Source organism: Megalops cyprinoides, chromosome 14 (genome assembly GCF_013368585.1).
Source record: "Megalops cyprinoides isolate fMegCyp1 chromosome 14, fMegCyp1.pri, whole genome shotgun sequence".
Taxonomy (NCBI): domain Eukaryota; kingdom Metazoa; phylum Chordata; class Actinopteri; order Elopiformes; family Megalopidae; genus Megalops; species Megalops cyprinoides.
The window spans coordinates 859,462-923,482 of record NC_050596.1 but is presented as its reverse complement, the minus strand read 5'-3'; the positions used below and the strand labels follow the sequence as shown (position 1 = coordinate 923,482).

General features: G+C 42.6%; 2 protein-coding genes across 6 annotated transcripts; both read left to right on the top strand.

The window, feature by feature from the left end:
• Window positions 1–8,498: 8,498 nt before the first annotated feature.
• On the top strand, window positions 8,499–10,359 carry cbr1 (carbonyl reductase 1). 2 transcript variants are annotated; one of them, XM_036545341.1, is made up of 4 exons: window positions 8,499–8,623; window positions 8,831–9,118; window positions 9,265–9,372; window positions 9,469–10,359. In XM_036545341.1, exons 2-4 carry the CDS (start codon window positions 8,833–8,835, stop codon window positions 9,903–9,905), a joined length of 831 nt encoding a protein of 276 aa, XP_036401234.1. In that variant the 5' UTR covers window positions 8,499–8,623; window positions 8,831–8,832; the 3' UTR covers window positions 9,906–10,359. The 2 variants fall into 2 exon arrangements, with proteins under 2 accessions (XP_036401234.1, XP_036401233.1); XM_036545340.1 differs by having other exon boundaries at window positions 8,828–9,118.
• Window positions 10,360–12,075: 1,716 nt separating this feature from the next.
• dop1b (DOP1 leucine zipper like protein B) lies at window positions 12,076–52,482 on the top strand. 4 transcript variants are annotated; one of them, XM_036544753.1, is made up of 38 exons: window positions 12,076–12,342; window positions 18,496–18,676; window positions 19,286–19,467; window positions 20,016–20,186; window positions 20,446–20,635; window positions 21,271–21,342; window positions 21,794–21,917; window positions 22,271–22,380; window positions 22,639–22,750; window positions 23,039–23,159; window positions 24,327–24,446; window positions 25,085–25,196; window positions 26,957–27,169; window positions 31,517–31,884; window positions 32,182–32,603; window positions 32,918–33,186; window positions 33,398–33,550; window positions 34,353–34,453; window positions 34,759–34,949; window positions 35,364–36,948; window positions 37,734–37,833; window positions 38,285–38,479; window positions 38,789–38,914; window positions 39,788–39,922; window positions 40,754–40,809; window positions 41,009–41,113; window positions 43,889–43,955; window positions 44,330–44,477; window positions 44,598–44,680; window positions 45,304–45,413; window positions 45,736–45,885; window positions 46,414–46,475; window positions 46,841–46,969; window positions 47,788–47,924; window positions 49,822–49,877; window positions 49,991–50,143; window positions 50,778–50,910; window positions 51,089–52,482. In XM_036544753.1, exons 2-38 carry the CDS (start codon window positions 18,539–18,541, stop codon window positions 51,335–51,337), a joined length of 6,948 nt encoding a protein of 2,315 aa, XP_036400646.1. In that variant the 5' UTR covers window positions 12,076–12,342; window positions 18,496–18,538; the 3' UTR covers window positions 51,338–52,482. The 4 variants fall into 4 exon arrangements, with proteins under 4 accessions (XP_036400646.1, XP_036400644.1, XP_036400643.1 ...); XM_036544751.1 differs by having other exon boundaries at window positions 21,244–21,342; window positions 25,088–25,196; XM_036544750.1 differs by having other exon boundaries at window positions 21,244–21,342.
• Window positions 52,483–64,021: the final 11,539 nt, after the last annotated feature.

Genomic DNA, 64,021 nt, shown 5'->3' with positions numbered 1-64,021 from the left:
GCAGAGAATTCTGCCATCCTTGCCACTTGATCAACTTCATGTCAGGCAGGGGTGTGTCCCAGTCTGTACATTGAGACATTAGCTCACGTAGGAGGAGCCTACCTTGGATTGTCACTGGCGCCAGAAAGCCCAACGGATCAAACAGGCTGTTGATTGTTGACAAAACACCTCTACGCGTGTATGGTTTCTGGGACTCTGGAATGTTGAAGGTGAACTTGTCCTCTGTCATATTCCAGGCCACACCTAGACTACGCTGAACAGGTAAGTCATCAACTGCTAGATCCAGGGTTTCTATTCCCTTGGCACGGTCCTCTTTAGGAAAGGCATCCATGACTTGTGCCTTGTTAGAGGCGATCTTGTGAAGCTTTATGTTGTAGCGTTCCAGTAACTTCTGGGCTCTCTTTAAGACATCAATAGCCTCAGCTTCAGTTGGAAAGGACCTCAGAGCATCATCCACGTAAAAGTCTGTGTTGATGAACTGACACACGTCCTTGCCAAAGTCCTCTTCCCCTTCTTGAGCTGATCTTCTTAGCCCATACATCGCCACAGCTGGGGAAGGGCTGTTCCCAAATACGTGGACTCTCATGCGATAATCCACCACTTCTATTTCAGGGTTGTTGTCCTTGAACCACAGAAAGCGTAAAACATCTCTGTGTTCTTCCTTAACTAGGAAACAGTAGAACATCTGCTTGATGTTTGCAATAATGGCAACAGGGTCTCTCCTGAACCTCATAAGCACCCCTAAGAGTCTGTTGTTGAGGTTTGGCCCTTGAAGCAAAACTTCATTTAATGATACTCCTTGGAAGCGGGCACTTGAGTCAAACACTACCCGTATTTTCTCGGGTTTCCGTGGGTGATATACCCCAAACATTGGAAGGTACCACACTTCCTTTCCATCCTCTAGCGGTGGCGCTCGTTCAGCATGGTTGTTATCCAGGATCTCTTGCATGAACTCCATGAAATCCTCTTTCATGCTGGGTCTTTTCTGGAATGAACGCTGTAGAGACTTGAAGCGATCATATGCATACTGCCTGTTGTTGGGCAGATGCCTTCTTGGATTCTGAAATGGCAACGGCGCCATCCAGCTGCCACTTTCATCTCTGACAAACCCCTTGTCCATTATCTGGAGGAAGGACAGGTCGTCAATTGAAGGTGCTAGCTGATTGTCTCTCGGAGTCCTCTGAAAGACTGCTTTGCCTAAGTGGTCGTCTTGCTGCACTGGAGCATAGGACCAAGATACACAGCTGTCCTTATTGCTGTTCTGACTGAAGTCCTCCTTGACTTTGACGATGTTCTCACAGGGTTGCATGTAGCTGGGACGGCCACTTTCCATGAAGTGTGTTTTGTATGTGTTCACTGTCTTTGGTGAATGAGCTCCACCCAGACATACGTCGCCAATGATGACCCATCCTAGGTCATGCTTCTGGGCGAATGGAGCGTTGTGTGGCCCATTGTACTGCCGACGCACTTTGTGGACCTGGAGAATGTCTCGGCCTAAGAGAAGCCAGATGTCTGCAGAGTTATCCAGAGCAGGTATCTCTTTACCTATGGCTCGCATGTGGCTGTGGTGGAATGCTGCCTCTGGAGTGGGAATCTCCTCTCTTGAGTTAGGCACATTGTTACATTCTATGAGAGTTGGTAGGGATATACTCAGCTCTCCTGTGAGTGGCTCGATGACGTAGCCATGGGCTCTTCTCCCAGACACCTGTACAGCTCCAGCACATGTTCTTAGGATGTATGGCATAGATGGTCCTTGTATGTGGAAGAACTCAAAGAACTCTGTCCTGGCTAATGATACGTTGCTTTGATCGTCTAAGATCACATACATCTTCTTACTTTCTGAGCGACGGCCTTGAGGGTATACATTAACCAGGCATATCTTAGAGCATGACTTACCACTGAAGCCCTTGCCACACACCTGTGTACATGTAGCTGTCACAGATGTACTTGCCTCATCTTCATGAGTGTTCTCCGGCTCCCCGCCATGATCCTTGGAGGGTGCCTTAAACTCCGTTGTAGCTGGGCCCCGGTGGAGAGCAGCTACATGTCGGTCACTGTTGCACTCTACGCACCTTATCTGAGCTTCACAGTTCTTGGCCTGATGAAAGACTGAAGCACAGCAGCGGAAACATATGCCCTTGTCTTTGAGCAGTTTTTTTCTGTCATCAAACAGCATTGCTCTGAAAGTCTTACATTTCTTAAGTGGATGAGGTTTTTTGTGTATTGGACATGTTGTGTTTGGATCCTCTGTTTCCTTTCTTGTGTGATCTTTGAATTCTCTGGACACACTGGTTTTGTGCACAGTGACTTGATTTCTTGAGTTTTCCATACCTTTCCCTTTTTGGAGTAGGTGTTGAGTAATAGGATGTATTGAAACTTGGGTCGTTCCTTGCTTTGGCCTCTCTTCTCACGAACTGAGAGAAAACGTGGAATGGTGGAAAAGGAACTTTGTTATCTTCCTTGTATTTGGACCCAAATGTTGTCCATTTTTCTTGCAGGTGAAACGGCAACTTATCTACGATGGGACAGACTCCTCTCGCTGTATCCAGGTAAGTCAATCCGCTAAGATAACTGTCTTCCTTTGCAGCTTCTAGCTCAAACAGCAAGTCACTGAGTTCTCTGAGTCTTTGGTTGTCTCTGTTAGAGATCTTAGGAAAATTATCTAATTTAGCAAACAGAGCTTTTTCTATTGCTTCAGGAGCACCATAGCATTCATGCAGTCTCGTCCAAATTAAGTTAAGACCTATTGATGGGTGCCTGATATTAGCTGATTTTATTCTTCGAGCTAGCTGGCTTGACTCTGGACCTAACCACTTTATGAGCAGGTCAGTCTGTTCATGGGCTGAGAAATGTTGACCTCCAGCTGAGGTAGTTTTCAGGCTGGTCATCAAATTTTGTTAGCCCACCTGATACTAGCTGGCTTCTTATCAGAAACTTGGCTAAGTCTGATGTGCTGCTATTCACATCATGGCTGGATGGAGCATTTCGTGAATAATGGCCTTTCACCTGTTGTTGCCTTTGATTGTGTGAGCTATTAACAGTTTGAGGAGTATGATATCGTTGAACACCAGGCCCCGAGATGTCTTGCTGGTGGTCCTGCCCATGTGGTTGAGAGTGGCCATAATGTACTCGCCGTGGGCTGGAGTGTTGCTGGATCCCCTGGTCTGGGCGCTTCCTCTGCTGCAGTGGACTTGGAGAGCCATGCACTTCATCCAGAGTGAGCAGGTTGGATGGCTGTTGTGTCTCCTCACTCGAGTCGGATTCTTCCGCTTCCTCTCTGTGACCAGCTACAATTTGTGTATGCTTTACGACATATTCGCTTACTTTCTCATGTGAATCCTCCATCTGAGGTAAAAGTTTGAATTCTTCCAGGCTTCCACTGGAGCTTACACCAAGACAGCGGCTTCCATGATAACTGCTTTGGCGACGGCTGCTTCTGCTTCTTTAAGTTGCTTGAGCGCCTCCAATTCTGCTTCCAGACGGGCCTTCTCCAATTTTATCTCCATTTCCTTTCGGCTAAATGATGCTCTTGCTTTCGCCGCTTCTGCTTCTGCTCGTGCTTTAGTAGCTGCCATGCTAACACTTAGCGCTGAGCATGTGGAACGTTGAGAGCTCGATGACTGGGATCTACAGTCAAAATTGTACTTTTCACCTTTCATCACTGTTCTTTCTTCAACCGCACACGCTGCCTGAGCACCTTTATCCTGCGCTGTCTTCTGTTGAGGGGCTGCCATTTTACTGTACTGTCTTCATCTAGCATGAAACAGCAAGCTTAAACTCATTTCCCATTATCTTCTCCAAGGAACAGACGAGTGTTGTATTTGGACAGAATTTAATGAAGAAAAGGTAAAACTGAAATAAATACAAATACAGGTACGGGTAAGTATAAAAGTATTACAAATTATAGCTATCTTACTAACAATCTTCCTTTCACAGGTTTCCAACCGGATTAACAGGAAAGTATGCTTCTTAATGCTAACGTAACATAACTGTCTAACTATCATTTTCCTTTACTTTCAGGTTCATAAACAATTACTTACTGGCAATGCCGGGAGAAAACACCAGAATAAAGTTGTTTGAATGAACATGAACTTCTCTGTCCTCTGTCTTTCTTACGTGTGTGACAGATTCACGCTGATAAACTAAAATGGCTGCCTTGGCAGGTCACAGGTCAAACTAAAACTCCTCAACTTAAAAGTCTCCTTTTCCAAGTTCTCCCCCTTCCCATTACATCACAGTGCCCATTTAGCTCATTTAATCCAGGGTTGCACTGAATATCAGGAATATAAAAAAGTGAAAAGATGCCAATTTAAAATACTGTTGTGCTCGGACCTCTTGAAGTGAGCTATGCTGCTCGTCTGGATGGCGTGGGTGGAAATGACTTCACACGACAAGGAATCATCCGTTTGTGGACTTTACTGAACTCGGCAGGTGAGTACAGAACATACAGCCGTACACATCAATGAAGGCGTTATACGAGATTGCGGTCTCCGGCTCAGGCACTGAACAGCTAGCTAGCACTGTCCATGCGATGAATCGTGAGCACCGTCGTTCAACCTCAACTAACTGTTGGAATCCCGCTACATCCCTTCTGCATGATACAGAGCGCAGAGCACGGTGCCATTAGCCGTTTAGCACGTATGCTAAAACCGGTGCAATTAGAAAACTAGATAGGAAAAATTCTAGCTAGTTTTAGCTTTGAAGAAACAGTGATTTAACATTAAAAAATATCGTTCCCTTTCATGTACAACATGTTCTGGAATGACCATAAAAACATCCTTATCCTTAATGTCAACCGCAAATCCAAGTTTCGGTGCCTGGATTCCAGTTGTTTCTGCGAATTGATCCATTTGCTTCTCTTTTCTTTAGCTTTCGGCAGTCTGTAAAAAGAGAGCTCTGATTTCTTGTTGAATCTATTTGTACAGTCAATCACACAACAGCTCTTTCCCATTTTAGATGTGTTTTTGTGTTTTCGCGGCATTCAAGCTGAATGCTAACGCTGCCTTTCTGCCACTCAGTGGATGCAACCTGCTGATTCCGCATTAATCCAGAAAAATCACATCCCTGGCACTTACAGGATCCCCCCTTAGGTGCTATACTCCAGCAGGTGGATTCCAGACAGGCCTAGGCCTCAAAGCAGTCCAGAGTTAGAGTTCTGTGGCAATCCAATAAAGATGTATCATCCAGAGATCACAAACTGAAGAGAAGATGTTGTTCTTGGCAAGTACTACCCATTCAGGTCAAAATGACTTGAAATATCATGCAAAACTCAGACCTTAAGTGCTAACACACAAACTATGGACTGACTTGGGTGCTCAGCGGAGGAGAATCCAAGATGATATGTCTCCTGCTTTGTAATTAATTTTATATTGAATTAGTTGTGCGTTTTAGTCTTAGTAGCTTTGTAAGTGTAGGGCTGTATTCATGTGTGGTAGAATTGATGAATATTTTTTTAAAATTTCAGTTGCCACTCTCATGGTGATATGGTTTGCCAGAAATGTTTAAAAACTCCATAGGGTCGCAAACTCCTCCTGGACGTTTATTGTTTTACATTAGATTAACGTATTTTTCCGCATTCATTAATGATATTAATGATATATCCAAGTTTTCTGCTTGCGCTTTGTTTAGGTTCAGGAGGGTCATGTTGTCAAGAAAATGCTTATTTATAGCCAACTAGGTAGTAGTAAACAAAACCAGCAGTTAATTTAGCTGGCTAAACACATTGTAGTTTTACAAAGTCAAACCTACACAACACACGAATTTGTCAATTTTCCAATTTGATGAGAATAAGACAATGATTTAAACTCACTATACAGATAAATTATTCTCACATACCCACTTCCAGTGCCCACCTCAATTCACTGTGCATGTACCAAGGCACTGAGGATTATGTGATAGAGGTACTATTCATCAAAATATATGATTAGTTGTGTGTAAGGCATCTGAACTTGGGATACAATCACTTAGTCATCATAAGGTCCTGTGTTAATGCCCCAGCAGGATGATCTCTGTACAGGCTGACGCTAGCTTGGCTTCCAGGCGGGGCTAAATCCTTGCCATAATGTTACTGTCCAATCAGTACACCACACAATTTCGTTTGCCGATTCGTTTTCAGTCCTCAAGTCTATTTTTTTAAATCCAAATTTACTGAAAAAAATTACATCCATTTACTGCACAATCATGTGTACTGTTTGTGAACAACAATCAATCAAAGCATGTTTATGAGTAGATTCAGGGCAGTCCTCTTCAATTAAAACCACCAAAGGTGCGTCCCAGGGCTTGTCCCCATTTCTCTTTATGTTGTATACAAACGACTGTTAAAGTCATAATCAGATTTACCGATGAAACAGTGATAGGCCTCATAAGCGAAAGTGAGTAAAATTACAGAGAGGAGATGAAACATTTCACCCTATGGTGAACCGAAAACTCACTTCTAATAAAGAAAACCAAAGAGGTGACCATTGTCTTTAAATCCATGAATTGGGAACTAATTCCAGTGGTGGTTCCTCCCAACTCCCATACTTGGTTGTTTCCCAAATTATAGTGCAATACGCTGCTACTTCAGAAACAATCATGGAGAGAGGCGTTTCACCTCCAAATTTAGTGCCTATAATTAATTGACATGTGGGTGGATGGCTAAAATAGAAACAAACGGGACAAACTATAATGTTATACACTATATGGACTAAAGTATTTGGCCACAGCTGTTTTTCAGGGTTTGGGCTAGGCCCCTTATCTCCAGTGAAGGGCAATCTTAATGATTCAGCATACCAAGACATTTTGGACAATGCTATGCTTCCAACTTTGTGGCAACAGTTTGAGGAAGGCCCTTTTCTATTTCAACATGACTGTGCCCCAGTGCACAAAGCAAGGACTATAAAGACATGGTTTGATGAGGTCGGTGTGGAAGAAATTGACTGGCCCGCACAGAGCCCTGACCTCAACCCCATCGAGCACCTTTGGGATGAACTGGAACGGAGATTGCGAGCCAGGCCTTCTCGTCCAACATCAGTGCCTGACCTCATAAATGCCCTGCAGAATGAATGGGCGCAAATTTCCACAGAAACACTCCAAAATCTTGTGGAAAGCCTTCCAAGAGTGGAAGCTGTTATAGCTGCAAAAGGGGAACCAACTCCTTATTAAAGTATATGTATTTGAATACAATGTCATTACTGTCCCTGTTGGTGTAATGGTCAGGCGTCCGAATACCTTTGTCCATATAGTGTATTTCATTCATTTATTTTTCACAAAGTGAAATATAATTGATTAATTTCATTCGGTCTTTCCTTTGGTAATCTGCTGCTTTCATTGTCTTATTTCTTAAATGATAATGGAACAATATCAATGTATGTTCGGCTATGCTTGAAATAATCGGGACCGGAAATATACAGGTGCATCTCAAAAAATTAGAATATCGTGGAAAAGTTTTTTTTTTTCATAATTTAATTCAAAAAGTGAAACTTATTCTAGATTCATTACACATAGAGTGAAATATTTCAAGCCTTTTTTTGTTATAATTTCAATGATTATGGCTTACAGCTCATGAAAATCAAAAATCCAGTATCTCTGTATCTATCTAACATATTAGAATATTTCCTAAGATCAATCAAAAAATGATTTACAATACAGAAATGTTCAAATTCTGATAAGTATGTTCATTTATGCACTCAATACTTGGTCGGGGCTCCTTTAGCACAAATTACTGCATCAATGCGGCGTGGCATGGAGGCGATCAGCCTGTGGCATTGCTGAGGCGTTATTGAAGCCCAGGTTGCTTTGATAGTGGCCTTCACCTCGTCTGTATTGTTGGGTCTGGTGTTTCTCATAGATACCCCATAGATTCTCTATTAAATTTTCACTTTCTTAAATAACTGATGAAAAATATTGAACTTTTTCACAATATTCTAATTTTTTGAGACGCACCTGTATTCTGGCCTAGTAAGTAGTTGCCCGTTTCAATATATTTTCAAAGCTAACATGTTGTGTGTAGTCAGACGTATTCCTGGTCCTTATTAGCTGAAGTTGAAGTTTCGGACAGCACAGTATGAAAAAATAAACTTTGTAAATAGCTATAAACAAAAATAAATGGGCAAACAAGTTCATCAAAAACGGCTCTCGCTAACAAGTTGGCTTATTACATAAGTTATATTTTAGACGAGCTACCTAATTTTCGGCCATCGATTTCTAATTTAATGACGTTTTATCAAAAGAATAGTTCATCCGGTTCCTGACAACGCTTGCCTACCTATTTCTTGGACAACCTATCTGGTGAGGTCAGAAGAGCAGTGTTTACATATTTCCGTTCCTGTGCACTATTTTCCGGCCATTTATTATTTAGGGAGATACGAAATCATTTTTTGTTCTGTTAGAAGTTCCGGTTATCGCTTAAGTTTATGAAATAAGAAGATCCGGTGGTTCAACATCCGGCAGTCGACATCCGTTCGGGTGATACGCGAAATGCATCCAGTAATATATTTTCTTACTGTTGGTAGGGTCGGTGCTGTCAGCGACTTACTGTCAGATAAAGTAAAGATCGGGAGACAGCACGTTCGAGTCAAAGAGCTAGTATAACAGCAGCTGAACTCGAGTGTACCGAATTAACTGAACTGGACACTTGCTTTGAGTAAGTGGCTTGCATCTGTTCGTAGCAAGTTAAGGTTTGTTTTAAATGTAAATGTGATTATCTAGTTATTTGCTGTTGGCAGTATTGTTCTGTTCATCGTTTGTTGCAGCCCGGCAAAATGTAGAATAATTTATGAGATAGTTTTGTCCTGGGTACTGGCTAGTGTTCTTAAGCACTGAACACTTGAATTGTTTTTCATTTTAGCAGATATGTCTACGCCTAAAGTTGCGCTTGTCACGGGTTCCAACAAAGGCATTGGCTTTGCAGTCGTGCGGGCGCTGTGTCTTCACTTTACTGGCGACGTGTATCTTAGTGCGCGAGATGTGGGCCGGGGAACGGCGGCAGTGGAGAGCCTGAGGACCGAGGGGTTGAACCCGTTCTTCCAGCAGCTCGACATCACCGACCCAGTAAGCGTGCGTGCTGCCCGTGATTTCTTTAAGGATAAATACGGTGGCTTGGATGTCCTGATTAACAACGCTGGGATTGCTTTCAAAGGTAACTACGTACAGTACTACAGCACATACGTTATGGGTGTATGGTGTATCTAGATGTATCAAGGTGTTGGATAGGTGGCTGATTGTCCCTTACATTTTAAGATGTTTTCACACATCACTAATAAACCGGCTCACTCTCCTTCCCAGTGGCTGACACCACACCCTTTGGAATCCAAGCGGAGGTGACCCTCAAAACAAATTTCTTTGCCACCCGTGATATGTGCAATGAGTTTATTCCCATCATCAAACCCGTTGGTGAGCTACGCATTCAGCCCTGTCAGATGTTTGAGTTTGTGGAGAAGTTTTATTGTTAAGTTTTTTTTTTTAAGGCTGGCTTATGTTCCTGCACAGGAAGAGTTGTGAATGTCTCAAGTGTCATGAGCTCCATTGCCCTGAAGCAGTGCAGCCCAGAACTCCAGGCAAGGTTTCGTAGCGATGACATCACGGAGGAGGAGCTGGTGGGGCTGATGGAGAGGTTCGTGCAGGAGGCCCAGAGAGGTGTACACACCCAGACAGGCTGGCCCAATACGGCCTATGGTGTATCCAAAATTGGCGTAACGGTGCTGTCTAGGATCCAGGCCTGGAGGCTGCAGAAGGAGAGGCCAGTGGATCAGATCCTTCTCAACCCCTGCTGCCCAGGCTGGGTGAGGACTGACATGGCAGGTCCCAGGGCCACCAAATCCCCAGATGAGGGTGCTGTAACCCCTGTCTACCTGGCCTTGCTGCCGGCCGGTGCTGAGGAGCCACATGGACAGTTTGTGTCTGAGAAGCAGGTGCAGGCGTGGTGAGAGTCTCCACAGAGTATGATGTGTTGGCCAGCCACAGTTCCCTTGAGGAGAAAGTGACTTTCCTATCAGTTATCAGCACTAAAATATGTTAATATGTTTGTATAAGTTGCACCAAATGAAATCATTGTTTTCATAAAATTAGTGGAAATTTGAATCATGGAACAACTAATTTAAGATCTTAGTCTCAAGAGTGTCTGCCAAGCATTTTGATCATTTTCCCTAAAAAGCCACAAGTAACAGGTATACAAAACTAAAACGCAAAACAACAAGGCAAACCATGAAAAATGTTGTAGAAAATTTCTTAGTTAACCACACGGCACCTTCTACTTTTGGGGTAATTCAGTATAGAAGATTTTAGTATTCATACTGTGTAAAATCATGGAAAACAGTCGCAGAATGGTTTTTTTAATGTATAAAATTGCTGGTGCAACTGTGTGCCTTCTGTATATTTGAAACTCCTTCACACATCACTTTACTTAGTGTATGTTTTGTGCAAATAAAATATGCTCATGACTAAGATGGTGGCATTTCATCTTCTATAATATAAAGTTTTTTTCTTGAAAAGAAATTGTTTTCTAATATCTGGTCATGTCAAGTGAGCCAATAGGATTATAGGATGTGTTTGACATAGAGGATGATGGATAGTTTGACACAGGTGGCACAGACTGAAAGTGTCCCTTTGTTTCTTTCGATGATAAAATGACATCCTGACAATACAACTGAAGGCAATACAACTAAATTGAAAGCTACTCATGTAGCGAGAGTACCCCAGAATGACTGCTTTTGATGTTTGTGTAGCGGGAGTAGTTTTGACGTGTACGAATTATATGAAGTTCGTCAAAATATTAGGTTCTCATTCCCCTGAGTATCCGTTCTCAAGTGTTTTATTGATATTTTCTAATCTGTTTGTATTGTAATGTCCTCTCCTGGCACGAGCTGGTTACCAACGAGTTGGTTGTCAAGTTCATTGGTTACTTCACATCTCCGTTCCTTTTTCTTACGTTGGCGACGAGTGTGGTACGTTGAAATACGAGCTCCGGTCATTGTCATATAAAAGATGTCTTAATTAGTGTCTTACAATCATTGTCTAACTGTATAAACAACTTTATGAATATGTAGGCATTACACTAACTGGAGATCAAGCTATGTGAAATATTTGTCTTGCTTCATTTATGGAATATAGTAATGCTAGCTACTTGAAATGCTACGAGGGTTAGCCACAGAATGTTAGCCTTGATAGCTAATGAAGCGTTAAATGACCGTTGCGAGAAAGTTAGATAATACAATGATTGGGTTCTATTTTTATGCACAGGAACCGGAGACACGTTACTGACGTTTATTTGCCAGGTAATCTGATATTGTTACCAAACACAAAATGGGTTCTAGCGATACGTGTGGCTGTACTGTGTAACATTAAAACTACACGATCACAAGCTCAATATGTAGCTAGTACGTAACTGTTTCTTCACATCTCCCCTTCTTCCTACGTTGGCGACGAATGTGTGCTAATAAAACACGCGCTGTGAACCCAACCCATCCTGTCTGCCTGTGATTCCTGCTGAGTAGCGTCCGTCGGGAACAAGGGGTTACACTAATGTAACAGTAATATGTAATAACCCTATGGACCGTTTCAAATAAGCATTTTACAGAAAAGATGGTGCTTATGCAGGGGCACAGTTATCTCGTAAAATATCAACAGTGTTGGTTTATTTATAGATTGTTTTATGATCACGCCTTATATGTTTGTCTCTTTCACTGAGGAAAACAACTGAGTGTCATACAGTAAATTTTTCATTCACAGGCCTGTCATGAAATAGTAGCTACAGTAGCTGACCTGGTGAAATGATGGGAAGTATATTAGCTTAACTAAATATCTGACAGACGAGTGAGGTGTCTAAACAGTACAGATCCTGGAACGTACCAAAGCGCGGGTGGGAGAACACTTAATGATTTCTTCTGAAGCGGATCTATGAAACAGTCATATGGTCGCAGCGTGGATCACGCTTTAATACTGTGGTTACATTTGATCCCGTGTATACCGCAAGGTTAAAGTGGAAAGCGACGACACAGCGACACACGGTGAAATAACGCATAAACAGTAACTTCGCAACCACATCCCAATCCATTCTCTCCCCTACTCTTTGTCTCACCCACCCCTATCTCACCAGGAAGTGCTCGTCCACCATACGAAATCAGCTGAGTTCAGGATTTCAGTCATCAACCTCAACCAACAGCGCTGAGGGATGAAGGAGACTCTTTCTTGTTTTGAAACCTCCGTGTTCGTACGACTGTTCATCGTTAGGAGATCTCTTTCATACATTATTTTTATGGCTTCTGTACATATTCACGCACTGGGAACTGGAGACATCTAGCAACAACAGAAACTGATTGTCAGGGAAAAGCGAAGATTCCGCCAAAATAGACCGTTTTGTCTGACGTGAGTCTAATTTCTTCTCCCATTTAGTCTATACGTCATTTTTCGTCTTGCTGCATTTCCGTCTCCTGTAAGGTGTAGTTACGTTAGGATCAACGTATGCCCTGTGGTTGGTGTATCCTATCTAAATGTTTTTTGCAAATAACCAGCCATTGTATGCAAATCATTTTTCGGTTACATTCTTGATCTTACCAACACACCAGTTGTGAAATTGGTGAAATTTACCAATTTAACTATGTGTTATAACTTTTAGGTTTTATTTCAAAATTTTAAAATTACAGATGACATTTTTGGTTAATCTTTGTCTCACGGTCGACAGAACCAGATTGATGCTGTCTGGCTTTAACAAGTGAACAAGCTTTAGATCGAGGGCTAATCACAGTAGAATGGGAGCTGTAGCTGTAACCCTGAAGGCGTAGTATGCTGTTTAAACGTCGCAATTGATCTCTTGTGTCTCTCCCTTCAAATAGTTCAGTATTTGTTGTTATACACTGTCCAGACATTATTGTGCTGCTCACCCCACGAGATAGACTAGGGGGAAAGGCGATGTTGTGGTATTTACTGTTTTTTTCTTGATTCTTTCTTTATTGTTTTTTTTTCCTTTAAAGATCTTTATTTAGATTATAAATAATTTGGTGCCAGTCATGCATGTAAGACCAGCAGAGCACACATAAACAAAATAACTGCTAGGATTTATAGTCAACTCTGTAAGTTTCAGGCTTTAAAACATACTTGAGATATACAAAACTATGACAGCCAACAGTGTTGGCAATGTGCTGTTTCTTCACTGAATTAAAAAAGTTCAATGCCTGAGGTTGAAACAAGGCTAATTTCCACAAAAGGGGTCAGTTTGGCCACAGATGCAGTTTTCTCTTCATGTGATCCAATCAAATATCAGATGCACACACTATGTAGCTGTGTCACCACCCTGCAGAATCCGTCTCTGCTGAGTCAAATCAATTTCCTGAACTATGTGCTGAACTTGTGCCTGGCAATCAAAATGCTGTAAAGTTTCAGTGAACCTCATTGATTCTTTTGTAGGCTCTTTTGTAGCCATGGCAACAGTGATGGGGAAAATTGCAATTCTGCTTATAGTCAAAATGCTTAGAGGATGGGCAAGGCTAGGCTGTATTCTGTGGTCCTTGGTGTGAGGGGGGAAGGCTAGGGAGGCCTTAGTTGCCAGGACATCCCCAAAGCAGAGCTGTAGCTGGTGATGTCACATGAGAGGAGTTTTGTGTGTAAAAGCCTGTGGACATGGTGGGTAGATCCCAGTGCCAGATGTTGTGATAAAACATGCTTAATATTTGGTGACAATATTGCATAATACACTGAGATCTAATGTCACACAAAGTATCACAAAGCTACCATGCACATATAGCCAGAATGTGCAAGCACTCTAATACATGTTTTCTGAAGAAAGTTCCATTTTTGAATAATGCAGTTGTGCCTGGATTTACATCTGTGCCACAACAGGTTTTATTGGATTATGTTGGCTGTACTTTTCTTGGTGCTGTGCAATGCCATGGAAGTGTTTTTCAATGTATCTTCCCCCAAGTTACAGCACTAGCATTTTTCACAAAGCAGTGAAAAGGACTGTTTGTCCCAGTGAAGAGAGGAGTTGTGGATAGAGCTGAGCCTTCCCACCCTGTAAGCACAATTTTTCCCAGAGGTTGGTCCTTATTTTCAGTGCAGCGGTACTATAGGCCAAACACTGGGTTCACCAATTCACCCCTCAGATATACTGTAGCCTTCTGATGATGGCAGTTTTCCTGCTGGAGCCTTTCTCTACAGCAGGAACCTTGTTAGGGGACTGACCAGGCATGTGGTTTAATGTTCCCATGTAATTCTTTAGCCTACATCCATTGTTATTGGCAGACAGGATTGATAGGAAGTAAAATGAATCAATTAATGCTTGTACTGTTTTAGCCACCAGTAGCTACAGTTTCTTGTTTTCTGAAAAGACTATGGCTGTTGTTTTAATACGTTGTTCTTTAGTTGTTTAAAATTACATTGTGGACAAAAATATTAAAAGATGTATGTATTTAATTTTCCAGATGTGCTGTGTTAAGTAATTGTTATTGTTTCAATGAATAAATAATGCAAGTTTGACTTCTGAAATGCATTGTCATTGTCCTTGTTGCATATAACCTACACTGAGTATGTATTTAGGCACGCTTAAATATTTACTGTCAGGCTACCAGTTTTGAGATTGTGTAGAAAAAAATACTTCTTCCTCCTTGTGGAGGATAGTCAGGAGCACTTAGGTTTGATCCTCACATGGACCTGGCAGAGGTTTGGAGGGGTACAGCTGATTCTGCCCACAGTTCACAGCATAAACTATATCTGATTTTTACTAAGCTTAGATGAGATACAGTTTAGGCTTGTCTGCTGTCAACTGCTTGTCAAACTTTGTTTAGCTAGTCAATATCCCCAACACAGAAGAGATAAAACAATGGTTCAGGTCTAGATGCTGCTCAGTAGGAAAGCCAAATGAATGAAAGGGGAAAAACATGGGGAAGATGCAGGGCTGCTGTGATGTTACAGTTTCGTAGGGTGTATCAAGATTACAGTTGCTTGTTCATCGATGCCAAATCCACTTGAATCCAATAATTCCTTTTCATTCAATTATTGTTTTTCTTACCAGAAGCTTTTATCTGGGCCCTCTTATATAGCTTACATTCAGCATAGTCATTTATACAGTTTATTAAGGCAAGTCTGTAGGAAAGCAAGTAATCCAGGGTGATTTACAAAGCCACATTTTACATATTATACACTTATACCACTGGTTGTTTTGCTGGGTACTTTGCACAAGGGTGGAATGGAGGTGCCCCACCCAAAATTCAAACTAGCAAATGTTTGCTTACAAGACCAGTTCCCTGGCCCCATAAAAACAATTCATCGCATTGGCCTGTTGTTTTTAGCTCTACATCTCTGTCTCTCTCAGCTTGGTATCACAGTGCTGGCCATGGCCAACAAGTTCAGTGAGACTTCCCATGATTCCCTGGCGCATGTTCTGTTGCTGTCTGCTTCCGTCTGTGCCAGTGAATCTCACCCAGCCTTTGCTGTGTGTTTGCATAGGGCACAGTGTCATCTGACAGGCCTGCTGATTTGCCATGCAAAGTGACCTGTTTTGCCTGCTCAATGAACTCGCTTGTTTTCTGTTATTCGCCCCTAGGACTACGAGTGTCAGGTGATCTTCCCTCTGCTTTGATGGAAGAATTTGTGGCTGGTGCTTTAAGGTGATATTTCAGCAGTGTTTACTGTTGTGGAAACAGTTGCAGGCAGTTTCCACTCTTGTTGAAGCAACTTTAATACTACATAAATGTTATAAATGAAGGCATGGCAGTTGCAGGGCAGCACACTGTCCAGGGCATTGTACTCTGGACCTGAGGGTCTGAGGTGTGAATAAAAGGGTGTGACACTGCTGTTGCAAGTCTGAGCAACCCTTTTACCTTAGAAACTCAAGCTATGTATACATATAGTAGAATGTGTGAGGTGTAAAACTGTAAGTGTTACCGTTGTTCTTAATGGCTTAATGAAAGCTACTCTGTCTGTGCATGTGTTGAGTTTTGTGTTTTATACAAGTATGTGTGTGCATGCACATTCGTGTGTATGCAAGTGCATATGTGTGAATGTGTTTTGTGTGTATATTTACACATCTCAGATCCTGGTCTCCTGCGTGTCGCCTGGGCCAGGCAGTGGGAGTGAACTCCTGCTCTTCCATAATCCCTTTTTTGCTTTATGTCATCACAGTGACATCACAGTGTTCTTTTGAGCAGGGATTTTGTGTAGTTGTATGCATGCCTAAGAGTATAGTACAGTTGTATAGTCTTGCAGTGCATGCATGTGTATACTTAAGAGTGTTAGGATTGGGTCACAACACATCACATGTTTGTTTTGTTTCTTTGATTTGGCACTTGCTGCTGATGTCATCATGCAGCCAGAGGCAGCCTCCTGTCCAGGAAAGCTTGTGAAGGCAAACAGCTGACTGGAAGAGGGGGAGAAAGAAACCATGGCCATGAATTTGAATTTGATGGAGAACTTGTTGTTTAGGTGTAATTTGGTTTTTATTTGATTTGGAGCATGCACATTGTTGTTTTCTTCGTGAGACAGACTGATAGTATTTGTGTTGGGGTTTAGAAAAATTGTGGGTCATTTTCTTTACACTGTTTGTTTTTGGAAATGCCAGTAAAGGGTGTTTGTTAGGGGCCTAGAGTGACCATAATCACAAGATCATTTTGTATAGCTGTTTATATTTGCCTGCATTTTGACATCAACATCCCCCATCATTTTCTAGAAACTGGGAGTTAGACTATCACCTCTGTGCCATCACTTTTAATAAAAATAAAAGAACTAAACATAACAAAACACTGCTGACCAGAAGACTGAGCTTGCCCCAGAGGAGATCCCAAAAGTCAGTGAGTCAGTATATTCACCTTGGCTATCCTGGATTGGGAGGTCTGCCTTGTGCAACTTTTGGGTGAATTTGTTTATTTTCAAACATTCACATGCAACACATCAGCTGTTCCCTTTACAGTCAGGTAAACTGGTCTTTATAGAGTCTAGACATTTATTTTCTTTTATCAAGAGTTTTCACATTTTATTTATTCTTAGGTATATCAGCACTAGGTTTAGGGTCCTTTCCATTTGTTGATAAAGCTCAAACTTATTTCCAGGTGTCTCCTGATATGTAAAGGCTATGGAAGTAAAGTTTTCTAACTGAATTTCTAGTGAAATTCTCAAAAACATTATAACCATATAATGTAGCTTCTCATACAGCTTGTCATAAAGATGCATTGTGCAGCCTGGATATTACCTTGATGCTTATGTGTACGAAACACAGGCAGTTTGGCAAAACCGGGATCACGTTGATGTCTTGTGTCCTAAATACCACACTGTTTTCAAATACATTGCGATCTGCCCATCTGTGGAGTGACTGTCAGGTCAGCTGGAAGTTTAGGGACACACTGCTGAATGAAGACATTGTGATGCCACAGTGTCTGAAGTAGTGTGTCCTTGTGCCAGTTGTGTGTGTGTTGTCATAACAGCAGTTGTCCTTCATCTCTCTGCATGTCTCAGTGTCACGCTGCTTTTGCCAGCACTGAGCACTTTTGCCAGCACTGAGCTTGCTGGGTCCTCACAGGCCTACATTCTTTACTTCCAGGAACATGAAACGGATGGACAATGTTAGGGAAGCTACAGAATGCATCTTGTTGTGAAAGTAGAATTCAGTCACTCCGGTCTCTTTAGTACTACTTAGACAGATGAAAAATAAGTACTACTATAAGTACTGTGGGTGGCAGTGTAGCATGTGGGTGGCAGTATAGCATAGTGGTTAAGGAACAGGACTCATGACTGAAAGGTTGCTGGTTGGATTCCCTACTGGGGCACTGTTGCTGTACCCTTGGGCAAGGTACTTAACCCAGAATTGCCTCAAGCTGTATAAATGGGTAATGTAAAAAAACTCTAACTGACTGTAAGTCACTCTGGTTAAGAGTGTCTGCTAAATGCCAATAATGCAATAACCGGACATCCTAGGAGACATTCTTATAATCACTCTGCTGTTAATTACTATTGTCTATCAATCTTAAATATCTTCAAGTACATTGTATAACTTGTCTTTAACTATGTCTGCCCAGTGCCGGCCAGAAGCAGATGGGTTCTGAGCTGGGTTCTGCTCAAGGTTTCTTCCTGATAGGGTGTTTTTCCTTCCCACTGTTGCCTTAGGCTTGCTCTCGGGGGGTCTCAGGCCTGGGAACAATGTAAAGCTGCTTTGTGACAACTTGTGTTGTAAAAAGCGCTATACAAATAAAAATGAATTGAATTGAATTGAATTGAATGTAATGTGAAGTACTACATAGTAGTGAAAGAGCAGCAGAAGGGTTTTACAAGAGTTTTGGGGAGGTAGTGGAGAAGTGAAAATGAGACAGTTTGTAGGATGTGCAAAAACTGGTTAAGTAGGGGCATTTTTCAAAGGCTTGGGATATGTGTAGAGACAGGTGAAACTGTTTCAAGAGAGTTGGGTGGACTTGGAGGTGGAGCTGTTGAGACAGGTAAATGTGGGAAGCAGAGGCAGGCTTCAGAGTTGAGGGTCTGATCCAGGCGTGAGGAGGGGAGCAAAAGTAAGGCTTAGGTTTGACCTTATTTGTGTCCCAGCCATGGCCGTATGCTGAGCATGCTGGGACTGAAGTGAAGCGACATGGACCCAGAGGAACAGGAGCTGCAGAATGACTACCGCTACCGGAGCTATGCGGCCGTCATCGAGAAGGCACTCCGCAACTTCGAGTCCTCCAGCGAATGGGCTGACCTCATCTCCTCTCTAGGCAAGCTGAACAAGGTGAGCTGGTTGCAGCTTTTCTCATATCTGCTGGGGTCTTTTCAAAAGACCTTTAATTACAATGAATTATTTTGAAGGGGTAGGATCCTGCATTGGATTCTTCACTGGACCAGAGCATTTTTTCATTGCACACATTTGTGTTCTTTAATGTGCTGTGTGTGTATTTCTTGATTTGCTTTCTGCAGTCATATTTTGTGGATTTTTCAATTCATAGTTTCTGCTAAGTGATACATGCTGAGGAAGGGTGACTGATAGAAGGGAGCCTGGTTCAGTGTAGGAGCCCACTACCCTGCTGGTTGCTGCTTTGTAGAGAACAACTATTGACTAATTGGGTATTTGGGTCTACAGAGTAAAGAAATGACAGCAGGTCATTTTAGACTCTATTGCCCCTGTGCTATAGTCTGGCAAGCATTAACCAAAGTAAAAAATGTTTACCCTTGACAAGAATAATCATCTTAGGCTCAGTGTAAGTGCTGCTAGGTTGCCAAAGCACATGTTGCTATTAGTATATCATATTTGTTGTGTACTCTGAAATATCTCCCCCTGGTCCCTCCCTCCCACCACCCCTCCTTCCTTATTCACCCCTCTCTCTTTCTAACTGCCCCACAGGCCCTCCAGAGTAATCTGAAGTACTCCCTGCTGCCCAAAAGGCTTATTATCTGCAAGCGGTTGGCCCAGTGTCTGCACCCAGCCCTTCCCAGCGGAGTCCACCTGAAGGCCCTGGAGACATATGAGGTCATATTCAAAATCATTGGCACCAAATGGCTGGCCAAAGACCTCTTCATATACAGGTACCTGACTGAACATTAGAGAACCTCCATGACTCACAGTGTCCAAACCATGTTTGCTTTTGATGGATGGACCTGTATTTTGACTGATGACGTCTAAATTCACACAGACCTTCAGCATCCACATTAGCTGCCCACCATAACAACCACAGCAGTCAGACACAGTGGTTAATTTGTTATTCTGACAGTAACTTCAGGCCTTCCAGCTCAGATACAGATTCACCACACCAGCTCCTGTAAGTTCAGTCATTTGGTGGGTGATAGCAATGAGAAGGTTTGGACTGCAAATGTACAGGTCAGGCCACCACTGGTATTATTGGTATTATATAACATATGTCATGCAGATGCTCTTAGACAGGGTGAACTTTATGGTTTCCATTTTACATTCATTTATTAGGAAGTTTTGGTTAATAAATTTGTTGAGGACCTTAACTTCGTTAAGGAACTTGGACTGTGAGTTTGCATCTGTCGTCAGTTGAGGTCTTCTCCCACTCCACCACTCTGATTTTCCCTTGGTGTGTGGTATGTTCTTTCTGCCCTCCTGCCCACAGCTCTGGCCTGTTCCCCTTGTTGGGCCATGCTGCCATGTCTGTGAAGCCTGTGCTGTTGACATTGTATGAGAGGTACTACCTTCCTCTGCAGCGTGCCTTGCTGCCTAGTCTACAGGCCTTTGTCACCGGGCTGCTGCCAGGCCTGGAGGAGGGCCTGGAGGTCTACGACAGGTACGCAGAAAAGTGACACAATATACGCAACTCCAAAGCTCTGTATAGCGAAACACTGCTCTACAATACTATGTAAAACACAGAATCAAAACACTGTGTATGGTAGAACACACAGAATCAAAATGAGCTATAGCACAGAATACAGTGAACTGCAGTGTTTATAGTCTTCTGTGCTGACAGCTGACAAGACTTCTGTAGTGTTAATTAACATGCCTGTATGCCAAAACCTGTGTTATTACCTGTCTAAACCCTGGTGCAGGACAGATGCCTTGCTGGTGAAGCTGTCTCTGCTGGTGGGCCAGCAGGTGTTTTATGGGGCACTGTGGGGCTCGGTCCTCATCAGCCCCCTTGTGAGGCTTCCCGCCTCCCTCTTCATCGTCTCACACTTCGATAGGACATGCTGCGGCAAGGAGCAGAGATATATGCTGGGCTCTGACCACCGACTCGTGGTGAGTGAGTGTGTGCATGTGTCTATTATTTGTGTGTTTATTGTGTATATTGTGTGTGTGTGTGTATTTATGTATGGGTGTATGTGTACCTGTGTAGTGTGTGTGTCTGTTATCTGTGGAGAAATGTATGTGTGATGGTGTGTATGTGTGTGTGTGTTTTATTTGTGGGCACATTTATGCATAATGTATGTGTGTACATCTGTGTTTTGTTGATCTTTCTTATGTTCAAAAAATGTAAAAATTTTAAGAAGAGAGATGGTGTCATTTTGGGTTTGTTTCTTTATATTTACTGCTTGTTCCTTTCATTTTAGTGCACTTTTTGTGATATGGGAGAAGCTGAACCATGTTGTGCATTTTTCAGGGAAACAGGTCACTGAACATTGATGTGTCGCCCTGTAACTCTGATGGTGTGACGTTGTGATCATGACTATGTTACCATGATGTTGTGATATTGACGATGTGATCATGATGATGCGATCATAATGGTGTGATTGTGACTGTGTAACCCTGACGGTACTATCATGACTGTATAACTGTGACTGTGTGATTGTGACTGTATAACTATGACAATGTAATGGCAGGTCTCTGTGTGGTTTTCACTGCTTCAGATGAAGTCCATCTGCCTGTCGCTGCAGGACTCCAACGTACTGGTGCAGAGGAACATGCTTGAGATCCTCCTTGTCTTCTTCCCTTTCTACTCCTTTCTAGTGAGTTCTCATTCTTCTGTCCTCCTTTTTATCTGTTTTGTCTCCTTTGTTTCATCCCACCAAGTCCTGACCCAAACATGTGGACAAGCCCATGTTACACAATGGTTTGGGCACAGTCAGGGTTTCCATCTGCAGGCTGGCTTCAGAAGAGCAAAAGACAGGATTAGCTGTATTTCCAGTGAACACATTATTCATTTTTGAGATTCTTTTGATAAGGGCCTTTTCTGAAACAATGCAACTGAAACATTAGTTCCCAAAGCTGTCCCACTATGACAGTGAGTAGTGTCATCTTGCCATATCTTACCTTTGACACACAATTGTATGCGAATAGAGGTGTTTTGGCGTTTGAACACCAGCAGTGCCTAAGACCCAAGAGATTTTGTATATTTGTGAACTGTCATTGTGTTCTCAAGTTGCTGACACAGTTGTATCCTCTTTTTGCTCTTGTCAGGATCCGGCAGAGGGCAGCATTCCTATGACCCCTGATGACATGGTCATCATTGTGTCTGCAGCATCCCTGACTCTCTTGAGAAGAGACATGTCATTAAACAGAAGACTATATGCCTGGCTCCTGGGTACTGCAATGAATGTCTTTGTGTGAACAAAAATAAAGAATTCTTAATCTAATTTAATGCATCTGCTATCCTCAGCACAGATGCCAAAACTGGTCAATCAGGCTATCTCAAACACCTGGCTGGCATTCTAGAATAGATGATTCAGGGTAGTCAACCTTTCATCAAAGACATATAACTACATCATTAGAGGGCATCCAAAAACCTTCTAAAGTGCATTATCTTGTCATTCCTTGTTTTGGCCTACAGGGTGGCATTGTTTTTAGGCTTTATAAATAATACGGATCATGAAGGTGTTTGTGTGTGTGTGTGTGTGTGCGTGCATACGTGCGTTTGTGTGTGAGGTTGTTTTTCAGGTATGGACATCAAAGGTGGCATGCTGGCACCCAATCCCGTCATGTCCACCACACTGGAGGACCACATGGCATTCTACTTTGACACATACTCCAGAGGGCTGCTTGTGCAGGTCAGTTGACTGGCATCCCTGATAACAAGCCCAGCTTTGACTCAGTGTTTTCCTCAGGGTTGTACTCAGGGTTTTTGTCAGTGATAGAGGAATCACCTTAAGGGAGTGCAAAGATAGACCTCCTGTATAGTGATATACAGCGTTGTGCACTGTGCTGCATTGTGTATTCTTGTGTTGTGTCTACAAGTAAGCTGTTGTATATGGTCATGTATTGTAGAGCAGTATGGTGTATTTTTGTGTATTATGTTACCTTTCTAGGCCCTAATTAACATCCTGAAACAGAAGAATGAAGAGATGGACACAGAAAGTATGATAGCTTACCTCAGACCGTTCCGCGTCATCATCAGCCTGTTGGACAAAGCAGAAATAGGTAATGTCAGGCACTGGGGTGTGCACTTACAGATTGGTAATGCACCAGGAATCACACTCACAGATTGGCAATGCCCCAGGATGTGCACTCATAGATAGGTAATGCACCAAGACATGCACTCAAAAATAGATAATGTCCTAGGATGTGCACTCTCGTATAGATAGAACAGTAGGACATACCATGCAATAAGTAATACAATCTGACATGGGGGATTAGGTATATTTTATGTCATTTGTGTATGAATTTTATGTGTTTGTATGTGTGCATCTGTGATTGCTCTTGGTGCAGGTCCTCAGATCACGGATGAGCTGATGCTGGAGGTGGTCAGAGCTTTCTATAGGTACTGTAGGGAGGCATTAGGAGAGGATGCTGAGCTGAACTCCAGCTTCACGGGGAACCAGATGACCAGGTGAGGAGATTGCATTAAGGGCACCAGAATGAATGTTCATAGATATTTGTCTACTGTCACCTGACAGTTCTGTTCCTGGATGATAATAAGTTCATTGTAGCTACAGATCATCGCCCAATGGTAGAGCTACTGAAATGTTGTATGTATATGTTTTAATAAAATGTTATGGCATGAGAACCTGTGGTATGTCATGAATATTGGCACAGCTAGGGGGTGTTGTTAGGAATTAAAAAAAGCTGTGCCAATATTCAGTGCATTACCACTCTGTGAGTGGACATCCTGGTGCATTATACCTTGGGTTCTCATGCCATAATGCTTTTAAAAAAGGGATCTGCAGCTGGCTGACTTTAAGGTTAGCTATTTGGCCGTATAAAGAAGGAAGACAGACAAAACAATTTCACCAGTACATCCAATCCAATCCAAAAGGAAAGTAATCAAGTTACGTTACTTTAATATTGTGATACTTGGATTAGGTTACTGATTACATTTTTTAACAGGTAATTAGTAATTGTATTTGAATACATTTTTAAAGTAACCCTCCCAACCCTGGTTATCATCATAGCATCTTGTCCATCTGAAATGAAATGTGTGCACCCTCTGCAACAAAAACAGAGACAGACTTCTAGGACACCTATCTCAATAGCTAAGTATAATGTAAATGGAAATGTAAAATGAATGCTTGCAACAAAGAGAAGGAGTTCTTGTAGTAAGCCGACATTTGAACTATACTCTGATGTTTCAAAAGCCTGCTTGTTTGCTAACTCTAACCTGTTCAGTAGCTAGCTAGGTGGCAAATTCCACAGCACTGTTAGGTAATGTTTGGAATATTACTAGGGCAAGAGTGTTACTACTTTCATTGGTGGAATGATGTTTCATGTAATCAATAACTTGTTTAATTTGGTCTCCTCTTGCTTTATGCAGCTAGCTAAGCAGCCAAACTTCCATTTACCTGTCAGGGAATGTTGTCACAGCTAGAACACAAATTTACCAATAAGAAGAACAGATTGGAAGTAAACATTTTTAATGTAAGAACACTGTTGATGATTTACAAATAGTGGAACATGTACTTGCTTGTGAATGAATATGAAAAACCGGTGGATCAGGAAGTGCATGAGTATCACCTGCAGGCTTCTGTGTTAATCCCTCTGTCTTGTTTTTGCTGTATAGTAAAATCAAGGAGAACAGAACTGCATCTGAGATTATTAAAACCGTGAACATGCTAATTAGCTCCATGAGGTCAGACTACCTGTGGGATTACATGATTAAGTGTTTCCAGTACGTTCTCAGGTAAGATCCATCCCCAGTCATTAATTGTTATTATTTTTCTTTTCCTACTTATTATGTACTGTTTGCTTGGCAGATACGATCTAATGTAATCCACACATCTACATAAGTATGTATTTGTGTGTCTTTTGTAGTAATTTCTGTAAATACTGAAAATTCACTAGAGTAGTTTGAGTTGATTGTCCCACCTGGGAATCAAATCTGAAACCTTTTATTTAAAAGCCTAGCTCTTTTACCATACAGCTGCCAGTATCACACATAGAGATGCAATGTACCAGATAAATCACTGCTGCTTTTTTAGATCTTTACCAGGCTGCATATGTGCATTCATTTTTATTATGCTGAATTTAAGGACAATAGCTATGTGCTATGTGAATGCAAAAACTGCTATGAGTAAAGCATTTTAGTATTTGTTTCAGCATAATGCACAGTTCCTTTTTGACAGGCTGTATTCGACCTTTGTCCTTGTTCTCACCATTATTGCAATATATATTTAATGTATTTTACCATGATGACAATTCTGCCAAATAAATAATCAGTGATCTGCGGTTAGACCTATAGCGGTGATCTGCTGTTAAACCTACAGCACTCCCTGATTGTACTGAACCTGTGCTGATGGAGGTGTGTTCTCTCTTGGGTAGCAGCAGGACATCAGAGGACCCAGCAGCCACCATGCTGAAGGACAGCAGTGATCCACTCTCCATCTCTGAGCTGGCCACACTCATCATCTTCCTCCTGGATGTCATCCCCCTGGTACGAGAAATTGCAAACAACATATATATGACTTATATGTGTGTTATGGTCCACCCGTTATGTAATTAACAGGAATTTGCAACACCCTTTGCCACAACATAGAGGCTCTAGATAGGTTGTGTGGACCTACACAGGCCTACTTATTCGTTTTCTCAAGGGCAACTAGAGGGGTAGATGTGATATAAAGTGTGTGTTAGGTCATAGATCAGGGGCTTCATTTATAAAAAAGTGGCGTAGAAACGATCCTACATTTGATCTAAGATCATTTCTGAAATGGGCGTACGTGTGATTCAGAGAAAATGAATGCACACACAAAAAATAAATAAATAAATAAATTAAATAAATTTCCTTCAAGGATGTGTCAATTATGCTAATAGGGGTAGTTTTGGAAAACCAATGTGTGTTTCTGTTTTGTTTTCCACAAGTAGCCTAGCTTATGTTGTTTTCATTTATTGATAACTTTATTGTGCAAACCATTACGTATAGCTTAAGCAATGTGTTCAATCTGGCAATACAACTACAATAGCATCTACTACCACTACTACTACTACTACTACTAATAATAATAATAATAATAATAATAATAATAATAATGAGGAAACAATTAGGCAGCAGACAACATGTTGGCGCCAGGGTTTCGGTTAGCCAGTAATTACCGGTTTTTGCCTTTATTTATTTATTAAAAAAAAAAAAACGATAAATTAAAAACTTGCTAGTCAAAATGTCTGGTAATAATGCTCATACAAAACATAGCCTACATTTTAGCGGCTAATGTTGAGGTTTTGCTCAATCGTTACTGTTCATTAAATACTAACTAAACTGATATGAGGTCGTTGTCATTCTTTTGTCAACCTAGGTGTACATTATATTTGCGTTTGTAACATAGACTGTTATTGAAACTTGACCGGTAAGTTTCAAATTTGTCCAGTAAAATAAATTATTTCCGGACACCGGACTGGAAAGAAAAAAACCTAGCAGACACCCTGGTTGGCGCTCTTAGATTTCCGAATAGCTGCAGTATTCCAACATTGCCACAAGGAAACATGTGTATGTCAAGTTGGAACCTGACATGGAGCTAAGTACTTTTTTCACGTCAAAGACCGTTTTTATAAATCTGAACTTTGGTGTGGATTTGAGTGTACGCACATTCTAAGATCAAATCTGTGCGTAAGAACGTTTTATAAATGAGGCCCCAGATGTAGATTTATTTTCCTTTGTTTCCTGGAGGGACGGCAGTGTGGGACAGTGGTAAGGACTCATAACCGAAAGATTGCCCATTCAATTCCCTGGTGGGGCGCTGCTGTTGTACCCTTGGGCAAGGTACTTAACCCAGAATTGCCTTAGTAAATATCCCGCTGTATAAATGGGTAATGTAAAAAAATTGTAACCTATGCAAGTCACTCTGCATAAGGGTGTTTGCTAAATGCCAAAAATGCAATGTAATGTAACAGCGCAAATTGTTAATTGCAGTGCATTACTTATATAGACATTACATAATTTATTTGCTCAGTATGTATATGTTATTCTCAGTCGCATTTATTGACCTTACTTAAGCATAGCACCATCTTTGAAGATGTGAGAGCAGCTCTTTTGCCTGCCTGAGCTGTACTCTGATTAGCCTGATGCCCTCCGTTCGACTCTGATTACCTTAATGTTGTGTCTCCTCCCTGTAGTAGCAATATTCTGATTGGTTTGATACTGTGTCTCCTCTTGTAGCAGCTATACTCTGATTGGCTTGATGCTGTCTTCCTATCTTGTAGGAGTTGGATTCTGAGATCCAAACACAGTACCTGCCACAGATGCTGGGCAGCATGCTCAAGGCTCTGCGGGATCACATGACCGTGCTGAGCCTATCGGAGCTGACTCAAGGTCTTCGAGCCTGCTTCAAGGTGCTCAGCAAGATCCAGATGCCTATGGTGTACATGGACATGGAGGCAGAGCTCCAGACTCAAGGCAACAGAAACCCTGTGCAGGTCAGAGGGGAGTGGGCTTTAGGTTGGGGTGAAATGAGTAAGATGAGTTTGATGAGATAAGATGAGTTGAGTTAGACATGGGCCATGCTGTGTCCTCCCAGTGCTTTACCATTAGTGCATCTTTTAATTTTTGATGCTGATTTTTTTTACTCAGAAAGGATGCACGTAATCAACTCCACAAGGCTATGAGGGTAATTTTATTGTACACCAGGAGATCACTACTTATGAGTAGATCAAAGTAAGTCCTGTCCTGTGTATCCTGGTAGGGGTTCACTTATTGTTTCAGTGCATAGGAGGTTACAGTGGAAATAATTTAGCCAAGACAGCACATATTTTTTTTTTACATTAACATGTCTAAAATTTAAATATTGATGTCTTTTATTTTATTTTATCAGGAAGTCCCAGTGAGATCAAAAATCTCTTTTACAAGAGAGACCTGGCCAAGATAGCAGCCATACAGACTCACAACATATTAAAAATACAACATATACAACGTAAAGTAGGACATATACAACATCATACACAAAAATCCACAACAAAAACTATTATTAAAAAACTATTTAAACTCAGTGCCCTCTTAAGAAAAGCAACGACATGTCTCATTCACCACATTCTTTATGATCGACTTAAATTTATCAGTGGATATAAATGTATCCAATTTTAAATCTTTCTGTAGATTATTCCATGTCCAAGGTGCATGGTAAGAGAATGCAGTTTTGCCCCAGATCTGTCAAACCCCGGGGTACATTAAAAAGCAACCACCTGGAAGAGTGTAGCTGGTAACTACCCAAGCTGAGGCAGAGAAGGGTACAGAGGTAAGCTGGAAGTTTGACCAGTATCGCTTTATAAATAAAAATAAACCAGTGCTGTTGTCTGAGAGTGGTTACTGATGTCCAGCCACCAAATCATAAAGAATGCAATGGTGAGTGAGAGACTTTGCATTTGTAATAAAACATATCGATGCATGGTACACTGTATCAAGGCTCCGTAAAATGGAGGAGGCTGCATGCATATACAATAAATCACCGTAGTCGATCACAGGCAGAAAAGTAGCTTCCACAAGTTTTTTCTTAGCATTAAAAGTAAAACAAAATTTATTTCTAAAATAAAAGCCAATCTTCACTTTGAGCTTCCTAACTAGATTAGCAATATGTATATTAAATAAAAGCTTGTCATCTATCCATATACCTAAATACTTGGAAGAGGGCACCCTTTCAATGGATTTACCATCGGACATGGAAATGCTAAAATCATCAAGCAACTGTAAGAAAGATTTTGAGAAGACCATGAACTTTGTTTTCTGAGCATTTAAAACCAATTTTAAACTAATCCGAGCAGTCTGTAAAGACTGTAATGCAGTCTAAAGCTCTTGTACCGCCTGTGCTATGGAAGGACCATGCGTATAAATGACAGTGTCATCAGCATAGAGGTGTATTTTTGCTTGAATGTCCTTACCCAAGTCATTTATAAAAATAGAAAACAAAATAGGTCCCAGAATGGAACCCTGGGGGACACCTTTGGTTATCTCAAGAAAATCAGATTTGTAGCCCTCTGCATGGACACACTGGGTTCGATCTACAAAATAATTTCTAAACCATTTAACAGCCTTAGGACCAAAACCAACATTCTTAAGTTTGTTCAGCAGCAATTCATGATCTACTGAATCAAACACCTTAGATAAATCCACAAATAAGGCATCACAATGCTGTTTTCTGTTCAGGACACCAATGAGATCATTTGTCACAACCATAGTAGCAGTAATTGTACTGTAACCAGTTCTAAAACCAGATTGAAAATTACTTAAAATGTTATCAAGTAAAAACTGTTATAACTGCAAGTTTACCTGGGATTCAAGGATCTTAGCCAAGACTGAGAGTCTGGAGATTGGACGGTAGTTGTTTAACTCTGAGGGGTCTCCACCTTTAAGTAAGGGGAGAACAATGGCAGCTTTCCAACTTTTAGGTATGGAGTTGGACAGAAGACTCAAATTAAAAATATGAGTAATAGGCTCAGCAATAATATCTGCCACCATCTTTAAGAGATAAGGATTCAGATTGTCTGGACCTGCAGACTTTTTAGGATTAATGTCTTTCAAAGATTTGCAGACTTGAGCAACAGAAATAGGTTTAAAATCAAATAAATCCAGACTTCCATCAGTTCCAGTAGTGGCATAACATGGGACAGGTGTATTTACATTTAAGCTGTCATGTACAGATCCAGGATGAATAAAATGTTTATTAAACTGACTAACCATGGCAACTTTGTCCTTTATTTCATCTGAGCCAACCAGAATATGCTCAGGGAGACTTGAGGCAACATGTACCTGACAAGGATTGAACTTGTTTCCAAAATTTTGAAGGGTTATTTAGGTTCTCTGTAACTGACTTAAGATAAAACTCTGATTTGGATTTTCTGATCATTAAGGTGCACTTGTTCCTTAGGGTTCTAAGCGTAGTCCAATCAGCAGAGGAGTTTGAGAATCTATCTTGGGCCCATGATTTATTTCTTGAACAAATCAGCTCCGAAAGACTGTCCGAGAACCAGGGATTATCCCTACCGCTGATCCTAAACTTCTTAATGGGAACGTGTTTATTAAAATCAGACAGAAAGCTTGAGTGAAAATATTTCCATGCCAGTTCCCATCCGGAATCTCTGCTAAGATCACTGGAATACAAATTGTGCAGGAAAGCCTGCTCTTCAAAACTTTTAAAATATCTTTTAAAAATGAAACATGGTTTTACCTTGGGAATTTTTGTATTCCTGACACAAGCAATTGTACAATGGTCACTGACATCATTGCAAAATATGCCAATTGAAGTGTATTTATGAGATGTATTTGTTATAATTAAATCAAGCAGGGTAGATTTATTTTGTGCTTCAGGATTTGGCCTTGTTGGTGCATTAATGAGTTGCACAAGGTTTAAGGAATCACATAATTCTTTAAAAATCTGAGGTCCCTGAAAGCCAGTCCCAATTCAGATCACCCATAAGGATGAATTCAGAATCATTTAATTCATGTAAAATATCTGAAATAGATCTGAGAGCATCCTTTGAGGAAGCGGGGGTCTAAAACAGCCAAGCACAGTGATATGACAATCCTTTGATACACCCACTTTGATGACCAGGATCTCAAACTGTTTATCTTTAGTAATTGACAGAATTACAGAGCTAATAAGCTTGAATTTAACATACGTGGCAACCCTGCCTCCTTTACCTGCCCGATCAGTTCTATAGACTTTGTAACCATCGATAAAAATTATATCATCATTTACTGATTTCTGAAGCCAAGTTTCAGATAGAACCATTATGTCAGCATTTGTTGTATTTGCCCAGATCATATGCATTTTAGGGACAAGGCTTCTAACATTTAAATGTATAAAACCAAGGCCTGTTCTACGTTTGAAGTCTGAGGGAGTAGGTAAACATTGCACAGAGGTATTGGGCTGAACATTTCCAGACAGCATCAATAAAAGCATAACCATACATCGCAATTTTAGCTTGACAGGAAATGGTTTATCAGAACCACTGTTACCTACAAACTGTGAGAAAGAGTCCTCTGATACGATAAAATAGTCATTTAACGTCATTAGATTGTGAAGATACAGGATCTCATTTACTTGCACTTGAGAATAGTAAATATTCAGTTGATGAAGTGGACTGATTGACTGATGATTTGACTCAAAAAATCTTGTTGAAGAGGTTGAGAGGTGTCTGGAGCATAAAAGAGTGAATTCACTCGTTGTACCCATTTAGCTCATTTAAACCAGGGTTGCACTGAATAAGCATCAGGAATATAAAAAAGTACATGATGCCAACTTAAATACCTTTTTGCTGAAGATAGACCAGGTAGTATAAGGCCTCAAACTGAGCAGTGGGAAAGGTCAGATCTGCAGACCAGAAGAAACACAATCTTTCCACCTCACCCAGGGTCCACAGCTATTCACTGTCCGTGTGCACTTAGAGGCCTCAAAGCAGTCCAGAGTTAGGCCTAGGCCTCAAAGCAGTCCAGAGTTAGAGTTCTGTGGCAATCCAATATCATCTAATAAAGATGTATCATCCAGAGATCCCAAAACTGAAGAGAAGATGTTGTTCCTGGCAAGTACCACCCATTCAGGCCCAAATGACTTAAAATATCACGCAAAACTCAGACTTGTGCTAACACACAAACGGTGGACTGACTTGGCTGCCATCTTGGAATGATGCCATCTTGATGATGCCTGATCTGTCTTTTGATGAGTTATCATCATATCCTACGTACCTCTTCAAGAGCAGGACTGTCCTGTCTCTTGTTCTTCACAGTCACTCCCATTTACACCACTTGCTCTCACTCCCTCCCATTGCCTCTAGAATCATACCATGGTCTCCTTGATGCAGGCTCGGAAGAGGGAGAGGCAGATAGGGGAAGGGGCAGCAGTTGATGAAGCCAAACAGGTTGATGAAGATGACAAAGAGGAAGAAGAGGGACCAGAGATGATGGAGCTCAATGAGGAGGCAGATCATGGGGTGGGGACTGCAGATGCAGCGCTCCCACCCCTGCGATCTGAGGACAGTGGATTGGGCCTCAGCGCCTCACCCTCTGAGCAGCACCTCCTCCTGGGTGGCAAGGATGGGGGGTCAGAGGTGTGCCCTGAAAAGGATGAAGTGTGGAGGAAGGGGGGCAGCGTGGAAGGGATGACCCACTGCATGCAGGACATCCTGGCAGCTTTCATCACCAGGTAGGGCCATGTGCTGCCGCACTTTAATGTCCTGCTCTGTCCTTCTCAGTCATGGAGAGTGCTATTCATCTTCATCATGCAGAAACACAAGCTCTGTAAAGCTTTTAATGTCCTGTTATGTCCTTCTTTACTCCCCCACTCTGTACTCTGTTGCTCTGTTGTAGCACACTTTTAGGCTACAGCTCATGTTGTTTCACTGAATCTTCTACAGTGTGATATGTGATAATAGTGGTGTTCTCTGCCCTTCTTCCACCTCTGTTCTAAACATTCACTCCCCTCTGGCTCTCTGCTGCTCAGGTATCTGCTGTATCCAGTGGAGGAGGAGAAGAGGCAGGCAGACAAGGGGCAGTCGAGCCCCCCAGCAGCCTCCCCAGGAAAGAAGGCCTTGCTGGGCCAGAGGGGAAGCCGTGAGATGGGGCAGATATCAATACCGCAGTTTAAGGAGAAGCTGACAGAGTTCTTCACACCTGGGAAGCAGAGGCAGCAACAGCAGCTGGCTGATGGCACCTGTTTTTCCCCAATAGAGAGGAAGCAGAGCAGGGGGTCAGCAGGGCTGGATTGGGGGGCAGGATACAAACCCCGGGATAGGGTGGAGATTTCAGAGGCCTGCCGCCAGGCCTTCACTGCAGCATGCCACCTGTTGTTGGAGTGCACCACTTTCCCTGTGTACCTGTCCGAGGATGAGATGGAAGCCCTGTACACCACGTTCCAGAGTACAGGTGACTCTGAACCTTTGGATACCTCCATATGATAAAGACTTCACACTTCTTTGGCTTGTACCTCAGTAATTTATTTCACTTATTTGCTCAGTGTGGATCATTATTCAGTTGTACATTTTATACTGTATACATTATCCAGTATACTGTCCTTTTTACAGAGATGGATATTTCCTGAAACACTTCACTTTGCTTTGCACCCTTGTGCAAAGAAGGATTTCAACCTGCAGCCCCTGCATAGTTGCCAAACCACCATGTCACACTACAGAGAAAGGAGTAGGTTCTGATGCAGTTTTGTTGTTGTCGTCTTTAAACAGGCAATGATGAGGACACCCTCCCTCTGTGGTTGAGATCCTTGATGGTGTGCTGCCTGTCCAAAGACTACCACATCCAGCATGTGGCCATGTCCTCCCTGCTGGAGCTTATCAATCACTCGCAGTCTCTGGCCCTGGTCATAGAGGATAAGAACCTCCGTTACAAGAGCTCAGAGAACAACCCCTTCTGTGGGCGGCTGCAAATGGTCACTGTGCCTCCCATATACCCCAGAGTCCTGGCAGCCATTGAGAAGAGCACCAACTTCTACCAGGTACAGAGTGACACCCTGCCCTTGTTTCATGTCTCCATTAACTTTTATAACATTCGTGATAAAAAATAATATTCCTCTGTGATGGATTATAATCTCAGCCTGGGGCGTATGGAACACATCACCTGACCTTTCAGTGTGTTATGGGGTAGTGGGATGTTATTATGGAATGGTGTTTAGTTCAGGTGTAATGCGAATGAACCCCATTACCCAGCATGTGGCCCAGGTACTGTGGGGACAGCTAGATACAGAACGGCGGGAACACCATATCTCCTGTGTGGAGCTCTTCTATCGACTACATTGCCTGGCACCTTCCCCTGCCATCTGTGAGGACATTATTTGCCTAGCATTACTGCACCGGGACAAGGTACAGGGTCCTGCATCCAGTCACACTCACAGACACAACACAGGTTCACGTTAAAACTCACTCACTCACTCATTCACACAATACAGGTTTACAATATACAGTAACATTTCATTAGTCACACAGTACTAAACACCGACATAGCATATAATCATATCATGTATAGTCACATCCAGACAGTAATAACACGCAATGCATACACAAACCACACTTATGCTACACACACATACCACACACATATACCTACTCCCTTCGCTGTAGTGTGACATGGTGGTTTGGCAACTATGGGCATAGTGGCTGCAGTTTCAAATCCTCAAAGTGTTTCAGGAAATATGCACTTACACTGCACGCACACATACCACACACTTACACTGCACACACACATACCACACACGTACACTGCACACACACATGACACATACCTCCACTGCACACACACATACCGCACACTTACACTGCACATACACACATTCCATACACTTACACTGCACACAGTCACATACCACACAATTACACTGTACACAGGCACATAGAAATCAGTTGTTAAGTGTGATATTGTATGTGCTATGCCCATACTCAGAGTAGTCATAAAAATGTATAGGGTGAGCCTAATACAATTCTTTTTGTATTTGTGTGTTTTTGTTTGTTTGTGTGTGTGTGTTGATGTATGTGTTTGTGTGTGCATTTGTGTGCCTGTTTGTGTGTATGCTTTTTCATGCATGTGTGTGGCTGTGTTTTGTGTGTGTGTGTGTGCGTGTGTGTGTGGGTGTGCATTTGTGTGTCTGTGTGTGTATGCATGTGTCAGATGGTCCGCCTGGAAGCCCTTCACAGGTTCTCAGTTCTGTGGCATCTGACCCGAGAGATCCAAAACAATCGGACCATGACGCTGAACCGTTCCTTTGACAGGTCAGGATGCCTGTGTTACAGGTGCTTTAAGTCTTGTAATTATTGAATCAATGAAAGTTGGGGTCAATTCCAGTTGAATTCAGTTGAATTCTGGGAATGAAATGAAATTCAATTCATGAACTGAATAGTCTTCATAGACAGTGCTGGTAATTTTCAGTTCATGACTCAGGAAATGAATTGAAACGGAACTGACCCCAACTCTGCTCTGACCCTACAGTACTGATCTGTCCTCTGATCTCCTGATCTCCCTTCTCCTTTGATGCACTGATCTGTGTTGCCTTATAACTCAAGTTTATGTGTTTCAGGTCTCTGTTCGTGGTTCTGGACAGCCTGAACAGCCCGGATGGATCCATCAGTGCAGCTGGACAGAGCTGGCTGGTCCGGGCCTTCTCCCTTAATGATGTAGTCCGCATCCTAGAACCAGTCCTGCTTCTCCTGCTCCACCCCAGGACCCAGCGTTCTTCCATCCAGCACATCAAACAGAACCTGACTGTGGGTGCGTGAGGAAGAGCTCCCCCATGTGACTCAGATTTCCCATCATAAGTTCATTGCTCCATGAAGTTGAGGCAGAGATGTAAAATGGCCAGGTCTACCCCTGATTTCAGAATTTCAGTGCATTGTGAATCCCTGTTGTATGTAAGAAACCGTAGGTCATGGTGGTAGAAGATGTGCTCCTAAAACTTTCCGATGGATATGACTGCATGCTGGACGCTATTAAAATACCCTTTTTGTAAGAAGCGCTAAAGGAATAAATGTAAATCTAAGGGTAGCTGAATATCTGGTCCCTGTACTGTCAGAGTTGTTTTCACGCACTGTGAAAAGGCCTGCTCTTCCATAGCTATCATCTACAGTGGTTATTGTAAACCAGATCAGAACTGGATCACTTCAGTAATTCATTATTTCTCTTTAGGGAAGCTGAAGCTATTGAGCTGCAAAGAGTTCACATTTTCCCATGATTATGGAAGGTCCAATGATGTCATGTTAAGTGACAGCCTATCAGAGGAGAGCCTGCTGAGCCGTGTGACCATAGTGGACCGCGAGGCTCTGTGGGCAGAGGTGGAGCACATTCCAGAGACAGTGAGGGTGATACCACAGGGTGATGCCCCTGAGAATGGCAGGAGTAGGAGCAAGGACACAGATGGGGAGGAGGATGGTGAGGGGAGGCAGGAAGAGGAAGAGGGAGAGGACAGCGAGCACACGGAGTCGGCTGATACCAGTGGTGCGCAGCTCTCCACTGAAAACTCCAGCTCAGGCTCCGCCCCTTACCTGCAGCACCCCTACTATGACAGCAGCATGGAAAAGGCCATCCCCAATGGGCTCCAGCGGAATGACTCAGACCAGACGCAGGTCTCAGATTCTCTGTCGAGCGATGAGGATGACCTGGAGCTGGAGGCCCTTGCACGTTCGCGCCTCCTGAAGCAGCAACAAGAGAAGCGGGAGGCCATCGATTCACTCTTCAGGCACATGCTGCTATATCTGCAGCCCTACGACTCCACACGTGTGCTCTATGCCTTCTCTGTGCTGGAGACCCTCCTCAAGACCAATGGCCGCCACTTCGTGGAAGCCATCTCCACCACTGGCATGGACACCAGCTCCACTGCCCACCTCAACCTCATCTACAACCTCCTGCAGCGACACCGCGAGGCTCTGGAGGGCCGCAGCTTCTATGGCCGCCTGCAGGCACAGTCACCCTCACCCTGCCCATTCTCCCTGCTGGCGGAGCTGCTCACCTGCCTCTGTCTCCGCTTCCTGCGGTCTTACTACCCCTGCTACCTCAGCCTGGGTCCATGGGACCTGCCTGGGAACCGTGAGGTCCAGGTGAAGAGCGTGGAGGTGCTGACCCACCTTATGAGCCAGCTGGTCTGCCTGACTGGGGTCCAGGATGGCCGGAACGTGGACTTCATCCGTCACCTGCTCTCTGGGTGTGAGGTGCAGCGGTACATCTTGCTGTCATTGTCGGCCTCCATGTACATTAGCCAGAGACCAGTGGAGTCCAGAGGAGATAGGGGTGAGCAGCTCCTGGAGGAGCAGGGTGGGCTCTCTGAGGAGAGCCTAATCAGCCTGGGGCAGGGCCCAGTGTGGAGTGAACAGCCCCTACAGATGGAGCTGTTGAAGCTGCTGCAGGTGTTGATTGTGCTGGAACACCATGTGTGGCCAGGCAGGGTCTCTGAGGGGCAAGACATCCCTGCCACTTCCCCGCTGGCCAAAGAGTGGCAGACAGCCATGCTCTTCCAGCAGTCCATCCGTGCATTGCAGTACGTGCAGGCTCAGCCAATTCCCTCACAGGGCATGTTTGTTTCGGCTGCCGCCCGCGCCCTGCAGCCTCAGTATGGCTATGCCATGCACCCACCATGGGTCTCTCTGATCTGCGCCTCCCTGCCCTACCTGGGCCGCTCACTGGCCGTCACCGTCACCCCTTTCATTGTCCAGATCTGCAAGAACCTGGATGACCTAGTCAAGCATTATGAGCATGAGTCCGCCAAAATCAGCCAGAGGTATTTCAACCTTCTCCTGCCCCTGCTAGAAACTCTTTGATTGCTGCACAGAGGAAGACAGGAGTAAATAATATTTTGTTTTAAATTAGAGTATCTTAACTTTACAGTTACATTTGTCACTTAGCAGATGCTCTGTAGATGTTGTATTTATTCAGAACTACATAAAACATGAGTATATAATGTTACATTTACATTGTATATATCCAGTTGACATCCAGCGTTTATCTAAAGCTGCTCCAGAAGTCAAGCACAAAGGGCATCCAACAAAACGGCATGAAACCTTATACTAAGGGCACCGCCATCTACAAACAAACAAGAGCCAGTGTCAGACATACAAGGCTGAGAACACAAATGTGCATGCATTTTCAACAATTATATATTACATACAGTTAAACAGAAATGGACATACATGTTAGAAACCAAGTGATGGCTGTATTTAGCAAATCAAACAATACCTATCTTTGTGCAAAGTAACGTGTCCCATCAGCTATGACTGCTTGAGCATACATCAAACACCTGATATTGGTAGGTAATGTAAGAATGAACTTTGCCTAATTCAAATGAAAAACTGGTACGCTAATATATGCACTTAAGTATACAGACTTATCCTTGACTCATATACTATTCTTTTGGATCAGTTGAATATTTCCCCTGGGGGCCTGTGGCCTTGAGTATAGTCAGCTAATAGTGTGTTTCAGTGTGAACCTTTGCTTCTCTGTTGACAGCAATCAATCTCTGATTTGGAGAAAGGTGTTCATGTGTTTGTTGTTCCCCCCTGTGAATAGCTGGAGTCCAAAAAGGGAGAACATTGCACCCGATTACCCTCTTACTCTAATGGAAGGCCTGACCACCATCACTCACTACTGCCTGCTAGACAACAGGAAGGTGAGGCTACATTCCATTAGCTCATCTGTTTGTGTGGCACTCACTTGGGTAATTACTGAAGTAATCCAGGGCCCAGGCTCCAGATAAACTGGTCACACAGCTCTGCTCTGCTCCTAGGAACAGACCTGCTCTCCTGCTTCAGTTGGATTACTTAGTTGCTCACTGCATGTCCTTGTTAGGTGTGCCTTGTAGAACCTGTTGTCCATTTTTACATTTGGTGAATTTAATTCTTGTTTAGGACATCAATGGCACAGTGCCCCAGTCTGGGTGTGAACTTGAAGTCCTCTGTTTACGAGCACAGTTCCTGTGCCGTTATTTTAATGTTCTCTTTAGTAGAACAGAAAAGGAGGCATTTTAATATGTAGTGTTGTGAACACTCTGGAATATTTTTTGGATATATTACCTCAGTCTGTGTTTGTCATCTGTTCATGTCTCCTCTCTCTCTTCCCAGTGTCCCATGGTGCCTGACCTGGCAGATATACGTAACGCTCGTAATGCCATCCTCGAGGAGCTGCCACGAATGCTGAACAGCATGGCCCTGCTGTGGGGTGTGGTCCGGAGGGAGGAGACACAGAGGAAGAGCCCCAACTCTGCTCTTAGCTGCGGCAGGAACACCTCTACCTCCCTCTACTTCAAGAGCACCAAGGTAACTACTGGTCCCACAGCAGCATGGGGCTGAGAGTGCAGCTGTGTGTGTCACTATGACCCTTAACAGAAATGACAGAGAAGCCAAGGTCTTGGTATAAACTGCAAAGGCTTATTACACGGAAGTGATACTGTGTTCAGTTGGTCATATATAAATATGGATATATATTAAAGGACTGTATATCTGCATGCTTTTTCTGTGACCTGTTTTGGAGGAAATGTGAAATTGCTGTAGACCAGTTGTTGAGTTGTGACTAGATAATCTTCCTGCTGACAGTAAGGAATTGTTTTGGTGTATTTTCTGGATCAGATCCTGAGGCAGAAGGTGTTGGGGTTCCTGAACCCTCTCATGATGCAGTTTGGAGTGCAGGTCATGGCATCGGTGGCAGCCGTGTGGAACAGCCGAAAGAGCAGGGGAAGCCACAACAAAAACAAGGTGTGATCTCTGACTTCAGTACCCCTATGCTGTGGTTCACACTGTTCAGCAGAGGTCATACAATTGAATTTTAAATTATTTGTTCCCCATTAGTCCAAAAAGACCAGTGTTGCAGATTGTGGCTCTACAATGGAGCAGTTGACACAATCATCATGGCATCATTGTCACATTGCAGGGACATGCCAATATCTGGGGAGTTTCCTTCCCAGATGCACTACTACCTCTGTCCAGCAGGGTTCTCTGACTATATCCATCTTGGCTTCAGATCTTATGAGCTTGGCTTTTAGCTTCCATGCAGATACACAATTTGGGCCTCTGGTAGTCTTCTACCATGTTTTGTTGGGGATTACTCATTATCGATCATATAAATGGTCTCACCTGTTCTAACTGCAAGTGTTTAATAATGAATATGCGTTCAGTTCCTCTTTTATAGCTTAGTGATGAGAGTATATTCAGTTTCTCTTGTATAGTTTAGTGATGAGAGTTTGTTCACAACCTGCTGCTGAGTTCCGTGAAAGTTGACAGACTGGATAAATGATTTTGAAACTGTAATTTTTTTGTAAATGCAGTTATCCGCTGAAATGCATACCTTTGTGATCGCTTAACTGTTGTATTTGGTCTGACATTGGAACCTTTTTCCTGCATTTCACCAAATTTCTTCTTAATGTGTCCACAGTATTTTTTGTTACTCAGTTCACACAGACAGGCAAACTCATGCGCAGAGCCAGTCCTGGTTTCAGAGGTGATCCATTAGATATGTCTGGAAAATGTGAAAGGAGGGAAATGGCTAGATTTTGAATAGTAGTTATAACTGGTATCGATACAGGGATTTTGTAATGGCTCTGTGACTGGTCCTTTCTGGTCTCTGTGTAGATCTTTCCAGTGGCCAGTGAGTCCCGTCAGGCCATTGTGGACCTGGTGAAGTCTCTGAGCACACTCCATACTGACACCATCCTGCAGCTGGTCAAAGAGGTGGTGAAGAAGCCCCACCAGATCAAAGGAGACCAGGTGTGCCCCAATTCTCTTGTGGACACACACTCATAGACACAGATACACAGACATTCAAACTCACAGCCAGGCACACACACATACACGCACATACTCACTCACTCAGTCACAAAGACATAGACAGACACACACTCGCAGACACACTCAGACTCACTCATACAGACATACCCATGGACACACACACACACACACACACACACACTGACTCTCACACACACACACACACACACACATACCAGAAGTTTTACTAAATCTCTGCTTCCTAAGACTACATTAGTGATATTGACATGTGATGCATTACAATACAAACACATCAAAACTTTAGATATTTTAAAAATGTTGATTAGAACTATTGAACCTCTATGGATAATAGGTGAGGATTATGGGTAATGTACCTTGCCTGGGCAACCTTTGGAACTTTGTCATGCAGTGCTTCTAATATTGTTGACTGTATATGGTTTTTCACTTGTATTGTACCTCACTTGTAAGTCGCTTTGGATGAAAGTGTCTGCCAAATGAATAAATGTAAATGTAGATGAGGACTGTTACTATATAGAGGCAAATGGGCTCCCAGAGGCAGTAGGGTTACCCCTTTGAGTCAGGTTCTGCTAAAGGTTTCTTCCTTTTAGTAAGAGTTTTTATTTAGTTCTGTTGCTGTATCCTTGGTCTTGGGGGTTCAGGCCCAGGGTCTCTGTAATGCTGTTTTGTGAAAAATACAAATGAAATGGAATGGAACTGAATTATGGGTAATGGGTGGGTAGTATATGAGGATTGTGGGTAATAGGTGAGGATTTCATCAGTTTTTTTTAACTGTCTCCTCCTCTCTTGCAGAAGTCTACCTTGGTTGACATTCCAATGCTTCAGTTCAGCTTTGCCTTCATGCAGGGGTGAGAAACTGCCATACATAGTGATGTGATCATTAATGTTCAACTGTTTCCATTGACCACAAGTTTTGCAGCACTGTGTACATCCAGTGTAATAGGAACTGTAAGATGTAAGACATGAAAAAAGAATCACCAGGGTTCCCAAAGCAGACGTGGGTTTTGCACCAGTGTAGATGTCAATGGTTCATGTCCTGTTTCTCAGTTTGTCTGCACAGACCCTCCAGGAGAATGTCACTCCTCTTCTCAACCTCCTGAAAGAGTCAGTGCAGTTAAATCTGGCTGCACCGGGTCATTTCCTGCTCCTGGGGTGAGTCAGCATTTAACAAACACCAGTTATTTCTGCCTGCCGATGCTCTCTCAGGAGAAAGGCTGCATCATAGCACACCACCAGTTAGTTCTGCCTTTCCATTTGAAAGTGATTAGGGATCCCTGTGTCTGGCTCCTACCTCTATGTTTTCTGCCTAGTTGTGACTATTTTTATGTGTTGCTGACAGTAACATGATATACATATTATCTGTGGGGCACAGAGTGCTCCCAGCTGAAAGGTAGGGAAGGATGGTCACATCTTCCCTGTTAGTTGCTATAGCTAGGGGTATGAGGGGAGGAAGTGGGGGAGGGCAAATCCCACTCTACCTCACTCCCCCAGTATGGTAAACTTCCTCACTTGTCTATCAAGTATCTAACCTATATTTTCAGGAATCCTTTCTAAGATTTCTGTACATAATCAGTGATTGACACTTGTATTATTGTGCTGATGGCTTGCATGGTCAAAGGGGGGTCATTCTATTGGCCTTGATAGCCAAGAGAGTCCAAAAACCACCTACACTAATCACAGGGGCAGTGAGGTTTACCAGTTTTGCTCCTACACAGCCGTATGTACACTTTAATAGCTACACAGTAGTACCTACACAAAACCTACTTAATTTGCTTATGGATAAAAAATGCTTTGGTGTATGGCTGTTAGTAGGGCTGGGTATTGGCACGGATGCCCCAAATTCAATTTGATTCCGATTCACAAGATAACGATTCGATTCAATCCAATTCGATTCGATATTGATTTGATTACAAATGAGATATGAAATACTATAGCAGCTTCCCATGTTTGGATAGATGTTTAAAAGGGGAACACAAATTTATAAATGCAGAGTCACTGGAAGCAAATTGTGAAAATCACTGAAGAAAAGGCCAAAGCTTTGTACAGTCATGCGCTGCTTAACGTCCATTCGGACAACGTCCGTTCGCATATACATCCGTAGTCCATAAGGTTATAATAAAGTTTCAAAATCCCGATCATAGCGGACGTAACCGGATGTAGTGAAGGCAACGTTTCCCGCACGCAACACGTGTATCTGATGTCTCATGGAAATAAAACGATTGCGCTGCCAGGCGTATAATGGTACAGTACATAGTATACCATGTAATACATATGTCTTGATAGTCATAATAAACGCATATGTATTAAACGCTATGCTAATGTCTTATGTAAGTACTGTAGGCTACCCTACTGTACTTACTAGCCTACGAAGAGGTTAATATTGTTGTTTTAATGTGAACGTCGCATACTTACAATTAAAAAGTTTGCCGTATAACAGTGTATGCTTCGACTCGTAAGCAGCAGCATCCAATATCGTGCCTATTTCATATAGGTTTGCTGAGAATAGTATGGTGTTCGCACACAAATCACATAACGTCCTGTTTCACAGAACGTATCGTTAAGCGACGCATGGCTGTATACCAAAATCTTTTTATGTGAGGAACACATGGGTATAGTTGCTTAAAAATAAAACCAACGTGTATCATTGCCTATATTAATGACACGAAGCAGCGATGCGTTTGCATTAGTTAACTCAGGGAAAGCTGGTTCGTAAGGTAGCTACAATGACTGACAAAACGTAGCTGACCGCCAGTAGCAACTTTGCAATTGTGAACAACCTTTTCTTGCTAGTCTAATATGAACAACTAGCTAGCAGATAGCAACCTAGCAAACGAACATGAACAACTACGTTTCTCTTGAGTTGCGATAAATTATATTGCATTCGTGAGCAAGTGTTGCTGTTCAGTTTAGCTAGGTAGCTAGGTAGTGGTTGTGCACTGTATTAAAGTTAAAGCTAAAAAGCTGTGACTGCAGTGCAAAAATATATGAATATATATACCAGGCATCTCCACGATTTCAGACACCCTTCTCCACGCATCATTTTTTAAATTTATATCTCTGTACGTATCAAGAGACAAATTGTAGAGTATGGGGAAACGAGACACTGCCACGATAAGCTTCTCCTCCGTGTTTGACTGGAACCAAAATGTTGGATCATTCGTTTCACCAACGTGTGTCACGCTGCCGTCACCGTGTCGCATCGCTCAGTATTTGCTTAAAACAAACTTCGAGTCTAGTCTATTTTAGCCCCACCTAGTTGCAAAGCCAAAGGCCACTTGTGTCTTGTCGCTGTAAATCGCCAACTCTCATTGAAAATGAATGGCAGCTGGTCGCTTTGTCTCTCTCCTGTGTCGTCCGTGTGACCGTATGGTTAGCCATGGTGAACACTGAGAGGTCGCATCACAGTTAAAAAAAAAAATTGATGTAACAGGTTTTCCTCTATGCGTTCGCAGGTTGTTAAACGTTAAAAGTTAAACGAGAGAGCGACATCTAATGAGGGGGGACTTGTAATTGCCTTTAGGCTATGTCAGAGCTCGTCTATTTAATTCTCTGGCTATGTTTAACCATTTTGGAAATGAACCTAGAAAACCGGAAAAAATGCATATTAGCCTAAAAGATAGATCCATAAATTTTACAGATCGATATCGAATCGGACAAATTTTAAAAAACCATTAATCGGGGAAAAAACGATATTTTTGCACACCCCTAGCTGTTTGTGTGGACCTGGCCTCAGGTCTGTATGTCCAGTGTACTAAACTATCCATATTTGATGTACATCCCACATTTATCACCATGAATATGGAAACATGCATCAACCACTCACTTCAACTTTGCTGTCCTGTTTCACTGACCACTTTACAGCAATGGTAAATAATTATTCCTATGTTCTTTTGTGTTTTATTGTGCTTCCTTTATTTTTCCCTACAGAATCCTTAATGACTTTGTGAACAGGCTTCCCAATCTAGATAACAAGAAAGACACAAGAGACATACAGGTACGATTGGTAGTCAGTGAGAGGTACAATATGGGACTACTGCTTTCCAGTCAACAGAGGCCCTAGCGGTATATTCACATTCCTGGATAGGCATCACTGAGGCCTTGGATTTTTACACACAAAGTCCTCCATTTAAGGTGACAGATGCTTTTCTCTAGGGTTCAGGGCTCTCTTATAACACCAACTAGCGATATTTCAGGGCAACACATCAACACTGATGATTTAATTCTGACTGACTTTAAGGGTCTAATTGGCATATAATCTTGTCTGTTAGAGGTGCACCTAGCAAGAGTGCTCCTTGCATGCTGAAGTCAGAGACAGGTGCGTCACAGCTACCTGGCTGTCCCTGACTGTATCCATGTGACCACCTGTAGGAGGTGACCCAGCGGATCCTGGAGGCAGTTGGAAGTGTGGCAGGTTCCTCCCTGGAGCAGACTAGCTGGCTTAGTCGCAACCTGGAGGTTAAAGCCCAGCCACAGGTGTGTCTCGAGGAGGAGGATCCAGAGGACATGGACCTCTATGGTAACTATGGAGACAGCAGCCACTCCTTTAGAATGGATTTATCTGATAAAACACGGTCATGGAGCATGCAGACATGCTTGTAAAACAGTTGTGAGTGCATCATTTGCCTGCCCCTCATAGACTCTGATGTCCAGGCCAACACCATGGTCTCCTCATCTGCACCATCTGTCTACAGTGTCCAGGCTCTCACTTTGCTGGCTGAGGTAAGACTCATTGTGGTGAATAAAATCTCTAACCCCCCGCTAAGAGAGATCTGTCTCTTCCATAAAGACAGCTTCCTGTCTTCATTTTTATTTCTTGAGAAAATAATATAATATAATATAATATAATATAATATAACGTAATATAATATCATAAATAATAATCCTTATGTTGCTCAAGAGAGCCAATCCGATAAGAGTTTGAGGGAGGCCAGTACACTACTTTTAAGTACCTGAGCAGGTTACAATGTAGCTTCTTGCCCTCCACACAAATGAGGAAATCCAAGCAGGTAAACCAAAAGAAAAATTGTGACAACACTGTAGTGGAGCTCTCAAGCTGGAAGAGCAACACTTTGTATCTTTTCATTGTCACAGCAGGAGGGCATCCGGTATCTGGCGACTAATGATATAGGGTTGGCATCACATTTTATAAGATATTGTTGCTTTTTCTTGTGAATAAATAGGTGGAAGTGTGAGTAGGTGGAGGTACGAATTAATAGTCAAAGGTGCAAATGACATAGTTGCACTTCTGAGGTTACACAACATACAAAACCATGAAGTAGTCTGTGTGTGTGTGTGCATGTGTGTGTGTGTGTGTATATTGATTGACTGCTGACATGCCTTAGGTACTGGCTCCTCTCCTGGATATGGTGTACCGCAGTGATGAGAAGGAGAAAGCAGTGCCACTCATCTCACGCCTCATGTACTATGTCTTTCCTTACCTGAAAAATCACAGGTAAATACGACAAAAAATCAAACCCCACGCACAAACACATGCACGCACACACAAGTATGCAAGCACTCACACGCACATTATAACACACACCCATACACACAAGCAAGCAGGCAAACACTCACGCATGCATATGAATGTATATCATCTGTCTTGTTTCATATCCTGCTTTCCCTAATTTTGCTGTTATGTGCAGTAGAAAACTTACTAGGGAAGGCTACAATGGTGAGTTTATGGTGAGGTAAACACCCTGTGTACAGTGTCTGGAACCTGCTATTTAAGGGGTTACTTACAGCTCCTCTGGGACCTGTTCTTGGTTCTGCAGCACCTACAATATGCCGAGCTTCTGTGCTGGTGCCCAGCTGCTTAGCAGTCTGAGTGGATATGCCTACACCAAGCGGGCCTGGAAGAAGGAAGCCTTTGATCTGTACATGGACCCCCTCTTCTTCCACATGGACACCTCCTGTGCCCCCCAGTAAGACCTGTTGGGGGGAAGTGGCACCCACCTTTTACTTAATCCAATAATGTTTTTTGTCATAATTACAGACCTGCGTTAATCCCAGGCTACATTACGTTTTGTGCAAGAATGTCACAGCATGTTGCATATGTATGGGTACTTCATAGTTGTTAATCACAATTCAGTATTTCAGCTGAATAGTTTATAATTCAAGAATTCTGCTGCCATTGTTGTAAAGAACATAAGTAAGATGACAGTTTCACAGTATTTGAATTATACCTAGCTTAATGTTTATACATCCACATTTATATCATAGTAAATATACTACACAATTGAGGTGTGTAAGTATATAATTTGGACACACTTTTCTTTCTTTTGAGAGAAAGTCATACATAGGCATCAAATTCACAATTTATATTTGCCTAAGAAAGTCTTTAGATCAAAATGTCTTTGAGTGCATGTTTCCCATTATCTTAATCTTAATGTATATAAAATATATATGCTTCAGACATTCTCTTCCAAATGAATTCACCAGTTCTCTTACAGCTGGCAGTCCATCATTGACCATCTATTGACCCATGAAAAGACCATGTTCAAAGACCTGATGAGTGAGTATCTGAGCTCTACCATAAATAACATTGTACAAAAAATAACATTCATGATATACAGTATGGTCTGATGCATACAGGCATGGCCGATGGCCACATTTTCATTGGTGTTAATGTGGTTTGAAGTAAATATTGATAAAGGAGAAAACATAAATGAGCATGAACAACAGTGAAATACAAGAGTAGGATCCTTTCCCTGTGAGCTCTGAACTCTGATCCCCAGATCAGCTGAATGCTATGTGCCCCATCAGAGCATGTCTGATATAGCCACCTTTTTGGATGTATGTTTGTGGCACTTACTGCTCAAGCCTGATGGAGTGGCAGGAAGTGTGATGTGTGACTGTCTGTCTGTCTGTGTCTGTTAGGCATGCAGAGCAGCTCCCTTAAGCTCTTTCCCAACTATGAGCAGAAGGCCATGCTGTTGAAGCGCCAGGCCTTTGCCATGTTCAGTGGGGAGCGGGACCAGTACCACCTCTACCTGCCGCTCATTCAAGGTACCTAGCCAACAACTAGACAGAAGGCAGCGATACCTGGAGAATATACGCTGAACAGGGACAGAAATCGAAAAAAGAGGAAAAGATACAAGAAAAGCAGAGGCAGTTTGTTTACAAAGTCAAACATAAATGGCTCCCATATTTATTGATTTTATTTTTACCTCTTGGAATGAGGAGTTGGAAATTAGCTCAAATGTTAGCACCCCCGCCCAAGATCCCCATCTTGTGGTATCCCTTCTTGTAATAATACATTGATTTCACATGCTTAGCAACCTCAGATTTTACTCTGCCAATACAATATGTCTGTTTTTAACTTTTAGTTAAAGTTTATTTACTTTGTGTAATCCTTTTTTAGTATTTATACTGTTAGTATATTTGATTACAGGCTAAATGTTTATGCTTAATCAAAGGACTCATATGTAATATTTGCCAAAATTTATAATTGAAATGTATTAAATACTATATTTAAACTGCATCATTCAGTTGGAAATTGTGAGGGAATATTTTCTCCACTAATGTGCACGGATTATATGCTATTATAAAATTAAATGAAAGATAGGATGGCAAGGTTTCAGAGCAAAGCAAGTTAGTCAATCAATCAAATCTTATTTGCTGCTGTGCATTTTTGCAGTTTAGATTGTTAGAAAGTGCTGTACATGTACCATAGTGGATTTTCCAGAGAGAATAAAAATGATTTGTCTTCACAGGAACTTGAAAGTTTGTGTGTAAATAATGTTGAATATAACTGCCTGGACTAATTCTGTTTCGTCATAACAAGTCAGAGAAATGTTTCTGACACTATATCCGTTTCTGTCCAGAGCGTCTAACGGAGAACCTACGTGTAGGCCAGACTGCCTCTGTGGCGGCCCAGATGTTCCTCACCTTCCGGGTGCTCCTGCTTCGTATTTCACCCCAGCACCTCACCTCTTTGTGGCCCATCATGGTCACCGAACTGGTGAGAGCACCACAGGACAAATTCTGCCCCCCCGGCCATGGTTGATTTTTTTCGATACTAGATTTGTGTGCATTTCCTGAAAATGCGTGTGAGCACGTGTCCATAGCTTTTGTATCTGTTTATCTTATGGCCCATCCCCCTTCCCTCTGTGTCTGACGCGGCTCCACAGCCTGAGAGAAAGCAGTGTGGTCATGTGGCTTAGACGGGCGGCTGAACTCCGCAACTAATTAGGCTGATAATTCAAAAACCATTCATCACAGCAATGAACTCATTGTCAGAATCCACACAATTTTTCCTACATTTTGATGTATAATTTGTACCCCTCGAGCATAAGAATTCAAAAAGATACATATTTTTCAAAGCCAGTTCACTCCTATGCTTTTTAATGGGGGTAAATTTTATGCAATTTTTTAAAAAAATAGCTTTAAAAGTATAAAAGTATAAAAATACAAGAACACCAATGGTGAACAAGCCAGCAGATTTGGTGTTGGTTTGGTGTCTGTAGCTCGAACGGTGTAGGCGTAATTAAGGCTAGAAGAAGAATAAACTAGATCTGTGAGCATTTCCTGAAGAATATGCGATGTGTGGTTGCCTTCTTGCATTATTGACCATACATGCAAACTATTGGAGTTGCTCCCTCCCTCCCTCCCCCCCTTCCTCTGTGTCTGGCGCTGGAGCCTGAGACAGAGCAGTAACTTCACACCAGCTGTCTCTGATTGGCTCTGTTGAAGATATGTAAATAGCGAGACATGAACTCTCTTAGACAAAGGAATGTGTACACGTGACTTAGAGTGGTGGCTGAACTCAGCACATAATTCTAAAACCGTTCATCACAATGCTGAGACAATATGAGACTCTGCAGAAGTTATCCTGTTTTGATGTATAATTTATGCATGTAGAGTCTGAATTCACAGAGACATGCCATCTCCCTCTCTGCCTCCCTCTGTGTCTTTTGATTGTAGAGCAAATGGTTTAGACTACAACTAAAGCTAGAAGAAGAATAAATAATAATAATAATAATAATAATAATAATAATAAGCCACACAAGAACAGTAGTGTGCTTGCCCTTTGGGCAACCAAGCCAATAATAATAACCACAATAGACACAAGCACAGTAGTATTAATTAGTAGCAAACTAATAATCAAAAGAAAAATGACATTTGTCTTGAACACACATATACCAAAGGGGGCACCCTGAACCACCGGAGCTTTCTTTGCTCTCCATCCACCTTCCCATATTCTAGCCTGCAGGGGAAGATTAGAATGAGACAGACACACACCCCTTTCCCACAGCTGAACCCTTATCTTTCTTGGCCAACCAGCAACCCTTGTTAAATGTCAGGGCCCCCTTAGGGATGTGATGTTTATCTCCATCCTCTCATCCCACCCCCGACATGTCCTATGCTACAGACACTCCCTGACGCAGCACAATGCATTCAGGGAGAAAGAGGGAAAGACTCAACCATTATTAAGTGGCAAAGAATACATCCAATGTGCAGTCAAACACGAGTGAATAACTGCTAATTCAGTGTGATAAATATATATGAGTAGATGGGAATGTGACTATATATCAGAATTTCAGTCCAATGCAGATCTTTTCCCTGCATTATCCAGATCACCTCATCTGCTCCCTTGTTGCCTAAGCAACAGCCTGACTCCATCTCCATTGGAGATGTATCTGCCTAGGTAAAGTGAGATATAGTCTCCCATCTCTCATCTCGCAGAGCCCACTGAATATTTCACACAAAACATTTCTCAGTAATGATGAACAGGTAGTGAGAAACAGGCATTTGTGGTCCGATATAGGGCATATGTGGATTTTCACTAAAGTACTCACCTACATTTATGTGCAATAAATCACCATTCTCTTCACAATATTTTTTCCCTGTCGTACCAGATCCGTGTGTTTGTTAAACTGGAAAAGGCCTTGTTGGAGGATAGAGACATCTCAAAGTAAGTTTTTTTGTACGTAGCTGTAATGCACCTCATCTTCTGCAATCATTGTTCTTTAAATGGACTTTGTTGCTTTGTCAGAACCATGCCTGTTTTCACACTTCCTTCACCAGGAACCTCAGCAAGGGGGCTGGGGCACTGGGGGCCCAGGAGAGGAATGGCCCAGTCTTCTTCTCCCAGAACGAACTGGACATGTACCTTTCAGCCTGCAAGTTCCTGGACACTGCACTGTCCTTCCCCCCAGACAGGATGCCACTGTTCCAGATGTGAGTGCCAATCCATTCCCCTAGGCTTCCACCCAGTGTGGTTCTCCTGCAGTCAAGCCTAAACAATCTTTTACCGGCACATCAGCACGAGAACATTTGGCCCTAAATCAGAAACATTCAGAACGACCAACATTATTAAATACATCCACCAATCCATTTAGCAGGTAGTGTATACGGCATCTCAAGCTTCAAGCTATGGTATCGAACACACAGATTGATTACTGTGACATGTCAGTTTTTCTTGCAAATAATCCTTTATTTTGCTTATTTTAAGTATATAAAAGGTCAGGCACAAAACACACATCCCAAGTGTCTGTCTGGCCTTAGCGTACAGACCCAGAAGTGTGCTTAACATCTGACTCAGAGTCCACATTGTGTGCTTATTCTCTTTGCAGTGTACCCCACATGTAAATCATAGCATCAGTGTGTCTGCGCCATGCAGGCCGTATTAACTATTAGTTTGTTCAGGACTTGTTTTCTTCACCAGCTAGAGGCAACCAGCAAGAAGCAACCTTAAAAATCTACCCAAACTAGTCTCCACTGACATCACCAACCCATTACAGCTGCCCTTACATTCCCCCTCACTTCACATGTCACATGTGAGGTCCTGATATGTTTCTGTGTGTCTGGCTAGGTACCGCTGGGCGTTCGTCCCTGAGGTGGATGTGGACAGTTATAGTGGGTTGGGGAACAGCATCATGGAAGGAGAGCAGGACTGCAAACCCCACATCATCAGGGTAATGGAGGGACTGCACTCCAAATTTGGGGTAAGAGTGAGCATTGCACCTGGGCATACCACAGTCACGTGACCAGTTCAGTCTGAGGCCCTCCAAGATACACTCAAATGCCAGACTTTGAGCCCTCTGCTTGCTTCTACTGTTTTGTAGAACAGCCACTGTTTCCAGGAAGTGGAAATTACACAGACTCTCATGTCTCTCATTCCAGGACCTGAATGGTACAGGTGAAGGGGTCCACTCAGAGCATCTGGAGTTCCCCCTGCTCACATTGCCTTCCATCTCCAGCATCACCCAGCTGGTGCCCTTCTTCAGGGTCCTGGGCTGCTCCTTCAAGGGTTCTGGCAGCAACCCTCAGCCTCAGCTGGTTGCAGAGTACCCAGCTCCAAACAGTGACATTGTCCTGAGAAAGCTAGAGCAGATCATCGGGGGGGAATTCCTGGAGAGCATGGATGCATAGAATCTGGAACAATGGAGCTTGGAACCCTGGGACAATGCAGAATGGACCTGAGTGTTCTGTATGTGTGTGAATACTAGCTATTTCCCTATAGAACTTCTGGTGAAGTGTCTTATTTATCAATAGAGTCATAAGCAATTCTGTCCTACCTGGTCTTGTACAATCAAACCAGGCCTTCTCTCAGAGACAACCAATGTCCGTTGACTATCTCAGTTTTTCAGTCATACCCTAAAGCATATGATGAAGATCGGATAAGGAAAGTGTGCAGAAAATCACTTTCACTGAAGGAGGTTAACAGAATGCCTGATTATCAACATACCATGTGCTCTACTGATTGTAACCATGCAGGCAGTCTAGGGGAGAAACAGCTGCATACTGTTGCATGTGAGACTATCAGTTCTGCTCACCTCTTGCAGTAGACATTGGCCTTCCTGCTGTGTCACCAGGGGTGTGTATGACAGTGGAAACAAAGCTGGGAAACTCCTGTGCCTCAGGACCATGCACACCTCTGTAGGTTTTAAGGCCATCTGAAAAAAGCAGGACTGACACTCAGAATAATAAATGTAGTTAGGGCATCAGAGTTAGGAATAGAATAAAATCAGTCATCCAACAAACAGAGCTGACTGTTTTCAGTTATGCTATTTCTGGTCAAAGCAAGATTCTGAAACAATGTTCCTTATTAACTCCATAACTTAACCAGCTGCAAAGGTAGAGGAAGTTAGGACTACAGCAATAAGGATATATCTGTGTTTCCCCAACCAAGGCCAAAAATCCTCTGACTTTAAAATCTTACTTAGTGTATCCAGTTGTTATCCTTTGTTCTTTGTTCACTGGTATTAGTGCTATAATGTTTTGGTATAGGGAGGGTAAATTATTCTTGATTATTCATGCTGCACTGGTTGGTATGTACACCACAGTCATAAAAAATTGTGAAAAAAAGAAAAATCCCTAATTCTTCTTTAAAAATGGCACCACAAAATGTGAATATGAGACACTGCAATTACAGTATTCACTTTTTCCTCCTATAGTAGAATTTCTGAGCTTACATGCCAATGTGGAACATACTCAAACTGTGATAAGCCCTCATGTTTAACAAAGGGTCTAGACTTCACTCTGAGGATTTATGGTTTAATTTGTGCCACATAAAGAGCAAGCATCATATATAACTTACATCTTAAAAGTTGTTTGCTTGCATGTGTTTTAGTGAAGGGAATTGTTCATCTCTTTGTTTGGCTTGGGAATATGATCCTATTAGTGTCTTATGTTTTATTCTTTACATGAATGCTTAATGTTTACATTGGAAATTTAAGAATTCTCTGAAATAAATGATCTAATTACTTGCTATAATTAAAACTAGTGAGATAATCCCTGTAAATAAAATAATTACCTCTAAAGATGAATGAATAAATGCCACTCAAATAATATTTTACCTCATTTATTGACTGATATGGTTCTCCCTTGTATATTCCTTCATTGGGTACTGACAAGGAAAACTAGGCTGAAATATGATGCAAAATGATTAATATTATTTAATCTCATAACAGGCCATCAAACTGAATTCACTTTTAACTCCCACAGGACAACAGCTTGATGAATGCAGATTCAGCAAGATAGAAGGAACAATGACTGAAGGCAAAAATAAACATCCTAAATATTAAACAGCTGTTATTTGTATGGGACAAAAATGATAAACGATTTGTAAGTAATGTAGCGGTGGCTAGCATAGTAACCATGCTACTTGGCAAACTGCGGGCACTGTTGTATTTGTTTTTGTGACTTTTAGGTTGTGTTCCTAGCATGCTCTGTGTTTTGTTTTCGTTATTAAACTGTTTAAATCATTAAATTGTTATTATTTTAATGGACATTATTGTATTTAGCTAGGAGTAGTGGTTTAAGTGTTTTGTTAACTCTTAAGTATCCACTCACATTATTTCCTGTGATTTTTATTTTCGATACCTTACGATATTACGTGCTTGGAGAATGACTGAACCCTTCTACAATTCGTAAATTGAGTGTGGGGTGTCGTTTTCTACAAACCTTATCTGACAATTCTTAACATGCATCAGTGTGAGGTACTTTGTAGTGCCACTCTTGTGATACAACCTCATTAGGTGATTTCACCAGTTTCTGTATTTCTCAACTAACTGTGTATTTGATATGTAATTTTAATCTTTTGGTGGAATTACTGAAACAAATAGAGAATAAGATGGAGATTTCACAATGAAATGTGTCAGAAGCAGAGAAATAGGGGATCAATGGCAGATTGAAGTTCTTTTAATAGATCTTTGCAGTATCAATTGTTATGTGACCACCTGGATTATACTAGAAAATTCCTGGCCATACATAAACAAGTCGATGTTTGAAATACTGCTGTGGTCTTTTTTTCAGATGTAGGCTTTCAGTAATGATGATACAGTATAAAATATTAAGTGTACCGTACACTGCGTAAAGAATCAGATGCCTTCTGTTGTAAAACCGTCTGTTATATAACCTCCAATTTATACAGAATTGCATTTTAAATAATTTACACTTTATAAAATGGATGAGTACATTGTTTTCTCATTGTTTATCACTGATTTCTGTATTAGCTTCAGAAGATTGTGGCATTTTGTAGTATTTGGTCATGACCGAAATAGGGCCTACATAAAAATATTAACAGATCATAAGCATGCCTGTAACCAGCTGTGAGGTCACTGAGGTCCGGAACTCGGTAATTTTTTTAGAGCTAAAAATAAAATTTGAAGCTAAATACAACTGGATAAAAAAATCAGTGGTTGAGAACTTCTGCTCCGAGACAAGCGCATGCTTAATTAGGGGCCAAGCACCGAAGATGCTGGAACCCTATTGTTTTCGCTACCGAAGGTGCTAGGTACCTATTGTAATTGTTAGAATTTTTCACTATTATTATTATACTTTCTCCTCTGGGAGTCTATGGCAGCCCATTGGTGGATTTTTATGAAATTTGGCAAATTGATAGGGGACAGTCCAAAGTATCCAGGCCTCAAATTTGGGGTCAATCCATCCATCTCTGTAGCACCAACAACAGGCTAAACTTCAAGGTACATTTTTGCTTATAACATGTGAACCATTTGTCCTAGAGTTGTGATCTTTCCCCTGAATCCTTGGGTCATGACGATTCGAATGCATCTATTGGCGTTAAAGTCCGCCATATTGGATTTCCCGCCATTTTGAATTTTTTGAAAAACCTACTTTTGCGAACTAGTCCTAGGCCATTGATCCTATCACCACTAAATTTGGTACGTATCATCTACAGATGGTTGTAACCAAAATTTCAAAGAGTTTTACTAGGGCAGACGATGGGGCCGCTGTCATCCAATGAATTTCCGTGCCGAAGACACCAAAACAGGAAGTGAGCCATATGTCAGCAATGCTTGGTTGGAGTCACGCCAAAATTGGTATATTTTATTGCCAGGGGGAATATTGGGTACCCACCAAGTTTCATGAAATTTGGCCATATGGGGGCGCTATACCAGAAAAACAGATGCCTATAGCTTTGGAACCAAAGCAGATGTTTCAACCAAATTTCTTATGCGTCATCACAGTGAAGGACCCTAGCTGGAAAAGCATGAAACCTGTGTGTCGGCTATTTGTTTTTCAGCCATCTTGGTATTATCATTTTTTCAATGGTTTTCTATGGCAGGCCATAGAAGCCCTAGGTGGATATTGGTGGAATCTGGCACCCTCATAGAGCACAGTCCAAGGTATCCAGGCACCAAATTTGGAGTCAATCCATCAATCCCTGTAGTGCCACCAACAGGCCAAATTTCAGAATACATTTTTGCTTATAACATTTGAACCGTTTGTCCTAGATTTGTGATCCTTATTTCCGCTGAATCCCTGGGTCATGATGAATTGAACAGACTGTAATGGATTTTAAAAAAATCATGTTTTCAATTTTTTGAGAAACCTACTTTTGCGAACTAGTCCCAGACCGCTGATCCTATCACCACCAAATTTGGTCGGTATCATCTACAGAGGGTTCTGACCAAAAGTTATTCAAAGAATTTTGCTAGGGCAAACGATACAGCCGCTGTCATCCAATGAATGTCCATGGTGAAGACACCAAAACAGGAAGTGAGTCATATCTTAGCAATGCTTTGTTGGAGTGATGCCAAACTTGGTACACTTTGTTGGTATTAGCAACACTGGGTATGCACCAAGTTTCATGAAATTTGGCCAGTTGGGTGCGCTATACCATTAAAATTCATGAAAATACCCATTACTCTGGCAGAAAAGCAGATATCTCAATTGAATTTCTTCTAAATTTCTAAATTTCTAACTAAATTTCTAAAGTACTTCATCAAAGTTAAGGATCCTATCTGGCAACTTATGAAACCTCCACATCAGCCATTTTGTGTTTCATCCATCTTTGATTTTGTCAAAAGCACATTTAACCATCTCCTCAAAGAGTTATGGCACAATGAGGTTTTGTGTATTACCTCTTTGGACCATTGTCTTTAACAGTTGTTAAAGGATAGTTACCAGGTTGCACAATGTGGCCGCAGTGTACCCACAAATTCGCCCGTGTAGTCGCCATAAAGGAAGAGTGGCCATATCTCTGCAATGCTTTTGTTCATTGGCATAAAACTCATTTAGACATGCTTATCATGAGGCCTAGGTGGAACACACCAAGTTTGAGCTATCAACTTGTCCTTATAAACTTCGTTAGGACATTTGACCAAGACACAGCATGCAAAATTTGAACTAGATTGGGCAAGTGGTTTAGGAGTTATGACCATTTGTGTGCTATAGCACCACCTATGGACAGATTTATACCAAATTTGGTCGACATGACTCTAACGGCCTGTAGATGAATATTCTTATGTTTGGTGATGATTGGACATTGCATTCAGGAGCTATAGCTCATTATATCAATAGAGGCCACACCCTCTACATTCATTGTCTTACTGCAGCCACATCTTTTAACGTAGCAACTTTCTTTAGGCTGGGATTAAAGATCTTGGTCTGAAGATGCTGTGTACCAAATCTGGTGCAAATTGGACAAACCATCTAGGAGGAGATAGATTTTAAAGGTTTTACAAAAAAATTCAGAATGTCGGAAAATCCAATTGGCGCATCCTTTTGATCCAAGAGGCTTTTTTGTTCATCTGGAGCCAGGGAATCAGGGGAAAAAGAATTTTCATTCTACCACAATCGGTTAAAGAGTTATAGGCCAAAACGCATTGTGGCTCGCTATACCGCCACCATCTGGCCAATCGGGGTATTTTTTTCCCTAAGTAGTGGCTGACCATAGGAACCTATCTACCAGGTTTAGTCGCTCTAGTATCTATAGTTTTTGCTGTGCAAACACTTTTGGGGAAGAAAAAATAATAAAAATAATAATAAATATAGCCGCAAGCAGCAATTACGGGGTCCAAGCACATCAGCGGAACATTGAATGGGTGATGGCTGCCATTGTTTCTGAGTCATCAACTTGTCCTTGAAGACTTTATCAGGACCCTTGACCAAGGTGCATGATACAAAATTCTAACTTTATTAGGGAATTGGTTTAGGAGATATGGCCATTTCTTTGCCATAGTGCCGCCCATTCATGGATTTACACCAAACTTGAACACTTTAAGCCTATTGTCCTATAGATACAGACGTGGACAAATTTGTTGGTACCCTTACAGCTCATTGAAACAATGCTTCATTCCTCCTGAAAAGTGATTCAATTAAAAGCAATTGTCTCATGTATACCTGCATGCCTTTGGTATGTCATAGAGTAAAGCAAAGAAAGTGTGAAAAGAGACAAATTATTGCTTATTCTACAAAGATATTCTAAAATGGCCTGGACAGATTTGTTGGTACCCCTAGAAAAGATTATAAATAATTGGATTATAGTGATACTTCAAACTAACTATTTTCTTTAATTAGTATCACACATGTCTTCAATCTTGTAATCAGTCATTCAGCCTATTAAAATGGAGAGAAGTAGTCACTCTGCTGTTTGGTATCATCGTGTGCACCACACTGAACGTGGACTAGAGAAAGCAAAGGAGAGAGTTGTCTGAGGAAAGAAAATAATAGACAAGCATGTTAAAGGTAAAGGCTATAAGGGCATCTCCAAGCAGCTTGATGTTCCTGTGACTACAGTTGCAAATATTATTAAGAAGTTTAAGGTCCATGGGACTGTAGCCAACCTCATTCCGCTAGTCCAACAAGATGGACGAGCTGGGGGGCATTGATTAAGAACCAACAGACTTATCAGGAGAGCTGCTTAATAATCCTCACAGAGACTTGGCTAACTGCCCACATACCTGATGCTAACGTGGAGCTACCCGGCTTCACTACGGTGAGGGCAGATAAAGACACCAACGCCAGCGGGAAGAGTAAAGGTGGGGGCCTCGTGCTGTACGTGAACAACAGATGGAGTAATCCCAATCATTGCCGTATTAAATCCGTCATGTGCTGCCGTGACTGTGAGCTGCTAGCCGTTAGCGTAAGACCATACTACGTACCGAGGGAGTTCACGCAGGTCATTGTGATCTGTGTTTACATTCCTCCGAGGGCTAACGCAGATGCGGCGCTTGATGCAGTACACTCCATCACTGCAGGGTTACAGACGCAACACCCAGAGGCTCTGGTCATCATCTCAGGGGACTTCAATCACGTCACCCGGGACTCCACCCTGCCGGCCATGCACCAGTACGTGGACTGTCCCACCCGGAAGAACAGGACCATCGACCTGCTGTACACCGTGAGGGATGCCTACTCGGCCACGCCCCTCCCGCCCCTAGGGAAGTCTGACCACAACCTCGTCCATCTGCAGCCCAGGTACACACCACTGGTGAGGAGGCAGCCCATCACTACACGAACTGTGTAGTGATTCTGTACACAGCAGACTTCATGCACAACACCGAACTGTGTCACGTGCAGAAGTTTTCTGACGACACCGCCATCGTCGGGTGCATCAGGGGGAGTGATGAGGGGGAGTACAGGGCCCTTGTGAAGGACTTTACCACCTGGAGTCACCTGAACCACCTGCAGCTCAACACCTCAAAAACAAAGGAGATGGTACTGGACTTTAGGAGGCACTGCACATCTCCTCTGCCTGTTGACATCTGTGGTGAGGAGATTGAGGTGGTCACCTCCTATAAGTACCTGGGCCTGCAGCTGGACAATAAACTGGACTGGTCTGCCAACTGTGACTCTGTGTACAGGAAGGTGCAGAGCAGGCTGTACTTTCTCAGAAGACTGGCATCTTTTAGCGTCTGCAAAAAAATGTTGCAGATGTTTTATCAGTCGGTGGTGGCCAGTGCACTTTTCTATGGGGTGGTGTGTTGGGGGGGGAGCGCCAAACAGAAGGACACACAGAGACTGGAGAAACTGGTCAGGAAGGCCTCCTCACCTGTTGCTCGTTCCCCGCACTTCCTGTTGCTCGTTTCCCGAACGCCAGACGCAAGACGCCGATCGGTTAGGACCCAGCCAGGACCCAAACCCGGAGTACTCGCCGACACTACTTTTCGACACCCTCGCAAAAACTACGTAAGTAGCCACTAGTTACGTACGATGGCTTCTCGCAGCTCTGTTTCTCCAATCCTTAGCTCTCCTCCCTCTCGCTGTCTCCCCTGCTCTGTGTGTAACATGTTTAGTTATTCCTTCTCCGCCATTACGACCAACTTCACCTGTATTAAATGCGAGCTTAACGCTAGGTTGACAGAGAAGGTAGCAGAATTAGAAGCACGCATCCGCACCTTATACGAGATTAAAGCTAGTGAAAAGTTTATCGAATCCTTTTCAGTACCGGATGCGTCAATTAGCCTTTCCCCTAGCTCAACCCCGGCAGAGCCTTCGCAGCAAGGCGAGTGGGTTACGGTTCGGGAAAATAGACGCAAGCGCAAGCCCCCGGTGCACCACCAACCCTCGGTTCACGTTTCCAACAGGTTCTCCCCCCTCAGTAACACACCTGCTGAGAAACCTGTTAAAAGAGCCCTGATTATTGGCGATTCTATTCTTAGAAACGTGAACGTAGAGACACCAACGACCATAGTCAATTGCATTCCTGGAGCCAGAGCTTCCGACATTGAAGCCAATTTGAAAGTGCTGGCTAAAGCTAAAGGTAAAAGTAAAGCGAAATACTCAAAAATTGTTATTCACGTCAGCGCTAACGATGTTCGCATGAGGCAATCGGAAGTAACAAAGTTAACTATTAAGTCGGTGTGCAGGATTGCCAAACAAATGTCGGATTCAGTAATTTTCTCTGGCTCCATCCCCATGCGGCGCGGTGATGAGATCTATAGCAGATTAACGTCACTTAATCGTTGGTTGTCTGAATGGTGCCCCTCTAACAACGTGGGTTTTATAGATAATTGGCACAAGTTTTGGGGGAGGCCTGGTCTTTTAAAACGAGATGGCATCCACCCCTCGAGGGAGGGTGCAGCTATCATCTCTAGTAACATAGATCATAGTCTGAATTCCACTAAACCTTGACTTATCAGGGCCAAGGCCAGGCAGCAGACTTTCTGTCCTACACAGTTGTCTGCTTTTTCCCTGGAACCACCACTTAAAAATCCCATAGAGACAGTGTCTGTTCCACGACCCTCCGTCCCAAACTTCTTAAAAACATCCAGTAGGGGCATTTGTGCTGATAATTTGATAAAAATTAAGTCTGCCAAACCTGAAAGTACTACCTGTAGACAAATGGTCCTTAAGATTGGGTTAATAAATATCAGATCGCTACAACCTAAAGCTTTATTAATAAACGAATTGATTACTGATCACCAATTTGATATCTTATGCCTGACTGAAACATGGCTTAAACCTAATGACTTTGTTGCTCTCAACGAATCAACCCAGTTATTGTAATCACCAGGTCCCTCGACCTACTGGTAGAGGTGGCGGCGTTGCTGCTGTACACAGCTCCAAACTCTGTGCCACCCTTAAACCTGGCTATAACTTCCATTCATTTGAACTATTAGTACTTAGCTTTGCACATCCTGACAAGACTGCATTTCAGCTATTTACCCTTGTTATAGTTTACAGGCCACCTGGCCCTTACAGTGTTTTCTTATCGGAATTTGCCAATTTTCTATCTGACCTGGTTGTCAATATAGAAAAAGCTGTAATAGTAGGCGACTTTAATGTCCTTATGGATAATGAACATGACCCGTTCAGAACAGCATTTTTGTCCATCATCGAATCCATTGGACTCTATCAAGCTGTGGACAAACCCACACATTACCGCAACCATACTCTTGATTTGGTCCTCACATATGGAGCAGACATTAACCAGGTGGAAATCATGCCACACAATCCTGTGTTATCCGACCACTATCTCATCTCTTTCAATTTACCACTAACGTGCTTCACATACTCGGAGCCTAGATTTTCTTCCAGGCGCACGTTTTGCTCTCTTACAGCAAATGCCTTTATCGACGAGCTCCCTACATCATACTACCTGCACAACGAAATCTCCTCTCAACTGAATCCCCCCAGCTCAACTGAAATTAATCTACTCGCGGACAGAATCGACTCTACTCTGCGTAAAACTCTAGATGCCGTTGCTCCCCTCAAAAGGAAGAAAATCACAGACAAGAAGCTAGCACCTTGGTATAACGACCATACTCGTGCCCTCAAACAAGCCACACGAAAACTCGAAAGAAAATGACGCTCCACCAAACTACAGGTTTTTCTCCTGGCGTGGAAGGAAAGTCTCCTAAATTACAAGCATGCCCTGACAGCTACCAGATCCAAATATTTCTCTACTCTGATTGAGAGAAACAAGGACAATCCTAGGTACCTGTTCAGCACTATCGCCAGATTAACCAAGAGTCCTGCATCAGTTAACCCTACCATACCAGCAATTTATAGTAGCAGTGACTTCATGAACTTCTTTGACAGTAAAATCTTAAATATAAGAGACACAATACAAAAATTCTCATCAACTTCTGGTTCCTGCCTGGCCAGTCCCGTTCCAGATTATGTAGGCATGTCTATTAGGCCCGCCTCGCGCTTTGACTCTTTTATACCCATTGAATTTGGCGACTTTTCTTCTCTTCTCAATTCATCTAATAACTCTACCAGCCAACTTGACCCCATACCAACTGGCTTCCTAAAACAGCTATTGCCTGCAATTGGCACACCACTATTAAATCTTATCAATGCCTCTCTTATGTCTGGACACGTAGCTCAGCCCTTCAAAGTAGCAGTTATCAAGCCTATTCTGAAAAAGCCTAATCTTGATCCCAATGACCTGTCAAACTATAGGCCCATCTCGAACCTTCCATTCCTCTCAAAAATTCTGGAAAAAGCGGTATCAAAGCAACTCTGTGCCTTTTTACACTCTAACAACATTTTGGAAGTTTTCCAGTCCGGATTTAGACCTCACCACAGTACGGAAACCGCTCTCCTGAAAGTGCTCAACGACCTTCTACTCTCCTGTGACAATGGCTGTATCTCTCTTCTTGTGCTACTAGACCTAAGTGCAGCCTTTGATACCATCGATCATTGTATCCTCCTTGACCGCCTCGAAAACCTGGTTAGCATAAGTGGACATGCCCTATCTTGGTTTAGATCTTATCTATCAGAACGATATCAGTTTGTCTCCATCAACAACGAATCCTCCGCTCGTTCCAGAGTAAAATATGGTATACCTCAAGGATCTGTGCTTGGACCTCTGCTCTTCTCGTTATACATGTTGCCTCTTGGCGATATCATCCGTAAACATGACATTAATTTCCACTGTTACGCGGATGACACTCAGTTATACATATCAGTCAAACCCGATGTCCCTCTGAATATTTCAAACATGGAGGCCTGCCTAACAGATGTAAAGAATTGGATGGCCCGAAACTTTCTCCTCCTCAACCCGGACAAAACCGAAATATTGGTCATAGGCCAAAATTCAATCAGGAGCAAACTCACTCATTTTACATTGGACCTTGATGGTGTCTCCCTTGCCCCGAGTGCAGCCATCAAAGACCTTGGTGTTGTTATTGATCCCGAGCTCTCCTTTGAAACTCACATAACTAACACCTCTAGGACTGCCTTCTTCCATCTGAGAAATATTGCTAAAATCAGGAAAATCATATCAATTAACAACGCTGAAAAACTAATCCATGCCTTTGTAACATCCAGATTAGACTACTGTAATGCCCTCTTGTCAGGATGTGCAAACGTCTCATTAAAACCCCTTCAGCTGGTGCAAAATGCAGCTGCTCGAATCTTAACTAAAACTAAACGCTTTGAGCACATCACCCCAGTTCTGGCCTCTCTCCATTGGCTACCTATTAAATACCGGATCATTTTTAAAATACTCTTACTCACATTTAAGGCTTTAAATGGGCTTGCCCCCCCCCTATCTTAAGGACCTTCTTCATCCATATCTTCCGCAGAGAGCCCTTCGCTCCCAAAATGCCGGGCTTCTCACCATTCCAAGAGTGGGCAAAACTACTGTAGGCGGTAGAGCCTTTTCCTATCAAGCCCCTCTCCTGTGGAACAGTTTACCCTCTGAGATTCGGGGAACAGACTCTCTCTCCACCTTTAAGTCTAGGCTCAAAACATATCTATATAGTAAATCCTTCAGCTGAGGGACATGGCCTGGTGCTGGCGTGGATCATAGAGTCTCTGGTGGACTAAGTGGTCATTGCTTTCATGGACCCTGTGCCGTGATCTGGTGTTGACTGTCTTAGGGTCGCCCTCATGACTATGCCGGTCCCTTGCCTCCCGTCCCCTAGGTATGCTGCCATAATGTTAGCCTGCCGGGGTCTTTCCTTGTTGCACACCTTTTTCTCTGCCCCTCCTCTCCTGCCTCTCTGTTCTACATCCCTGCCATTCTTATCATCCACTAACCACTGTTTTCTGTTTGCTTCCTATTCCCTGCTCCGGGCTCCTGTCCGGAGCTGTAGCCCAAGCGTCTCATCTCGTTTTCCAGTCCTGCTACCTCGCTGCCCTGCCCATCAAAGCCAACTGCATTCCAAGACCCGGACATCCTAGGAGACATTCTTATAATCACTCTACTGTTAACTGCTATTGTTTGTCAATCACAAATGTACATTGCATAATTTTGTGTCTAACTCTATCTGCCCAGTGCCGGCCAGAAGCAGATGGGCCCCCCCATGAGCCCGGTTCTGCTGAAGGTTTCTTCCTGATAAGGAGTTTTTCCTTGCCACTGTTGCCTTGTTGGCTTGCTCTCAGGGGGTCTCAGGCCTGGGAACAATGTAAAGCTGCTTTGTGACAACTTGTGTTGTAAAAAGCGCTATACAAATAAAAATGAATTGAATTGAATTGAATTGAATTGGTGCGGAGCTGGACTCTGTGGCATCGGTGGCAGACAGGAGAGCACTCCTCAAACTGCTCTCTGTCATGGACGACAGCAGCCACCCACTCCACAAGCTGGTGGTGGGGCAGAGGAGCAGCTTCAGTGAGAGGCTGATCTCACTGAACTGCTCCTCCGAAAGATGCCGCAGGTCATTTCTTCCCAGAGCCATAAGACTGTACAACACCACACGTGGGAGAGGAGGGGAAAGGAGGAGCACTGTGTAGTCTTTTAGTCATTTAACTTTTTAGTCTTTTTACCCATGCACTGTGTCCTTTACCCATGTACTGTTCACTGTTTTTATCTGTTTATTTATTTATTTATTCTTTTTGCACTTCCGCACTTTTAATGGTTGTTTTATGGTTTTTATTATGAATGTACTGTACGTCAGCGAGCAGCTGGATAAC

Excerpts from the sequence above, each read along its gene's own strand:
- cbr1 (XM_036545341.1), top strand. The coding sequence starts at position 8,833 with ATGTCTACGCCTAAAGTTGCGCTTGTCACGGGTTCCAACAAAGGCATT. Across the intron at positions 9,119-9,264 it reads CGCTGGGATTGCTTTCAAAG|TGGCTGACACCACACCCTTT; the intron begins GTAACTACGTAC and ends TCTCCTTCCCAG. Across the intron at positions 9,373-9,468 it reads TCCCATCATCAAACCCGTTG|GAAGAGTTGTGAATGTCTCA; the intron begins GTGAGCTACGCA and ends GTTCCTGCACAG.
- dop1b (XM_036544750.1), top strand. The coding sequence starts at position 18,539 with ATGGACCCAGAGGAACAGGAGCTGCAGAATGACTACCGCTACCGGAGC. Across the intron at positions 21,918-22,270 it reads ACTATATGCCTGGCTCCTGG|GTATGGACATCAAAGGTGGC; the intron begins GTACTGCAATGA and ends GTTGTTTTTCAG. Across the intron at positions 27,170-31,516 it reads GCAACAGAAACCCTGTGCAG|AATCATACCATGGTCTCCTT; the intron begins GTCAGAGGGGAG and ends CATTGCCTCTAG.